At 41.4% G+C, this 72,089-nt stretch overlaps 2 protein-coding genes across 3 annotated transcripts in view; both read right to left on the bottom strand.

The window, feature by feature from the left end:
- Positions 1–13,225: 13,225 nt before the first annotated feature.
- NETO2 (neuropilin and tolloid like 2) lies at positions 13,226–57,485 on the bottom strand. 2 transcript variants are annotated; one of them, XM_024199712.3, is made up of 9 exons: positions 57,366–57,485; positions 39,264–39,320; positions 37,197–37,337; positions 34,474–34,722; positions 30,177–30,221; positions 29,960–30,087; positions 24,793–25,021; positions 16,052–16,165; positions 13,226–14,234 (listed from the first exon to the last, which is right to left on the bottom strand). In XM_024199712.3, exons 1-9 carry the CDS (start codon positions 57,397–57,399, stop codon positions 13,654–13,656), a joined length of 1,578 nt encoding a protein of 525 aa, XP_024055480.2. In that variant the 5' UTR covers positions 57,400–57,485; the 3' UTR covers positions 13,226–13,653. The 2 variants fall into 2 exon arrangements, with proteins under 2 accessions (XP_024055480.2, XP_024055481.2); XM_024199713.3 differs by having other exon boundaries at positions 30,198–30,221.
- A 6,545-nt stretch (positions 57,486–64,030) lies between these two features.
- Positions 64,031–72,089, bottom strand: part of ITFG1 (integrin alpha FG-GAP repeat containing 1) — a 214,740-nt gene continuing 206,681 nt past the window's right edge. The window contains exons 17-18 of the mRNA XM_029911788.1: positions 67,966–68,083; positions 64,031–65,382 (exon numbers count right to left, since the gene is read on the bottom strand). Of these exons, the coding sequence (XP_029767648.1) occupies positions 65,323–65,382; positions 67,966–68,083 (178 nt within the window). The 3' untranslated portion in view covers positions 64,031–65,322. The remainder of the gene's footprint in view (positions 65,383–67,965; positions 68,084–72,089) is intronic.

Below are 72,089 nucleotides of genomic sequence, written 5' to 3'. Positions count from 1 at the left end.
AGCTCTAGGGCAGGGATAGTGTAGGGTAAGAAGAGTGGGTGGAGAAGAGACTGGAGAACCTTAAAGCTGACAAACAATCAAAGGAGATGGTGATAAAGTTATTGTCCCTCAGTAACTAAAACAATGTTTCATTGGGGATGGATATATGTCCCTCATGAATCTGGGGGAGAGGAAGATTCCCTCAGAAGTGTCTGCTGAGTTGTAGTGAGACAAACCTTGGGAGTCTGTGGGGAGTTATCCTGAATAAGAACTGAATGAAAACTGAGTTAAGGACCTCAGGGTTTGGCCAATGAAAATAAAAGCAAATGCCAATTAGGTGACTTTATTTTATTACTGCCTATAAAGTAGCATACAGATTTTGAAATCCACTTGGAATTAAATGAAATGGAAAGGGACACATTTTTCTGATTTTTTGGGTCTCTCTTCCTGTCCTCCTACACACATTTTCCTCACCCTGTCCTTATCTCTGATCTCTTTGCCCTTATACCTCTTGGAAACTACATGGTTGTGGCTGTCAAAGATGTTTTCCAACTGTTACATCATCTTAATGTGTGACTCAAAACCTTCTGTTTTATGAAATGATGTGACATGTCCATAGATGCCATTTTAGGCTCTCTTCCGAGTGCTTGGTAAGCAGGCTTTATATGGTCCCTTTGTGATGACAGAACATTGCAAAGGGGCCATAGCAGGGAAAAGAATCTGGCCCAGGAGTTCTATTCCCAACTTTGCTATTAGCATGCACTGTGACTTTGGGTAAGTCACTTCAACTCTCTGAGCTTCAGCTTTCCCAGCAGTAAAACAGATATAATGATGTTTACCCTTCTTTATTAAAGCATTCTGGGAGCTGTGGATGAATAACACCATGCAAATGCTAAGCATTGGTCTGATTATATATCAAGTTACACTCTTGGTTATTAAAAAGGAAAAGTCCCTCACAAGTAATGCAGATAGCTTGGTTCAAATAACAGGGGAAATCACAATGAGGAAGAAGCTGAGGTTTTCAGTAAATAGTTTCTTAGTTCAGGTCCGGACTATTGCTGGCAATTTTTAACAGCACTTCAAATTTGTTGGTTTGATACTAATGGATTATAGTCCTGATTAACAATAGCAACCAGGAGGATTTTGTATGTGACCGTATTTGTCAGAGAAGATTTGATGGCACCATACGGCCATTTAAATATTTGAATAGTTTTTTATATCTTTGGATGAGAGCTTTTATTAGTGTCGACTGGCCAAGTCCGTACTATATTTATCCTAGTAGCTGTAAAATAAATGGTTTGTGGCTCTTTGCTAAAATAATTTTTTTTTCTTTTAGTAATGTTATCTATTTTTTTATTAATTTTCTGCAAGCATGTAGTGTCATTTTGGTAGACATGCTGTGAACATAATTGTGTATGTTGCAGTAACTGTTCCACTTAAAAAAAAAACAAAAAAACCACAGGTGTTAAAATATTTTAGCAGCACATGGTGTGTGTGGTGAAGTGATATCTTGTACCTCTGAAAAGAAATTGGCTATATTTCCGTGTTTAAAAAAAAAAATACACACACACACACACACACACACACACACACACACACACACCGTATTTCCTCATGGTTCTTTGTCATATTTCTCCACTCTGCAATTGGTGTGCGGACCTGGGAATGAATTGATCTTGCCATTTGCCTATGAATCCCAGTTGTTGTGCACTGAGTTTAAAAAAAAGACTTGCTTGATGATATTTGTTTTGTAGTAGCACATGGGAGCCCCAGTCATGGACCAGGACTTCATTGTGCTAGGTGCTGTACAAACACAGAACAAAAACACAGTTCCTTTCCTGAGGTTAGTTCTTTATCAGCCAGGCAAGGATTAAGATAGTATTCTTGTGCTCAGGACCCCACTGGAGAGAGTCAGCAGTAGGAGGCAACATGTCCCACACTGTTGGCTGCCACCATAGGTCCCAGGGAGGAGGCAGAACACACTAGAGCCATGGCATCTTTTTCAGTCTCTCCAATTGTGTCATGATATGACCAAGAGAAGGGGAGGCGGTGAGTCAGCCAGGCTGCCTAGAGAGTCAGGTTTTTGGTAGATCCAAATTTATTATAGTCTGAATCAATCCTTGGCTTTAATGAGGTCTAACTTGGGTCACCTTTCCCTGGTACTTGCTAATCTCATATCATTTTTGGCTCTAAAGTGCTAGGCCAGGATTTTCCAAAATGGGTGCCTAAAGTTAGGCTTCTAAGACTGAAGCAGGGGATGGATTTTCAAAGTGCATCACTACCCAGCAGGTCCTTCTGACTTCAGTGGGAGTTACTCCTGTCCCTGCAGCAAGTAAGTCTCCTTAATATTTAATATTTTAACTGCCATATTAATCTGTCCTATCTAATGAGCTCTTCATTATCTAGCGCCAACGAAATTATAGAAAGCAGCAATGGCTAAGGACTCTCCTCTCCCCCCCTCTCTGGTATGATGCAGTTGGGAAGTATAAGAAAGTTAACAATATCAGATAGTTTTGTTTTTTAATTGTGCATTAGTTACTCTCTTCTGGATAGAAGTATTGCCAGGTCAGTTGAAATTGTTCAAAGGACACTCTGTATTTGCAGAGACAAAAATATAAAATTCATGTTACCGGTCTGAGTAGAGTCTTCTTGAGCTCATCCCGTGTTGTAATGGGGAAAGGAAGGGCCAAATCCTCCTCAAAGACCTTCAGGAATGGTTACTGGTAAACTTACAATGTGTTAGAAAGGTTTCACAGAATGTAACTGAGTGCAGAATTTAGTCCTAGCTGTTTCTACTGTGCCACATTTAGACTGTGTAGGAAAATCTTCCCTGAAGTAAACTGTACAAGGTCTTAGGCAGTAAGCACACCTCATTCTGCTGACCCAAGTGAATGCCTGAGTAATAACTGAACAGGATTTACATGCCCGAGACAGATTATTCATGCATGATCTCAAAAGATCAAACTAGCCGCTGTAATCTGTCCATCATTCTTGTGAATGACATGCTGATATAAACTATTGATGAATTCTCCATCCTTGACTGGCATTCAGGTTAGGTTTATTCTTGTCTATGGTGAAAGAGGCATTCCTTTTGCACAGGTTTGAACTGCTTTCAGAAATAATGTAGCTGTGTCTGGCTTGCAGTGTGCAGTTATCTGTGTTGGATGTACCTTTGGCTGCATGCTGCAACAAGCCATCCATTCCTGCTATGCAGAAGAGGCATGAGGCAAAATAGTACAGGTGCAAAGGACAAAAGTCAGAACAGAGCTCTTGCTAGGGAGTGTCTTTTAATTATCTTGTTCCATACTTAAGTAGTGCACCTTTAATGACATGAAGCTTTTCCTTTTACATTTTTATCCTGGTGGGTAATTTTTATGGTAATAAGATAGATGTGTTTTTTTTTAAGGTCTGGTATTTTTTTATCTAAATCTTTGTGATTAAAACAAATAACTTAGAACAAGATGTCAAAGTACATAGCTGGGAGCAATGCCTGTGATATCTTAGGCCTTGTCTACACTGCCACTTTACAGTGCTGAAACGTTCTCGCTCCAGGGTATGAAAAAACACCCCCCTGAGCGATGCAAGTTTCAGCGCTGTAAAGTGGCAGTGTAGACAGTGCGCCAGTGCTGGGAGCCGCGCCCCTCGTGGGGGTGGTTTTTTTATAGTGCTGGGAGAGCTCTCTTCCAGCACTGGTGCCACAACTACACAGCCACGTTAAAGCGCTGCTGTGGCAGCGCTTTAACGTTGGTAGTGAACACATACCCATCATGTTCTGGCTCAGTTAAGCCCCAAAGGCCATCCAAAAAAAGAAAAATGGTTGGTTCACATTAAATGTAAAAAGTGTCCATAGCCTCAGTTTAGTGAAGGCTGTTGTCCTACTATTTCCAAGTCCTAATCTGTTTTGAGCCACAACTCATTGTTTAAAAGTAACACATTAGCAGCTAACACTTTTCACCAAGAAGACCCTGCTTCTTTTTTCCGAGCTGCCTCTGCTAGTGACAGCTCTTTTAAAACCTGTTTAGTTCACAGACTAGGGCAGTGGTTCTGAGTCTATTTACCATTGTGCCCCACCCCCATTCCAACCCTTTGTGAGGAATCCTGGCTCCAAGTCTATGGGCCTGGTCTACATGAGACAATTTGGTTGGTTTAACTACATTGGTCAGGGGTGTGAAAAATCCACACCCTTGAGTGGGATAGCTAAGCTGACCTAAGTCTCCATGTGGACAGCACTAGGGCAATGGAAGCACTCTTCCTTCAACTAGCTACCGCCTCTCAAGGAGGTGGAGTACTTACGCGGATGGAAGAATCCCTCCTGTTGGCAAAGGTTGTACCTACACTGAAACACTATAGCTTCGCCGCTGTCGCGCCTTAAGTGTAGACAAGCCCATAGAGTAGGGTTACCATATTCAAACATTTAAAAAAGAGGACACTCCACGGGGCCCTGGTCCTGCCCCCGGCCCCACCCCAACTCCGCCCCTTCCCCACCCCCGCCCCAACCCCACCCCTTCCCCACCCCCATTCCAACCCTTTCCCCAAAGTCCCTGCCCCAACTCTGCCCCCTCCTCTGAGCACCCCACATTCCCCCTTCTCCCTCCGGCTCTGATCTTGGTTGGGGGTTGCTAAGTGCTTCCCTGCTCCCCACTTGCCCTGCAGCCCCTGCACCCCCCCCACTCCTGCAGCCTCTGTGCCCCCTGCACCTCCCGCCCCTGCATCCCCTGCAGCCTCTATGCCCCTGCCTGCACTGGTTCTCCTCGCCCTGCAGCCTCTGCAGCCCCTGCACCCCCCCGCCACTGCAGCCTCTGTGCCCCCTGCTCCCAACTCACCCTGCAGCCCCTGCACCCCCCCGCCCCTGCAGCCTCTGCGCCCCCGTCTGCCCTGCCCCTGCGCCCCCTGCTCCTGCAGCCTCTATGCCCCTGCCTGCCCTGCTCCTCCTCGCCCTGCAGCCTCTGCACCCCCCCGCCTGCCCTGCTCCCCCGGCAGCCTCTGCCTGGCGGGGGCTTCGGATGCTCAGCGGCGACCGGGGCAGCGCGGGTCCCTGCAGCCCTGGCACACGCCGCACTCCCTGCCCCGCAGCCTCCTTCCTGCCGCGCGGGGTGATGGGGCCGCAGGAAGGGTCCCCCAGTGGCCAGGGAGTCCCCGCCCATGAGGGAAGCCCGAGCCGTTGGCTGGGCCCGGCCTCCCCGTGGTCCTGCGGGCTCGGCTGGGGCGCGCGGTCTGCCCAGCCTCCGGGGGCAGCAGTGGCCCCTTCGCCGCCTTCTGCGGCTGCGCCCCCCCTTCCCCTGCCCGAGCTCGCTACAATGTAGCTGGGCGGCTTGGCTGCGCTGCGGACCCAGCGGGTCGTGCTGGGGCCGGGCGGACCCTGGCTTATGCTGCCTCCCTATTTCCCCGGACATGTCCGGCTTTTTGGCAATTCCCCCCGGATGGGGATTTGAGTACCAAAAAGCCGGACATGTCCGGGGAAATCCGGACGTATGGTAACCCTACCATAGAGTTTACTGCTCTGCCCTTCTCTGCTACTATAGCTGACTCTACTTCCAGGGTGCTGGTGACCCTTGGTCTGTGGCTACTAGCCATGGACTTCAGTGGGCTTTGTATTCGGCTTTAGCACCCCCTTCGAAGAGATGGGGGAAGGAGAAAGGAGTAGAATCCATGCTTTTGTTTAATAGAATTATGGTTTTGGTTATTCTGCTTTGACTGCCCAAGGCCTACAGTCAGTTAACTGATTGCAGCATGTATCTTTTTTGTATTTCAGGCCTCCTGAATAATTCATATCTTTAGACATACAAGGATGGGTCTAAAGACATACCTGTGGGTCTTAGTCAGGTAAAATTCTCCATTGACTTAAGTGAGGAATTTTCCCAGAGTGAAGCTTGTATGATCAGGCTCTGTCTCTCTAAATTCATATATGTAATCTTCTTAGAAAGAAGACAATTAATCTGGAAATATTTTTAAAAATTCTACTCCTCATTAATTCTTCACAAAAGAAGAAGCAAAAGCTTGCGAGCTGCTTTTTAACTTCAGCTCCTGTGTCTAGTGATGTTGCCATGGAATAGTTATTTGCCTTTAGTTGTGTTTCCTTAGGGAAGAAAAGGAAGTGTTTTTGTGTTCTTGTTTCTCTTGTTGTTGGGCATTAGCATTCACCTACTGTACAGCACAAGCTCTGTGGGTGCTGCTGAAATGTTGTCATTAATTCCTCCTGGTGTTACACGTCTGGCATTCTGCCTAAATGCAGCAATGTGTGGAAGTGCAGACTTCAGTGACAAACTAGCTATATAAATCAACATTCAAAAATAGGGTTTATATAAATACAATCATAAACAGTGCACAGGATTTTAAATCAACCTGACCTTTTAGTTTAGAGGTTTTGTGACTGAGAAATGTGTACGAAGTACATTTGCTTTAACAAAAGGCTTTCCCCTTTTATTTAAGCTGATGTCAAGACCTTAAGCAAAATCACTTTGAGATGTCAACATGTAGAATGAATTCTTGTATGTGTTATAAAAAAAAAATCTGGAATTTTCACTTTACTAGTTTAATAAAAGACTGTTTCCCCCAAACATGACTATCTGTCTCCATTTCCACTGTGATGAGCAAAGCTGTGCAGGCTTTCTAAGCTTGCAGGATTGATCACTGCTCCTGGGTCTTTCAAGAAATAGTATAACTCAGCTTTCTGTTATCACTGCATTATTCTAACCAGTTTAAAATCTTGATTATTAGCATACAAGTGTGACAGCCTGACCTAAATGGAGAAGTGGCTGGGAGAGTCACAACCTCTGTGATAGAAATTGTATTTTTTTTAAAGCCCTACAAAAAATTATTTCAAACCTGAGATACTTTTTAATTAATTTATGATGTGTTTGATTTTTACATAGACCTCCTGTATTGTCACTGTAGCTTGTGGAGTTCCATTCACAATCAATAGCAAATGTTAAGGACTAGAGAAGATTAATAAAAAGCCCGCATAGGTTCTGCTCCCTCTGGTAAGGGCAAAACAAACAGAATGTCTTTGCTCTACCAAATTAATTTATTTTCCATCACAACAGGAAAAATAAAAATGATCTGGCTTCACCCTCAAGCTCTGACCTACTCCATTGGCTTATTAAACATATAGCAGACCCAAACAGCAAGTGCTATTGGATATGACCCCTCTCTTCACTCTAACTAGAAGTTTCACTACCATGTTTAAGAGACCTGGCATTTATTTATTTTTCATTTTATTTCTAAGAATTTCTTTTACCCAGCTAAATGTTTTCACGAGTCTTTCTTCTCCCCACAAATCAGTCTTTGAACCATCTTTTCAGGTACTAATCCAGCAGTAACTGAGACTATCCAGTAAACAGTTGGCAGCCTCAACATTAGGGATGTATTGAGGGTGTTTAATGAAGTGAGGGAACCTAACATATTGATTAAATAGAATTGCATGCTTTACCACCTTCAAAGTAATGTCATTAGATTCGAGGGAGAATTGGCCATTACCTCAGAAAGGACAATATCCAGTGGTTATGATTTAATTGTCACCTAGTTTGCATTTAGAATGAAGCATAATGTAGTTTCACACCTCCTTGGGATTTAACCTTCTTAGAGGTTCAGGCTGGTGGCTGGCTTTGCCAATAGACCTGAAAGAAGGTTCATGCTTTGGATTGTTGTAGTTTCCACAGTCTAGTGCTGTAGAAATTGAATACAAGTGTTTATGTGCAAATTGTCTGCTCTTTCTTTTTGACTTGTTCAGATGAGCCTGGTAGCACAGAACATGGACATAGTATGCTCCTAAAATAAAAAAGCACTTGCATAATTTATGATAAAACTATTTCTCCATAATACAATTCCAGACATTAACTGCCAAAGAATTGATTAATTTATTCTAATCTTACTATATTCATGTTAGGTTAAGGGGAGACACACTCTTGTGTCTCAGCTTCCTTTAAGAAAGCAAAACATTTTAATAGGAAGTAACCCTGGGAGCTCTGACATCTGTGGGACTCACCTGCTCTTTATCTGACATCTCGGCTGGGAAGGTGATTTTGTTTTCCGAAACCAGAATTTTAGCACAGTGCTTTTAAACACTGACAAACACCTGAAAAGCTGTGGTGCCAATCACATGCTTCAACTGTTACACCTCCATTCTCCCTCCCCAAATACCTATGTGGAAAGGGTGTACCACAATGGGGTTTAGGGCCCATGAGTGCAGTCCATGACTTTTTAGCATGTATATCTTGATCTGTCTTCAACTCCTTCCAGCTCAGATTAATGGAGATGGGCATAGGGGACTGGTGTTGTGCAGGTGCCCCGGTCTGGTCAGAATAAGGATACAATCTAATGCTTTGGACTTAAAGCAACCATCAGAACCTGTGTTTTCGAGTCAGGGGAGTGGAAGTGCAGAGAGCCTGCATGTTGCTCATTATCTTTCTAACTGCTGGCAGCATTGTCAGTCTCAACTGTTCAAAATTTCTGTCAGACTCCAAAAATACAAGAATGGTTTAAAAATGATGAATATTATAAAAATGTTTTATTTTTTAAATTAGCTTTAGGTTTTCAGAGTCTTTTAAGGAGAAGCTGCCTACCTTCAAATTGTACATGAGCATTTAAGATTCAAATTCAACCAGAAAAACCATACACAAGAATGTGGGCCTTTTTGGTAACTGCTCCATGGGGGAATACACTAACCCTCTCCTAGCCTTAGAGGAGGGGGAGCTGTCATTCTATCCCTTTCCTCCTCCCTTGTCACGGTCATGTCTCTCTCCCTTTCCCACCTACTCTTCTGCTACACTTAATGCTTCTTCTATGTTCCCCCACAGTGTCTTGTCCGTAGTCCATCCTCTGCATTCATCGGCCATGTTTTTCCTCCTTTTCCAGTATACTACCCCTCACATTCCTCTTTGCGTCCCGTATTCCCCTCTGTGACTTTCTGGCTTGTTGCGGGGTAGAGAGTGAGGCTATTTTCTGTCCTTTTGACAACTGACCCAGCTAGCACACAGCAGTTCTAAAGTTCAGGTAAAATCAGAGAGGATTGCTTCTAAAATGTGACCCAATTGAAGTGGTTTTCAGAAACAAACCTTTTGGGCCAGACTGTGAGCTTTGAGGAACTGAGGTCAAGTAACCTGGTCTGTAACAGTAGAGGTGGCAGAGGGAAATTCCATGTGTCTACAATCTAATCTCTTCAAATTGGAGCAGGTCTCCCGCCCCTCTGAGTGGGTGTTCTTAGGGGATGGGGGACAATGCTTGCTGCTCCCTTCTCCCTTCGCACCAGAAGTGCTGTGCAAAGGGGCTGGAACAGAAAAGAGAATCTGGCCTCATGCATTTATGTACCTACTATACCCAATACCCAGCAGCACACAACCACCCTTACATTTATGGAAGAGCAGCAGGTGACTGTGTGTGGGGCAGCTACCAGCCAAAACCCAGTGACTTTTAACATTTATCTTGCAGTGTGTATGTGCTATGTACCTATTTGTTGGTTTGTCACAGCACTTTTCTCTCCCTGGTCAGATCTGACTCATAAACAACATGCATTTCTTTGATTAAAACCCACTGGTAGAAATGGCACCTTGATAATAAAAAGACAGACAAAGACATGAGGTCTTCACTTTGTTTGTCTCTAGGCTTGACTCTATAGGATCAAATAGGCTTATAGAAATTAAGCCGTTTTATCTGCTGTATTTTGGATTATCAACAATGGCTGGATAAGGGAGAACAAGTTGAGAATTCAGAAATGATTGTTATTAGTGCTGATCTATGAAGCAGATGGAAAACAGATTTAGTTAAGCTGATTCTGCAAAATGGAGTGTAGCAAAAGAAACGGAATGAAAATAGCCTTTCACTTTCATGGCTACACTCATCTCAGATTGGAGACAAAATACATAGTGTACTGAAGTCCATTTTTATCAGCATTTATCCTCTACAGGGACGGTTAGGAGGAGAGAAAAGATCATCACAAAAGCAAAAACCTTGCAGATATCACTCTTTGCATCACACAGCTAGCTCACGAACTGATAACACAAACAATCACATTCAAAGCAGGAATAGACAGATGCTGAAATAGATTTTTTTATAGAGAAATGTATATAGTATTAACATGTAAATTACTTAACTGCTCCAATGGGTTACAGTTAGAATAGTCTTTAACATTTCTCAGTGTAACTTGTGTACGTTTGGCTTTGTTAGCGATTGGAACCTTTCATTTGGTGAAAGGAGCAAGCACTGGGGTGATACATGGATTTGTGTTGAAACCAGATGAGAGTAAGTGGCTTTGTCTGAATTTTGGCATGAGTATATTTGAATCTGAAAAGCAGAGTTGAAAATAGAGGAGGATTAAAGTTGAATAAAATGTTCGCATGAGCCCTTCTGAATTGAAGTCTCTCAATTTCACACTGCTCTAGTCCCAACTTCATTCTGGCTTTTCAGGCACCAGTGACAAGTACTACTTGGACATTGTTGGTGGAGCATATAGGCAGTAGAGCATGTGATGTTTGCAGCACTTTAGCTAAATCGGAAAGTTGAGTAATCCACCCATGCGATGATGTATGATTTATTAAAAGTGTCTTTTCCCTATGTCCCTGCTGATACATAGGTCTTTGCACAGTTAGGAAAGTCACTAACAGATGGATATGGTGGGGTTTTCAGTACATAAAAATGTGAATTTTAGCACCAGGTGTTCTCAAAGAAAATTTGTTAGCTCTTCTGTCACTTCCTTTTAATTGTGTGTTGAATGTATACTGCTCCTCCTTTGTCCTTAGTACACAGTATGAAGACTATGTTCTTAAGCAAGAAAATGTCATTTTTCTTGTATAAATTAAGATTCCTGTGATCCCTGAAATACTGCAGCATTTCAGAGTCAATCTCTGTGTCAAATTTGAGTTAACCCTGTGGCAGTTCAGTGTCATGATGAATCATAGCTATATGCAACTGTAGATAACCCCCTGTACCCCTTCCAAGAGTCCTGGATTGTTCCTCTCATATATTTATTAAAGGGTAAAAAAATTGTAGGGCCAGTTACCAAGAAGTAAATCATGCAGCAGACAGTAGCATTTTGATGTTTAAGCTATCTCAGTATCAAGGTATAGATCGGGGTGGCCAAATTGTGGCTCATGAGCCACATACAGCTTTTACAGTTAGTGTGGCTCATGGAGCCCCCCGCCCACACCACCTCCATTCTCCACCTACCAGGCTTGGGACCTCTGCCTTGCAGCAGGGAGGGTGGCCTCGGGGCTTCAGCAGCTGCCTCATGTGGGGCAGAAGGCCCAAGGTCTGGCAGGCGTACCCTGGCTCTCGAACTTCTGAAGATTGTCGTGTGCAGCTCAGAGAGTCAGTAAGTTTGGCCACCCCTGGAATAGATGGCAGTATCACAAGTACCACTGCTCAGTAAATGTTGGCGTTTTAGTGATGAATGTCTGGGGAAACAATCATATTTGGCCAAATTCTGACCCTGTCTACACCCATGAAACATGTACTGCAGAAATGAGTGGATAGGAGAAAGGGTGGGAACAGTGCTATGCGATCCTTTAAGTTGTAAGCACCTGACTGGTTGTGTTTTTTGATTAAAGCCAAAAAAAGACTTATCACCAACTCTGGGTCTAAAATCCTAACCCAAGATGCTGGATTTTCTTTTCAAATGGCTGTTCTCAGCATTCTGATGGATACCCACTTAGCATTTCTCTTTGCGGCCAGTGTTTTGTTTAATGGGAAATGGAATTCAGGCTGAGATAATTACTGTTATCCATAAGATTTTCAGCTGTCTTAAGAAAATAACATTTCAATGAATGGCTACACACTTTCATTTACTGTCCATCTATATTAGGTAAACTAAGCCTGATTGCATTGCTTTGATAGAAATAGTATGCGTCAGTCTAACAGATGTTCTGATTCTTGGATTCAGTATCAATTTCAACTTGCTTGTAATAAAGCAAACAGAAAATGAGTGTTCCTAACTTTAAATAAACACCATTGCTATAAGGGGACAGAAATAATAGTTTTCTTTGCCACCATCAAATCATACCTTGTCAGGAAACCAGCAATTAAGTCTCATTTGTTTTAATCTTAAACAGGAAAAATAGTCTGTTTTACACACATTCCCAGCAACTGAATGTCCTTGCAGTGCAGAAACCTCCAGTAACTAAATTAAATTAAATTTCATTGCAGTCTGCAGTCAGAACAAAAAAAAAAAAAGATAATTTTGTCTTTATGTACATTTCTTAATACAGGATATGTCCAGTAACTGAGAACTGTAAGGTCACATTTAGTGAAAGAGTAACAGTTCCTGTGTAAACAAAAAAATCCAAACAAATCAGGGAGTAAAAAGGCTACTGTATATCATTAAGTATTCTTTACAAGTTACAATGTACACACCAATCACTGACTGTTATTCAATGCTGCTAATGGGGACACTGAAAGAGGCTTACTGAACAGGTGTTAAATCTTGATTTAATAAACAGTTTGTATTAGTATCAAATTATATCAAAAGTCTAAAAAAAATCCATGAGAATTGTTATTTTACAAATTGTCTTGTGCTGTAAAAAAAAAAAAAAAACAAGGTCTAAGCTGCACTTTTAAAAAAATATGAAATGTGCATTTTTGCAGCATGGACACAAGTGCTAGAAAAATGTGATAGTCTTAAGTGCTAAAAGGCTCATTCAGCTACTTTCAGATTTCTTTGTCCTCAACAATTTCATACACCTTAGTTATCACATAGATCTCAAAGTGTAACATGTAGCAGGCTTCATCCTGTACTTTTTGTGCAAGTAAGACACTAATTGAGTATCAAGCCTGGATTTCAATGGGGGGGGGGGGGGGCGCTGCATAAGGAATCTAGCACTAGGATCACTACAGGAGACAGAAATATATAAAACAGTCAATGGAGTTTCTTTATGCAAGTAATAGGAAAAAACAGAGAGCCAGAGTTGCATGGCTGTAACGCATAGCAGAAATTGGCCCACTCCTATGCTTTTGAAAATCTACATCTTCCTGAAAGAAGCCATTGTGTAAAGTCTGTGTCTAAAAAGACATACTTGAGAATTGGGTTAAATCTTATCCACAAAGGCCATATATTCCCAAAGATACTAAAATGAATATAGCTAAGATAATACTGTTAAAAGGCAATAGACCATTTCACATATTTCTCACAGAACACAGAGACTAAGGAGCCAATAATTAAAGGCAGCAATATAAAAACTAGTCAAGATGCAACAGGTGGATGCAACATAACTCATCTTAATTGGCACTTACCACAGTAACTCTAGCTGTAATTCGATAAATATGATAACAGACATCTGTGTCAAAATAGGTGGTGCCTTTAACCACTTTTATTTACTTAAACTACTTAAAATTGGTCTGAAAACTAACTATTTAACAAAGGAAAAGAAATAATATGAAAGGGAGGGCAGAAAAATAATCTAGTCATTTTCAGATTTAGTTAAAAATATTCTTAACTAATAGTTCCCATGCAAAACCTTCTGTTTTGTTGCTCAACCGAAGTGACAGCTTGCGGGGGATGAGGGCAAAGTCCACCACTGCAACACTAATTGGTTACGAAGATCTTTCCTTTTTTAAAAAAAATGGAATTGGATACAGTAAGCTAAAAAGTGTGTATACCTATACACACTACATAGGGTATATTTTTATATATACACAGTGTGTATCAGATACACACCCACACATACCAATTTCACCTTTAGCAGGAGATTAAAAGTCAATAGATAATGAGCCTTGTGCAGCATCCTCTCGTCCTCTCACATAAATTTCACAAGGAATCTCCTCCATCACTCTGTCTTCTATGACCTGCTCAGGGCAGTCATGGGCCTGTTTAAATGTGTAACTACTTTTCTTGAAGGTGCTATTAAATGTTTTCATCGGCTGAGGTTGTGCAAAATCATTGCGGAAAGGAAGTTCCATGGAACTGAGGTTGGTCCTGCTTTGTTTTATACTGGAAGCTTGAGAGCCACAGTGATGGTCATGAATACATCTCGAAGCAGTAGAGGAGCGTCTCATTTTCTGATAGTTCTCAAGTTCTTCTGATAAGTCAGCCAAGTCTGTAGAAATCTCTTTATCTCTTAATGAGAACAGTTCATAATGTGGCGGATCAAATACTTCCTGGAAGCCGGTTTTATTAAAAGCAGTTTTGCAGGCCATAACCTTTTTGCGAGGCTGCTTTACTTGTACCAGAATTGAAATTATGAGAAGAACCAAAACTATCCCTGAAGTAATTCCAATGATGGTTCCATGAGTTTTGGTGATTTGTTCAAACAGTCCAGTTTTTTTCTTCTCTGCAAAAAAGAGAAAGGGTTGGCTTTTGAGTCGGTTTAAAATGTCTAATCAGAAATAATTCAGTAAAATTTGAGGTTGGACTTTATAAGCAAAGATTTAAGACAATGAAAAGTGTAAATAACAGAGCAGGTCATATGCTGAGGTCATTCATATGGGTACAAATGTCTATTAATTAAGCATTGGCTCCATTAATGGGCACTGCATCCCTGTGAGTGAGAGCAGAATTTGGCCCTGTATGTTTTAAGCATTAGTCCTGTCTCAGACAAAACTCACTGATTACAATGGAGTTTCGTCTCATACGGGATGAGCAAGGACTGCAGGACTGAGCCCACTGAACAGCGTGCAATTTCAGGCGAGGACCATGCTCTGCTCTCATAAGTGGTGCTATTTTCCCTGAGGTTCACACAAACATTCAAGAGCAGAATATGGCCCATAGTTTTGGGGGAAAGAGAAGTTACATTAGAACAACCTTAGAAATGTAATGAACTTATAGATTTGTGGGATTTACCATACTGAATCAATGCAGTGGTTCATTAAATCCAGTACCCTGCCTTCAGCAGTGACAAACACATGATACTTCAGAGGCTGGTGGGACCCTCCCCTAATCCAACAAACCTATTTAGTTGGGGTGTGGGTTACTTCCTGACCCCTGTGATAATCAGTTTACATTCTGAAAACTAAAATTTGATTAAACAGCATATCATTACTTTAGCTTGCATAGCTACAAATGCTCATACACAAAGGGCCCAATACTGCTCCCATTGGCAAAACTTTTATTGATTTGAATGGAGGAAAAACCAGGCCCCAAAATTATCTTGTCCTTTAAAAAACAACAATATAAAAAAATCCAACCATACTATTTATCTTGACTTCACTGGATGGCTTCATGACTGAACTGTACCTACGTATTGCGTTGCAAGTTATTTAACAGTCCACATCATAAGATCAGTTTAAAAAAAAAAAAAAAGTTACTTGATAGCACTTCCTATGAAAGTACACAAGATGGCAGTATTTGATTACAGCAGGTTTCCCACCCTTGGAGACAAATTTCTAGCAATTTTTTGCTCTGGAAAAAGTATTTGTCCTGGATGACTAAAAGAAACGTGTATGAATGCAATAGAATATTATTTACTGCTTTCTGGGTTTTTTTTTTTTTTTGCGCAATTCTGTTCACATCTGAATCCAAAATATAGTGGGTACTTTAGTTCAGCACACAGTAGTTAAAAATGCTGGGCAAGATGGTATTGTTTTGTTGCTATATATTTAATAAATAAATCTCACATATTGCAGTGGGTTTGTGAAGCATTCTAGGAAAGGTGTATATTTCAGAAAAGCACCTGTAGTTAAGGCAAACCTAAGAAAACCATTTCTGATTAGGAATGTGTATAATACTTGCTGTGACATGATACATTTTAGCTTAGTAACTACATTTATATTATTTTCACACTGTAACATAAAGGGGCCTCCTTCGAAAAACAAGGATTTTTCCCCGCAAAAGCAACAAGGTTTAGGAATAGATGGTAGTGGTACAAATCAGGCAAATACAGAAGCATATACTTAGTAAGCCCAATGTTCTGTGTAAAGTTTAAAATATACTTTGTGAAGGGCATGTAATGTTCAATTATAGGGCAGGTACATTCTTCAACCCTGCTCATAGGCCTCCTAGTTTTAAATTAAAAATTTGGAACATCTCCCTGAGTTTAGTAGAATAGCTGTCTTCAGCACATTTGCAGGAAAAGATGTTTTATGACTTTCTTAAATGAAAGGCTAACTGACAATCCTGGATCACCAAGGTTATGCTTTGCACTATATTCACCTTTGCAATGATTTTCATCCCAAGGGTATGCACAGTTTTGAATGCCATTGCAGACCAAAGAATTATTGATGCACATGTTGCTATGGCAAAAGTAAGTGCTGCCTGAACATGGAGCTGCAGGAGAGAAGAAAAAACAAGTTAAGAGCTCAGAGTACACAAAGTCTGTGAAGAAACCTTATATTTCTCAATATGCATATTCATTCTTTCACTGACTGATCTAAGATTTCACATTACATGAGTTTTCTCCGCATATCCCTTATTAAGTAGCTTAGTATACGCCCATTTGGGGTTGCTTCTGGATGCACAACAGATACTATGAACAAAACAGTACTGATCAAACTGGTTAGCAAAAAGAGCCATACATTGGTTGGCCACCCAATGCACGTGATGGAAAAAGCTTCTATTGTCTTAAATGCCTATCTTATAGCATTATATTGCATTCTGAATTACTTGTTGATTATTTAGATTGCAGTAGTGCCCAAAATGTGCCATATGCTTTCCAAACTCACAGGAAGTCAGTTTGTTCCCTGATAGGGTGACCAGACAGCAAGTGTGAAAAATCCAGACAGTGGGTGGAGGGTAATAGGAGCTTATATAAGAAAAAGACCCAAAAATCAGGACTGTCCCTATAAAATTGGGACATCTGGTCACCCTATTCCCTGAAGAGTATACTTCCTACCTGTACAGAATACCATAGGTGCATCGTGCTTTACAGATGAATGAGACACGACAAATCTCTGCTCTGAAACATGAAAAATCAAAGGGAGATGCTGTGTAGGTCTGAGGCAGCTGAAGTTCCTACCCTTCTTCCTGCACTTCCAGACCTAGGCTGTTAAGTGAAGGTCAAATTCCAGTTCCTGCAGACTGGGAGGGAATGAGTTCCCCACTCGAGGTCCCTTTCCTAAGAACTCTCTTCTCAGGAATTCAAATCTTGGCATTTTCAAACAGAACATCCCTGCTGCTACCAGCCATTGAGACAGTCCGTATGAAGAGAGATGTCACTTGGCCTCAAGCCCTGTAGGGCTTTGTAGATTAAATGAACAGAATCCAAAAGCAACTGGGAAGCTAGTACAAAAAAATACATTATATAGATAAAGTGGAGATTCAGTGGTAATAATAATAAATAGTAGCATTCAGCACTTCTATAGTGCCTTCCCTCTGATGATCTCAAAATGCTTTATAAACATTTAGAAATGCCTGTCAGGTAGGCAACAGTAGTGTAAACACTGTAACCTGTGACTTGATGGTTATTGCTATACTGTATAGTGGTCATTTGGACCTTCATGGTGAAAGAGGTGAACTCCTGCTCATGAATGGGCCCTTTTTATTGCAGATAATAGAGGGTCCAAGGGAGACCAGCCTTTAGCTGGCAGCTGTTTATAAGAAATTTGAAGAAATAAAATAACTATACATTCTCTAAAGAGGATTTTAAATTTCTATCATATTTCATGCCCTTGACATTAGAACAGTGTCAAAGCATCCATTTTCAGTATATATAGCATATTATTTCTGCTTTAGGACATTGCTTTTGATATTCTACCCAATATACAGTTTGTGTGTTCCATTTTTCTACATCAATAATGTAGTATTTACATACTAGAGATTTCTGTATTGCTCGAAGTCAGTTACATATCAGCATTGATTTTAATGTAAGGACAGTGGTGTACAGCTCAGAAGTTCTAATTCTGTCCAGGAGAAGGTAGTGGCTTGTCTTGCTCACATGTCCGTTTATTACATATTTCCCAGATAACTCATGCTTGAGCATCTGGGGTTCACAAATGCAGACGTGACTCCAAGGGGTGAGTGACAGAGAGGATGGCAAGTGGGAAAGGGATAGAGTTCTACCATGTCTTCCCTCAGTTAAACCCCTGGGCCCTAATTGCTTCAGTTGGAGTTTTGCCTGCAGAATTAATGGAGGTTTTAAGCCTATATTTCTTAACCCTCTAAATTTGCCTTCCTTAAAACTGTCTTTGTACTGCTGCTTCATGTGACCCCATTTCTTACTGTGCTGAATTCCACAAGCTCATGTGCACTGCTTCTGAGCTTTATTTTCATGTTATCAGTTGGTTCCTCTATATTGGAAAGAAATAGATCCATAGAGGATCCTGTTTGTAGTCTCAACTCTTTGAATCAAAGCTTTTGTCATACGTAATTTAGGAACTTCTTAGAAGATGCATGTTACCCAATTTTTATCTTAGTAATTTCAATACTTCTAAATATCATTGATTGTTTTACACACCTTCCTTGACTGGGTGTTGCAAAAATTTTAATACTTGGAAAGTGCTTTGAGATCCTTTGAAGAACAGTGCTTTATAGTATTATTAATTCATGGGAAATTGTGGAGAAGAGGCACTGTATGAATTAACAATGAGAGGCTTAAGGCAGTAGAGGAGGAAGGTAATATTTGAGGCATTGCCTTTTCAAAGCAACTTCCATTTATCCATTTAATTTCTTTTTACTATTGAGTTTGAATGTATAGTGATTTTGAGCTAGATATGCAAAAGAGCTGAACACCCAACAGTTAAGCATCCAAATAAGTGGCCAAATTTTCCAGAAAGCTCTGTTCCCGTTTAGGTGCATAAATAAGGGCCAATTTGTTCTCAATGGGAGATGCTGGATCCTGAGCTCTTTTGAAAATCTGGCCCTTCGTTTATTTTAAGTGCCAATAGTGAAGAATAAGGTTCCAAAGTTTTTGCCTGCTCAAACTCTGGCTGCTTCTTTAACTACAGTAGAACCTCAGAGTTAAGAGCACCAGAGTTATGAACTGACCAGTCAATCACACACCTCATTTGGAGCTGGAAGTATGCAATCAGGCAGCAGCAGAGACCCTCCCCGCCCCCCCGAAAAGCCAGTACAGTACTGTGTTAAAACATAAGCTACTAAAAAAAATATAAAGGGAAAGTTTAAAAAAAGATTTGACAAGGTAAGGAAACGGTTTCCATGCTTATTTCATTTAAACTAAGATGGTTAAAAGCAGCACTTTACTTCTGCAAAGTTAAGTTTCAAAGCTGTCTTAAGTCAATTTTCAGCTGTATTAAGTCAATGTAAACTTTTGAAAGAACAACCTCCTTTCCCAAGGGGTTTGTAACTCTGAGGTTCTACTGTACTTAACTAGTTGCTCCTTTATTGGAAAGTGAACCTGTTCTCATGCTGGTGTCCAAGTCACAACCTTACATGCCCTTCATCTGGAATGACAGAGGATAAAACTCATGCGACTATAGTACTTATGAATATGAAACTGGATCAGCTACTGTTCTGGTTGGAAACATGGAGGTTAGACTGGATAGCACCAAGCACTGAATAGCGCAAACAGAAAAAGACCTTAAGTGATTCAGACTGAGAAATGGGTGCGTATCCAGCATTTCAAGTAGCATATATAAAGAGAAAAAAATCTGCCACTTAGAGTGGAAATGTTGGAGATCCAGATTACTATTAAGCTTCTTGGACTGAGACCACATGTGGATGGAAAAACTGACTAGATTTTTTTTTAAGTTTAGAAGAGATATAAAATTGATAGCCTACTCCTGCAAGATGTAATTTCTGGAACACCAAAGAAACAGAGTAGTTGTTGGATAGAACTGAGTGCTTTTTGAGGGAAGACTAACCATGGGATATAGCATCAGACCAGGAATTTGATGAAAACTGAACTTTTTTTTGGTAATACTTTCCCTCAGCCATGTCATTTTGAGGTTCACTGTAAGGTATGAAATTTGACATATACCTGGATGATGAATTTTAAACAAACATTCTTTCCTTTTTCCATCCCTAGATTTTTTTAAAGCATTTTGGTTTTGAAATATGTACATTATGAAGAACAGAGTTTGATTCCTGGCAAAAGAAACTAAACTCTTTATTCTTCCAAGGAAGATCAGTTGAATACCATGTAGTTTACTGCAAATGGAGAAGGGGGTGGAGGGGAAGAGTCTTTTGAATGAGAATTTAAAAACTGAGGTGGTGTGGACATTGAAGACCTTGGCGTTTTCCTCAACAGTAGAGAGCTGCCCTAATGTATGTGGCCAAAATTTCTGGAGACTCCGCTAATGATATTGGGCAACTAAGAGTCTGCTTTATCCCCCAAGTCCTGGTCATCCTGTAAATGAAATTGATATTTCATGACATGTTCAGTTTTTAAGTAGCTATGAATCAACTAGGAGCCCTAGGTCTAGCTTTCTAGTTCTCAAAGTTTGTATTGGTGACCCCTTTCACACAGCAAGCCTCTGAGTGCAACCCCCCACCCTTATACATTAAAAACACTTATTTAAATATTTAGCACCATTATAAATGCTGGAGGTGAAGCCGGGCTTGGGGTGTAGTCTGACAGCCCCACTTCAGCGACATCCCATGTAATAACCTCACAACCCCCTGAGGGGTCATGACTCAGTTTGAGAACCCATGGTCTAGCTATAATACACCATCATCATAATAACACCTGGCTCTTACATAGCATTTTTTAATCTGAAGATCTTAAAGGGCTTTACAAAGGTAATAGTATCATTATCTCCATGTACATGGAGTGTTAATACTTGGTACAATGGTACATTGATTCTTGTGTCAGAATGTTGTCTATCGTAGATAACGAGCATAACTAAATGCTATTCAGTGTTCATCTATCTTCAGGTAGTTTAACTGTGCTTTACTAAGAGAGGATGTCGTCTCTCTGTATAGTTGCTTGTTCGCTGAATATTCTAATGAAAATGCCTTCTGTTCCTTTCACAAACTTAAGCCCAGATTGTGCTGTTTAGTGACTGGGGTGGTATACAGCCATCCCACCTCTTGGGGAACTAAAAGAATTATGCCCCCGAAATCACAGTCTCTCCCTTAGCTACCTGATGTTTAGGAGAGTTTTTCTACACCCACCCAGCTTCGTGGACTGGTACGGAGAAGGAGCAAGGCTTTGACTTCTCTCTGTTGCCTCTTCCATTCCAAAAGGAGAAGGTTTGTAGTCTCACATCTGCCTGGATGGAACACATGGGCTGCACTCCGCCCCTCCCCATATTTGGAAACTTGTCAAGGAGGGGGCAGGGATTAGAAGGCTCCTTGCAACCTCTCTTTGCTGCACAAGGGGCAAGGACCAACTGGCCCCATCAATATACAGTATTCTGTCTTCTAATAGCCAAGTATTATACGTGATACTGCTAATGCCACCTATTCAGGTTGCTCAACATTTCCCATTATAGGACTCTGTTTTCAGTAGCATGTAACTGTGCAAAACCCAACCATCTGAGCTGAAATTTTCCATGCTGGGTGTCTGCCTCAAGCTGAATTTTTTGAAATGTCAGCCAAAATGGTTCAGCTGTTTCCAAGAAGACGACTATGTAAAAAATATAATTTGTCTGTTAAATTATTGAGGTTTTTTTCCTTTGAAATGCTCCAGCATTCAAATGCTTTGGAATAGGGTCCTGAAGTTTTTTGGTGGTGGCCTTGTGTCAGGGATGTGACTTTTGCAATCCCTGGGAAAATCTGGCCACCTGATAGGTTTTGAAAAACAAAAAAAGAACAAACCCACTTCCTACATGCTCAGTAGAGCTGTAGATTGTTAGCAGCTGAAGTTTCTAACTGTTCTGTCCCTACTGAGCATGCTCCCAGCTCCTAGTGGTTGATTGGACTGCATATGCACCATCCCCACAAGAATGACTGAGGATGCTTCAGTCCAAGGCTACAGCGGTAAAGCTGGACTTTCCTGGTAATCGCTGGTCCAGGCTTGGAAGCAGCCAGGCACTGGAACTGAGAGCAGAGAGCCATAAGAATACTCCTACTCAAAACTACATTGAAGAATGTTATTCAGCTTGCAAAAGCAAACACTCAAAAGTTAGGAAATGCCAGATTTAAGGTTTCCTGGACACAATACAGTCTTTCACTAAATGATCACCTACTCTTTTTTCCCCACAGGACCCCTGCTCTGGGGTTGAATCAGGGTTGTGTTGTAAAAGCTTTTTTTTTGTAGGACCCTCTTTCTCATTTGTTCAAGAAGTTGGAAGGTATGTAGTGAATGAGAGGGCATTGCTGGAAAAGAAAGGAGGGTGTCATGGTTAAGGCAACTGAAGGCCACTCTGGTGGACTGTGATTTGATCCCTGCCTCTGTCACACAAAGTTCCTATGTGATGTTGTACATGTCATGTAAGCCAGAATTGTTCACAGGGGGGTCACGGATTAAGAATTCCTCATTTGCTGGATGCCTCACTTGGGACCCTGGGGCCTGATTCACAGAAGTGGTGCTCATTCACAACTGCACCTGAAGTCAATGGGAGCTGTACCTGAATACAAAGTACTCTGGTCCTAGGCATTTCACATTAGGCACCCAGACTTAGTGGATACTTTTGACCTTGATCTCTTAGTACCTCAGCTCCCAATCTGTAAAATGTGAATCATGGTATATCTTCACTTCACAGAGATGTTATGAAGATCAATATTTGAAGTACTCAGACACTAGAGTGGTGAGCACTTTGGAAGAGTCCATGAGGAAATAAACTACAGTAATAAGGCTTAGGGCCACACATTGAAATATGATCATTAAGTGAGCAGCATCCATTCAGTGCCCTGAATAAGTCAGGGCACCTGTGGAAAAAAAAAATAGTATGTAATCACTTAAGATCATAACACATATACACAACAAGGCTAAATTAAGGCAACCTTAATTCTGGCATTTCCTTATTTTTGAGTGCTTGACTTTGCAAACTTAATAAGGTTCTTTTAATATAGGTAGTTGTGTTCATATATTGTATCGGGGAAAAACCAAAACACATTCTATTATCTCATCCCCTTTATCTGAGTTATGCTATTTCAGTCACATCTGCAGTCTGCAATGGGTATGCGTGAACTGAATATGTCATGCAGAATTAGTTCATTTATGTAAACCTCTTCAGAAATATTGATTGTTTTCAGGGATGGATTCATACAATTACAAATCAGTAACAAGGTAAAAGAGAAAAGAGTGCTCAATGATCTGAAAAAAGAATAAGCACATAATTTCACTATTCTGAGCACTGAAGTTTGCTTATAACAAGGATATTTTAATATACACCTCTACCCCCATATAACGCTGTCCTCGGGAGCCAAAAAAATCTTACTGCGTTATAGGTGAAACTGCGTTGTATCCGAATTAGTGTTATGTCGGGGTAAAGGTGTACATGAAATGCTCTGTTTCATTGGCTTTTTTTTAAATCAACTCATTATCTTTCTCCTTTTCCTTAGGTATCAAACCTCAAGCTGGGAGATAGGCAAGAACAACTGTACATATCTTTACAGACTTGCTTTTGGCAATGATTTTTTGATTAGTTAGACTCCTTTCTTTGAAAAAGCAGATATCTTTATACCTGTTCATCACTTCAGCTTGTTGGGGAAACAAGAATGGAAAGAAAAAAAATCAATATTTATAATATGAACTGATCGTTTGACCCGTCGAAACGAATCTTCTAAATTCAAAGCTAGAGCCTGGCCTCACCAGAACAACCATTATTATTCATCATTGTAGCTGAGGAACTGAACTGAAGAAAGCAAAACAGCTTTTGTAATTTTGGTTAGCAACCAGTACCTAAAAGTGGTAGTTGCAGAAAAGGAACGTTAAAGTGTGAAAAGCGTATTAAAACCCTAGACAAGTTTCTGGAATATCTGTAGTTGTTTCTTAATGTCATATCCATAAAGTAGCAATATCATATTCCTCTTAAAAATCACCATCACAACAGAAGGATTATTTCATGGCAAGTACATTTTTATCTGAGTGTATATCTTGAACTCTGTTTTATGAAACAACAATAAAATACACTATAAAACAGATAATTTGGACTTTAAAAAAAGTCCAACCCTGCAAGGTGTTGAGTAGCATCACTTCCAGGATGAGGCAAAGAAACAGCACCATTGCCAATTAGTTTTGCTCTTTTTACAACCAAACCTGTACAATATCTATTATTCAGGTCACATTCATTGGAAACTTAACATTAAGAAAAGCGCAAGAATGATTGTACTAGAGTCAGATGGCAGGTATGCAATAAGCAAACTCTGCGCTAGGTTTCCTATACTGCTCTTCCAACATACCTCATGCCTGCTCTCCAGTTCCAAGTTCTGGCTTCTCTTGTAGTGAGCCTGACAACTGTTTCAAATTATCTGGTGTGATATGGATGTGTGTCCACATGGGAACAGATTGAGGCTATGAAACTCAGCCAGATTAGGAGTAAAGTATGCAGAATAAGTATGCAGGGTAGTATATTAACCTACTATTAAATGTAGTCCCACCTAAAACATCCTTTTAAAACACCTTAAATCATAAGCCTTGCGAGCATCATCATTAAATCTTTTATATGCAATCCATACAGAATCTCAGAACAGCATTCACAGTCCTGGTCTTAACCTATGGAGTCCTTAACAGATTGGGACCTAACTCACTCAAAGACTGCCTCCCCATCCAAGAGAACTTTGCTTCACAGGTGACACAGCAGGGGGAATCTAGATTTAAATTAACAGATGCTGGAGAAGAGCAGGACCCTGGCTATGGACCCTTGCAAGAAAAGGCTTAGTGTCTGAGACTGGCTATTACTTGGTTCAAATGTAAGACAGGCCTTTATGAGAGAATTTTCCCCCAGGAACAGTACCCATGAACAATAATAAAGTGAGTACTGTGTTTCCCTCGGTGTGAATTGAGAATCAACATTTTTTGTTATGCCTGGTGCTCATAACACAAAGCTGATGGTTTTTCTTAAATACATTCAGCGGTTGGCTACGAAGAAGATAACTGAGGATGTACTTACGATCGACAAATGAAGTGAACAGCATTCTGAATCTGCTGAGTCTGCTACCCTCATCTGCCCACATCCGTACCACTCCTGTTCCAGTCTGCAGCATCACATCGTTTGCTACTGTGCTGCAAAACTTTGCCTTCAGGTTTTCAATGGAACTGCTTCCATCATATACAGCTACAAAGTTTCTCTTGCATTCGTTTGAGTGCTCCATTTGGTAGTCCAGGAATCTCAAATAAATCTGTTTAAAACAAAACCCCACAACCTCTAAGAAAAGTAAAACAGAATGCCTTAGTAATAAAACAGGACAGAGTTTCTCTCTTAGACCTCCCAGTGGACCCTGATTACAGGGTCCTCCTTATATAGGCATGGAACTCCCAGTTCACAAACGTTTGTGTTGTATGCTTACAGTTTCATAACCAGTGATTCCTTCACAAAATGACATAATTCTGGATTATTATTTGCAATTACTTTTATCCTAAGTATCAATAAATGACAAGAACTTTCCAATGAAAATTGACTAACTTGTTCTCTCCCTAAGCTTACAAGAAAAGCAAAGCCCGTAATACAAAATGGTGCAGGCTGAAGAGAGCTGCTCTTAAGCACATTCTAGAACAGATGTAAGGAATATACAGGAAGAATGCAAGGATTTATTTTTCAGAATTTTGGGAAAAAGCTTTTTCCTGTAGCGGGTTTCTGAACTTTAGAAAGATGGATTTCAAAAAAACAACCAGAGAAATCTATTTGAGTCTTAAAGTCAAAAATAAGGAAACAAGAGTCCTTTAACTCTGCATGGAGACTATTAAATGAATCAGTCACAGAAGGCGCAAACAACCTAAATAGAAGCAGGAATGTAAAAAACAAACAGAGTTAAAGGGTAAGATTCAAGAGGTTATGTGAGTCAAACTGGTATCCCTCAGAGGCTGGAAATCCAGCCCAAACAAAGACAAGACTGAGGACCATATATTACAGCAGACCATACATAATAAGGAATTTAGGAAGACTAAGGTGGAATTTGAAGTGCAAATAGACAAATTTAAACTATTTGCCTTCAGATGCATCTGCAGCAGACACCTGTGAGACGTTGTAGATTTGCTGAACTTGCAAGGAATAAAGGGAACAACTAAGGAGATTTCTGGGCATGCGCTAACTTCTAATTGATGCAGGGTTAGAAATAAGCTGCTCATATGGGTAAGCTATTCCAGAACTGCCCACTTAAGGTTGTCACCTTTCTCTAAGTCTTTTGATACCGGCTACTGTGACAAATTACTCGACTCAGATCAATGCTTTGATCTGGTAGAAAAATTCTTATTTTTCCTGAAATGAATGTGACATGATTTTGTAAGTTAAAAAAAGGGGGGGGGGAAGATCTGGTTTATATTTTTATACCAATGTTTTAAATTTTCACATCAGAATGACAATATTGGAAGGTGGGGGGGAATTTTCAAAAGAAAATAAGGGACTAGTAAGAGTCAGTGGGACTTGTGCTCCTTAGTTATTTAGAGCTTTTAAAAACTTCATCCTTATACCATACTAAGCACTTATCTGCACAGAGACCTAGTGAGCAGCAAACCAGGGTATGAATGTACAGGACACTAGCTTGCCATTCACTAAGTTGTTGTGTAGACCCTGCCACTGGGCACTAAAAGTTCTGTAGCATGCTTTCACATACTGCTGTTTGTTTGAAACAGCAGTATGTCAAAAAGTGCACTACGAAACTTTTAGGGTATGTCTACACTACAATAAATCACCAGCGGCTGGCCTGTGTCTGCTGACTTGGGTTTGGAGCTATAAAATTGCAATGCAGATGTCCAGGCTTGGGCTGCAGCCTGGGCTCTGGGTCTCTGCTGTCTTCGCTGCAATTTTATAGCCCTACAACCTGAGTCAGCTGACACCGGCCAGCTGCAGATGTCTTATTGCAGTGCACTAGGGTATGTCTACACAGTAGCAAGGCCCACAGGCAACTTAATGGGTGGCAGGGTAGTCCATATTCCCCCTAGCACCGTTAGTACTCCCAAGCCATTGCACCTCCTAATGTTCTCCACAGGCAAGATGCTGGTACTATGCCCCTTACGCACCATATTTGAAAGCCAGTCTGTCCCATATTATTTTTTCCCCTTCATCTGAGAAAATACTTCCTCTAGTAGTTTATATCAAACTTTTTCACTGTAACCTGCGTCAGTCTGTGATTATTGCAAATTGTAAAGTACCATTTAGGTGAGTGTGTGTCGTCTCTCCTCACTGTCCCCCATTATTACAGCAGCGGTAGCTTTTGTTGACTTCATATTCCCCTGAAGTCAGAGAGAGCTGCAGGTGCTCAGCATTTAGCCTGAAATATATAACTCTAACTAGTGCTTAATTGGATTTTTATTCCTGCTGTGGAACTATAACGGAAGGAATAAAACATTAATACTCAATCTAGCACTCATATTGCACGCTTACTCTATGCTGTGTACACAAATCAAGGGCACAATTTTTCCAAAAAGTTTCTGCTCAGTAAAAGATGCATCTGGTTTCTATGCCTACCGAAAAGAATTTTTAGGATTTCTGCTGCCCACAGAGAAGGTAATAGTATCAGAGGCTTCCTCATTAGAATATTAATATATTATAGAACTTTTCTGAATCCCTGAAGATTATCTTCAGAATTTCAATGATGCACAGGCTTTTTTTTTTAAGTCTTCAATGACTGTCAATTTTCAGATTTATTTTTATTATAAAAAAAAAAAAAAAAATCAAATTTGGGAAATGGAAAACTTTTCTTTCTTTCTCATAAAAGGACAAAACACCCGAGGCTGCTCCATACAACTGTTCAATGTCATAATCCTGTCAAAACCAGAACTCAGGAGACCAACTTTAGCATGACAGTTTAAAAATAAGTGTAAACCTCAAATCATTTAGGAAGAATCTAATCTCAAGAGCCACTCAAGTACAGAACTCGCTTTAAGCAACATTCAATAATATTTATTAAAATAATTTAGGCATGGAGTACTCCAAATAGAAAACAAAAGAGAAAAAATGATTTTTGCAAATCATTTCTAGAAGGACAATTTCTATAACTCACTCTAGGATAGAGCTCTTGGGAGTTATGAGTTACTTCCTCAAAACATGTAATAAAGTTATTTTATTCTGCTGTAGTTACCTTACTCTTTTGTCCCCTATTATTCTTATGGTTTAGGTAGTTATTTTTGGTACTATTTGGGAAGCTGGAGAACCAGAGCTGTTGGAAAGTTTTCTGTCTAAACTGATTTTTCAACGAAATTAAAGTGTCTGCTTTCTGTGGAAAATTGAGGTTTTGCTAAAGGTTTCAGCCAAAAAAAAAGTTGGTTGAAATACCAAGTCAATTTTTTTGTTGGGGGGGGGGAAGAGGGGGCAGGGGAAGACAGTACCCATTTTCTGATCAGCTCTACTGAAGAATATTTACTTCTTCCCTACTTTTTTTTCCTTGCATCATGCTATTTTTTATCCTATCATACGTAGACATGCAGCATAAACAGCCATTACTTACCCTGTAGGAACTGTAGTTCTTCAAGATGTAGTCAGTGTGGATCCCACAGTAGGTGTGCTTGAGATGGGATTCTTTAGAAGTGAGGATGGAGGGAGTGTCAGGGGATCCACACTGCCTACATTATCTCGAAGAACCATAGTTACTGTAGGGTAAGTAACTGTTCTTTCTTCTTAGAGTATGAGAGAGCTTGGACCCCACTGTAAGTGACTAGTAAGCAGTATCCCCATTCCCCTCAGGATGGAGTTCCTGTTGCATCCATTGAACAGTAAATTGTGTACTACTCTCCTGAACTTGGCATCTGACCTAGCAGCTAAATCCCAGCTCTAACATTTCACAAAGGTCAGTGGTTTACTCCACATCACTGCTTTGCAGATAAATTTCTGATACGGATACATTTCTGAAGCAGGAGGAGTGAGCCCTGATGTTTGGTGGGTGAGGTACACCAACTGTGTAACAGTGAGATTTAAAATAGTTAATTCGGTGAAAGTCATTTTGATGAGATTACCTTGGCCATAGCCAGAAAGATAGATAGGACAACAGTCTGACTGCTTCATTACATTGACAGGACTAAAGCAAAGTCCTGGATACATCTAGCGCGTGGAGTGTGGTTTTGGGAAGAGAGGTAGGCTGGTTGATTTGCTTTGAATGAATTAGTAGCACTATTTCTCTCTGAAATATTGCAGCCTGAAGCTCACTTACTCTGCTGGCTGAAGCAGTAGCCACAAGGAAGACAGACAGTCTTCTGAGTGAGGTGATGAGAGGAGCATTCTGTGGGCTCAAAATGACCCTCATGGACTGATCTAGCAGCTGTAGCTTCAGCCAAGTGTGCCTGCATTTATAAGCCCTGGAAGAAAAGGTGGATCACCTCTATGCAAAAGACATCGACCTTGACGGAGATCAATCAGTCGTAGGATCCAGGGTTTGAAGTCCACTATGGTGCAACGCACTTTGCCCCACTGCACAGGAGGATTAGCATTTTTATTTATATAAATCTCCTTCCATGTTTGGAGAGTGTGAAGGTAAGATTTCTTCTTTAGAGAATTGCAGCTTGGACACTTCTGTCTCGCTGCCATGTTGACTTCGAGAGCTGAGGGAGGATCACAGCCACTCCACTCTTTATGCCCTCTTATGGGAGGACAAGGAGGCACAGGGGATGTGCTCGACCCTGACTGCCAAGGCTATTGAAAGAATCCAGTCTTGTGTGCATTAGGCACAAGTACACCTACACTGACACATACTCCAAGAAGAATCTCAGAAACACAGTTACTTGGTCAATGCATAAGATGGTAAAACTTCAGTGACACACTCATATGTAGTAATCTATATTTTGCTCACGTATCAGGTAACAGACATTACCTAAGACTACCCTTTGTCTGCAGCTAACTGTACTCATTAAACTTGAGGCCAAGTTGCAGGCCATTTAAACATGTGGCCCATAAAATTATCAAAGTGCCTAAACATTATAAATTTCAGGTCAGGGAAAAATAGCTGCATCACCAGGGACCTGCAGTTAGATACTTGTTTTTAAAATAAATGTATCTTAATTTCCTCAACTGCCAATAGCTAATTAATTTAAATGAAAGTGAGACATTTTGTAAATAATTACTAATGACCATTGCCTATTACTAATGGGCTAGAAGCCCATTATATATTGAATGATACAAATGGACTTGCCTTAGCATTTGGAGTTGCCTTAATTGTCCATATGCAGTCAATTGCTTGTCCAGGTTTTGTTTTCTCTTCTTGTTCTACTTGACTGGAACGTACTATTCCATCAGCTCCTGAAAGCTCAAATTGGCAGTCTAGAAAGAACATACAACTCGCTGTCAAATGCAAGATGAGATTGATTAAAAATTTCTTGTACAAATAAATTGGTATTGTAATACTAGACCTGGGATGGGATTTAAAATACCTCCTAGGTAAGTGAAGTCTGGATCTGCAACAGAAGAAATCACAAATCATTGGGACTGGCAGTGAAGAGTCACTTCAAGGTTTAACACAATCTAGAGACAATCTATTTCCTAACACACCACAAAATACGAAGTGCTAGAACAGATACTGAATCAATGTGAGAGAGGTGATCCTCTTGTTACCATGATGCTTGATTCCATGATAAGTGACTGTACCTCACTAAGATGGTTGAATATTTGTAATATAATGGAGGTGGTTAACACCACACTAGAATTTCCTTTTAGTTTTTTATTCCCACCCAATCCTGCAACCTGATCTGCACTGATGGATCCCTGCACCTGTGCTGGCTTGCACTAAAATCAACAGAACTCCACAAGGGCACAGAGATCTACCTGTGCACATCAGATTGCAGGATCAAGGGGTATATAAGTAGCTCTGTACTGCATCAGGTGGAAGAGGTTTACTAGTGCAATTTGATGCAGCAAGATCAAAGTTTTGGAATTAGTAGAGTACTCATGAACATTACAACAAAGGGTAAACAAGCAACAAGGACCAAGATTTTCCCTTGGATACACACATGCCTCCCATTGATGTCACTGATAGCCACAGACATGCATCTAAAGGCATAATTTAGCCCTAGTTTTCTCTTGAACGGTGTTCTATCATACATGTCTGGAAATGGTACTGCTAAGGAGTTCAGAGCAGATTTTTCTGAAGAGGTCCACAGCAGAGGAGCAACAGAAAGCTCCAGCATTTGGCTCTTCACTTCAGTAGGACCAGGATTTGGTCCAAAGTGAGCATGCAGCCATTGCATGTGCAAGCACTCACATTTTCATGAGCAGTTTAGTATTTTCCCCCACACACAACTCAACAGGTGAGCCTTGCAAGTTACATGTGCATGGGTTACACAGGCAAAAGCTGAATTTTTGTATACCATGTTCCAATACACAAACACCAATGGCTGCATGTCCATTTTGGACCAAATCCTGGTCCCACTGAGCTCAAGGCGCAGAATTTGGCTCTTTGTGCGGGCCTTTATCTATAAAAGGGATTTACAGTTAAACAAAAAAATGCATAAATCCTGATTGACTTAAATACTCAAGACAGATCAGAAAATTGCATCCTTAGCCCACTCCCATTGAGCTATATAGTCTGGCACATATGTTCACTGTACGGAAACCTCTGCAAGTCAGAGTTTCTGAATTTGCTCTTCCTTTTGAATTTAAGTCAAGTACTTAGTGTCATTTAAGTGTTCTGTGAGGCTTAATTTCTTTTTCTGATTTTTGTTCATTGTCACTGATACTTAAAAATATTTAAACATCTTGTGAAAATGTAAAAGAATGAGGACAAAAATATAATGGTTCTTTCACAGTCATTACAGTCCACCACAAAAATAAATATACATGTGACAGATTTAGAATACAAGCCCGAGCCTTGCTAGCACTAAGCTAACTTGGTTTTGAGAATGACATATTGGTTAAATTGCTTTGGAATGTAGCTTGGCGCACACATCCATATAACCCCTGCGGGAACATTTTAGCACATCCCACATGGTTCCCAAAGGGTTAGTGACCCATGCGAATCGGAACAGCATGAGAAACCAAATCCATAGCAGAGTGAAAACAGTTCTGTTAAAACACTCGTACTAATGTAGAATATTTTCCTATGATTCTGGAGATGAAGGGCATGTCTGGGAAAGAGAGGGAACATAAAGCAGTTATACCTGTGTATACAACATTTGTAGTAATAGCTGACATTTATATATTGCTTTTGGTCCCAAAGGATTCTAAAAGTGTTTATAACTATATATGTGCAGTATCTAAAATACAGCCACCTGGAGAAGAGCATTCTGCACAAGGACATTGGATCAAATCCTCTCTCACCAAAAGTGCCATAGGAACTTTAATATCCACACAGAGCAGACATAACCTCCGTTGTTTTTTTTTTTTAAATGAGCTTGCAATCAAAATATTCCTCCCCTGCTTCATAACTTGCTCAGTGTTCAATCTGCCTCAGCAGAACAAAGAGCTGAGTCAACACTCTTAGGATTTGAAACCCTGGTTCCAGAGAATCTAGGTATTTCAAAAGCTGATGCTTAGCCCATTAAGCCATTTCCTCCAGCTTTGCATGCTTGAGATTATACCCTAGTTGATACATTTAGAACCAGATTCTGTTTGCCTCTAGTCAGGGGCACACAGCTCAGGATCGAAGAGGGTGTAGGGAAAATGCATTGGCACAGGGAGACGGCAGAATCCATATCCTTGAGCTCCTTGAGTGCAAGCTGCACTAATCCTATCACTTTACATACGTAGGGAAGGGGAGGGGACTATGGCCCACTGCACACAGATTGAGCTACTGGTCTGATGCCTGCAGAGGGAATATATGCTACACACAGGGCCGACTCTGGCTTTTTTGCCGCCCCAGGCAAAAAAGCCTCCCGCCGCCCCCCCTCCCCCCATGGGGAGCGTGGCAGGGGAGGGCGCCGAGCCTGGCTGCGGGCCCGCTCTCCCCAACCGGCCGGAGCGCCGGGAGGAGTGCGGCGAGCCCAGCCGGGGCCCCACTCTCCCCGACCGGCCGGAGCGCCGGGAGGAGTGCGGCGAGCCCAGCCGGGGCCCCGCTCTCCCCGGCGGCCAGAGCGCCAGGGGGAGGGCGGCGAGCCCGCCGCGGCTCCGCTCTCCCCGACGGCCAGAGCGCCGGGGGGAGGGCGGCGAGCCCGCCGCGGCCCCGCTCTTGGGCCGGAGCGCGGTGCCGCCCCAAGCACATGCTTGGTGGGCTGGTGCCGGCCCTGGCTACACATTAAAGGAGGCAACAAGTAGGAACATGCTTCTCCTAGCACCTTCAGAGATGGTCTGTCTGCCTCATTACAGCTGCTGAGGCAGCCCTTCCATGCTATATCCTCCCTGCTATTCCCGCCCCATGTAAATGTTGGCTTAGAAGCCTAGCTTTTGACTAATACAATGCATATTGGAGAAAGCAACCCAGTTTAAATACAAGCCTTGCTACCCTCTTTTAAGCCATCTTAAATTTCTTTATCGTGTTCAGTTTCTTAAACTATGTTTGTGAGACTGTTCTCAAGACTGGGTTAGCTTTGTGCTAGTATGGAAAGTGATTGTGTGGTAAATAAAACTCTTACCATTCTTAGAGTTGTTAGTATAGGCTCTATACAAGCTGTGAATCAGCAATTATGCTCTGTTGTTTCCAGGTTCTTACCATGATTTACAATTGCTTGTGTAGACAGGGCTACAGACTAATGCCTTCCTCAGGCATGTTGCCCTCTTTGGAAAAAAATACATATTTACACTATTATACATATATGTTCTTCACAGATTAAGGCGGCTCTGGAAAGGACGACGAATGGACCGACTTAGGCATCCTTATAAATGCGGATTTTTGATCAAATAAATATTAATAACTCTTGAGTCAATATGAAAATGTGTCAGTCCTTATTATGAAGCTCTGAAATAATCAATAGTGATTTGATGGATGCCAATTTTAATATGTTTAAAGAGTTACCACATATTCTCAGTAACCAGTTTTCAAACATTAGTAGTTCAGTCAACTTAGTATTTCTTTAAAAAAGAAGACACGAGACAGGCGTAGTCCACATCACAGACTAAAGGACTAAAACTGTCAGGTGCTGTGCAACCACTCTGAGTTGTTGAGCACCCTCCACCCCCAGACTGGCTATGCTGAGGATTCTTCCGCATTCCTTCAGTGCTATTCTAGCACCAGTGCTAAAAAGGTTGGAATGGTAGTGTAGACTGGCTGCTAACATTTTTGACATCATGTCACGCTAACATAGATAATATGTTGGGGAAATTGCCAGTGGCTAGTTTTCACTAACATTCCTACTACAGCACCCATAGAGCTGTGCTGTTGTAGAACAACTGTGGGAGAATTCCCTAAAATCTTCAGCATTGACCTCTTTACTCTGAAAATTAGGGCCTGTAATTTTCCACCAGTTTAGTTTCCCCAGCTTTAGCAACAGAAGAAGCTGTAGGGTTGACAGTGCTCAGATTTTTTAGCCACCATGTTATCTAACCCTGCTCACAACTATACCAATCATGAAATGCAGCTCCAAATTGCCAGTATAGACACAGCAACTGAGTTCATGGGAGTAGAGGGAACGAACTGTGCCTCTCACAGGACTAAGCCCTAACTGTTTGCAAAATGATATTTTCAAATCTTGAATTTGTACCTTTATATTAGTTTGAAATTCTGTATGAGCAAAACAACAACTAGACAATGTAAGAAGCTTTTTAATAAGGTATCTTTACCTGGTATAAATGAGTATTTTGCTTGAAATCCCTCTCCTTCTAGCTCCTCATCCGAAGTAAACTTTATCCACATAAACCTCCCTGTTGATCTAATTAGTGCAGGACTTTTCAGACCACAGTAACGATCGATGAGAGGGGAAAAACCAAAAGGCCCATCTCGAACTTCAAGGTGATCAAATCGACATTCAAATGAGGGCTCTATGTAATAAGGTTCATCAAAGGTCAACTCAATTCTTTGGCGTGGAGCAGCTACAACACAATAAAAGTTTCAACATGGTATAAATTAATAGATGTGTAAAACACTGACAGTAGGCAGTGAAATAATGAAGCAACAAAACCCGAAAAGTGTAAAAATCAGAGGCATGTGACACTTCTCAAAAGAAGTCTAGTAAGCTTACTGCAGTAACTCTGACACCCTGTATAATTAGAATGCCTTCTGCATAATCAGGTAACCTTTGCATTTTTCAGTAAGCTGTAAGGTTTTTATTAATTTATTTTAATACAAACATCACAAAGACCTCTACCCCCCCCCCAAAAGCTTAAAATTACCACCTCTAACATAAAATGTTTTTTGCATATGTAACAGCCTTAGTATTAGGCTACAAAAATCAAATCAGTCATTACTTTAGAACTAATGGGGAGATAACACAGACAAGGCAGGGAGAGAAAGGGGAAAAAGATTGGGGGGAGGGGAAAAGGAGGTCTTGACTGATGGCTGAGTTCTTGGTGTTCATTAGTCAAATGTTTCTAAAAATGAAGTCCAGATTTCTTCAAATTCACTGTTTTCCAAACTCTTCAACTACACGAGTGGAAGGTAACTCTCAATAGGCTTTTCATAACTGAATCTTAACTGAGAGTTTAAATAGCACCTACAATATACACCAGGATGCATATACACATTCATTATTCAAACATGGGTGTCTAAAGTTCGACACCCAGGAACTTGATCTAAACCCCACTGGAGGCAATGGGAGTCTCTGACTTCAGTGGACTTTGAATCAGGCCCTTCATCAGGCATGAAGTCATATGTATGTATCTGATTGCTTTCATCATCATTTAACAACTCTCCTCTTTCCTTTCTTTTATAATAAATGTTTAGTTTTAGATAGTAAAGGACTGGCTAGCAGCGTGGTATTTTGGATAAGATCCAAACTAGTAGTGACCTGGCAATGTGGCTGGTCCTTTGGGGATCTGAAGAACATTCTGTATAGTAAGTAGAGTTTTAAATAACTTCTCACTTTACTGGACCGATTTGCTGGCTGGAAGCCAGAGACTGGGATGCAATAAAGGGGGCTGTGTGATTTCCTTTTTTTTTTTTTATTAAAGCTTCTTGATAACCAGCGTGATGGATCAGGAGCACAGTGTGTGACTGGTTGGTGGTTAACATTGTAGTTAGATTCACCAATTTTGGGAGAATCTACTCTCCTTTTTGCTGCCTGCCCTGGGCATTTTCATTGTGAACTACCCTAGGCACCTCAAGTCACACCAGGTATACACTGTACCAAATTAATCTTTTGGACTTTGACTTGTGGAGTAGAGAAGCATGGAGCTGCTCTAACATCTACCAGCTCGCAGTGACACCTAAGGGACTATATACCATCTGGAAATTGCTAGAGGGCATTGTACTCGGCCATGCCCCCTCCACATCCTTGCACTGGGGGCTGTAGGGAGGGAGGCAGAGGAACCAGCTCCCTCATGCCAGGGAAATTTCCAGGTAGGAGTCTGTGGCCAGTCTCAGCACATTCCACATGGCCTGCACAGGGCAAAGGGATCAGAGCATGGCAGAATATCTGCCTCAAAGTATATTCAGTCATAAATAAGACACAAAGGACCATAAATGCATACAAGAGAAAACCAAACACTATATAGCAAGCATACACGGATAAGACACCACTGAAACTGAAAACTCACCACAGGATATTGTAAAGAAGACTTGCAATGGCACCTGAATACTTAGTTTCATCAGTGAGATTGTCCTCAGGCCTCTAGTGAAGTCAGTGTGAGGGTGTGTGGGGGTCCTTCTATGGACTTAACTGGTTTTATATGAATCCCTAGGAGAGGAATCTGTTCAGTGTGGCTAAAGTCCTGCAGTCCTTACTCAGCAAACTCTCACTGCAGTAAATTTTTTTAGTTAATGGGATTTTTTTGCCCGTCACACATAACCTTAATGGTGAGCTCAGCCACGCTGAAGCACCCTACGTTTGCAAATGAACAGGCTACAGGACAGTCAGATGCGTGTCTACCTGCTGATACAGGCGAGCATGAGGTCATCTCTGAGGTTCTGTGTGACACGGAGTTGGACGAAGATGGGGATAGATACGATCTTTTTGAAGTGGTGGAGATGGCAGTGTCCCCCTTTTGGAGTGCATTAGTACTGTAAATGATGGGACAGTGGTGAGGAAAGCTGAAGACTTCTTTAAACTTGTTATTTCTATGCTTTCAAGGATTCGGGTGGGACCTGATATATCCCTAACAGTCACTAAATAAGGGTTTTTTGTGTTAATTCATAAATGTTAAGTATTCCAGGAATTTGTAGTTACTGTTTTGCAGCCCAAACGTGTCCCCTCCTTACTCAGCCTAACATCTGCAAAAGCAAATCAATATATTACCAATATCGCCCAAGTGACTTTACTTAATATAAACAGAATGGCAGAACAGTTCCACTTCCTACACTGTCAACAGTAAGAATACAATACACCAAAGGAGAAAGAGGACGTTAGTACCTTCTAAAATGTAGATACACTCCTGGTTTGGTGGGTACAAATTAGGATAGTTTGGTGAAGCAAAATGGCCTCCATTGCTTGTCCGAACCCAGTTGTCACACTGGGTAGATGGTACGTGGTTCACTCCAATATTCTGACCACCTTTAAAAAGAAAAATCACACTTGTATACTACAAGTAGAGAGAATTTAACAACAAAAACCATCCACTTGGAACAGTATATCTTAGGGTACGTCTATACTTACTTCCTGGTCCGGATGTAAGCGATCGATCTTCTGGGATCAATTTATCGCGTCTTGTCTAGACGCGATAAATCGATCCCGGAAGTGCTTGCTGTTGGCGCCGGTACTCCAGCTCAGCGAGAGGAGTACGCGGCATCGACGGGGGAGCCTGCCTGCAGTGTCTGGACCCGCGGTAAGTTCGGACTAAGATACTTCGAATTCAGCTACGTTAATAACGTAGCTGAATTTGCATACCTTAGTCCGAAGTGGGGGGTTAGTGTGGACCAGGCCTTAGGGTGTGGCACTAACTGTCAGACGGAAGAGACAGCTGGTGCTACCTGCAGATCCTCTTATCATACTAGCCAGCTGTCCCTATTTAGCAAAGGGATTTTATTTCTGTAAAAAGCACATTAAACTATAATGACATATCCTGCCCACTATTTTGGAAATTCAAATCTGCATAGTTACTACTGAGGAGTAGTAGGGAACCTGTGATGCGAGTTAGAATCTTGAGTACGTTCTTCTTTTCAAGTCAGTCATTGTGGCATGCAATACTGCTATACCCCTTTACAGTGCACTAAACTGCTACAGAAAAAAACAAAAACAACAACAACAAAAAAACCACTCAACATTACCACTCAGTTTTCTTCCCCATTCATATGCAAGTTTGACCCATTGAAGTTCAAGGGCAAGGCTTAGCAGGACTGGACACTTGATTTCTCTGTTCACGTTACTGCTGTTGGCCTGATTCAGGAATGCACTCAAGCACATTCACTTGAATTAAGACCTTCATTTATAGTATGTGGTTCATTACAATATTTAAAATAGTTATTGCTAAACATGGCAGTGTTAATAATAAATTAATAATTACAAGTAGAAGTAATATTGCACTAGTGTCGAGAGGCCTTAGTCTGGAACAGGGATCTGTATAGACACAGAGAAAACTATGATCCCTGCCCTGAGGTTAATTGGTTTGATAAATTAAGATACCATACCAGATCACTCCCTGGAGCTATGCAGAGGGGGCCCTCCAGGCACAGATTTCCCTGCCACCTCTCTACCATCTTAACACTGTGGATATCCCTTGGTGGAGTTTAAGATCTGCAGGCTTGAAAGGGGAGTGCAGGACAACTGGGTTTCTGCTAGATTCTCCCATTCTCACAGGGGAAGCAACCATAATGTACTTATGCAACTTTCCCTTATACACTGGAGAACTGGGCTTTTGAGGGATTCCATGGTGAAAGGAGTTCCTAGCAGTCTCTACTGGGTCCCTCCAAAATACACAAGAATCTTGGGAGAATTCTGGAGCCTGAGGGTTGGGACCCTTAGTCTCATCTGCAGAAGAAGTCAAAAGAAATTCTGCAAGTGTCAAGGAATTCTCTCTCTCCTATGCAGGTTATTCCAACCTAAGGGAGAAACTGGCTTGTTAAGCCATTTGGCTCTTCCCCATCCCCAAATGGGGTCTGTCTCCTAACATTCTGGGGGAATGCTGGCATATTAAAAAAATTTGAAAGGCTTGCTGACACACACAGAAAATGGAGGGCTCTCCACTGTTTTGTTCTACCTATAAGGACTGAACTGATCTGGATATGAAAAAGACAGTTGGTTATTTACAGTTAACTATTTTTTATTTGCAATAAGAATTGTATTAATTTGGCAAAATGAAATGCAATAAATAAGGAAAAATATATATATAAAAACAGAAGTAAATCTTACAAAGTACTATTAGTATAAGTGAAATATCCTAACAAGAAAGCATTTCTGATTTACCATATCTACCCAGCTTACTTTATTTAAAATTACAAAAAAAACAAATTTCTTTTAAAGAAAATCTTGTCAATACTGTACCTTGTGTCTTCTGTGCCACAGCAATCCCTTCCACTACAAGTATTGTTATTAACAACACTGGTGAGAGAAACAGAACAGGTAAGACATCAATAATGGAAGCAGAAACCAGAGGTCTTTTTCTGCAGCCCTTACTCAGGCAACACCTAAATGAATCCAAATCACCAGTCAAAATACACATACCGGTATATTAAAAGCAAATCAGTTATTTTAATTCCTAGGATACTTAGTGCTTGTGAAAAGTGCTGGATTTACAGTCCTGAAGATAGAGGACTTTTTGACCCAAAGAAGCTACTCAACATTCAGGGCCCTAGGTATGTTCTAGATAGAAGTAGAAATTGAAAGCATCTGGTATTTTCTTTGACAAAATCTTATTTACAAGGAATGCAAAAAAATCCTGCTCCTCCGAATGCAGGAGGAATCAAGAACAAAAGCAGCAGTTTCTTAGCTCACAAACCCCAAGCCTCTGTTGCCAACATCAGACCCAAAGTGCTGTCTAGCTTTCCCAGGGTCACTGTGCATACAGGCTACTGCTTGGCCTTCTTGCCTATCTCTGTTCTGTTCTCAGTTTGTGTTTTCTCAAACCCTGCCCCTTCACACGCCCGCTATTCACAATGCCCTGTGGCTATGGGTGAGTTTCTGGGCAGACTCTAAAGGCATGTCTACATTGCAAAGAAAAACCTGTAGCACCAACTCTCAGAGCCCAGCTCAATTGAATTGGGCTTTGCTGTTTTTAGCGCCCCACAGCCGTGTAGATATTCCCACTCAGGTTGGCGCTTGGGCTCAGACACCCATCACCCTCAGCAGATTTCAGAGCCCAGGCTTCAGTCTGAGTGGGAACGTCTACATTGCTTTTTTTAGCCCTGCAGTTCATGAGCCCAAGTCAATTGACCCTGGCTCCAAGATTCAGTGCCCCAGTTTTTCTTTGATGTGTACACATAGCCTAATAGGCCTTTTTTCAGATGTGGCCCCCTACCTGTCTCTTACAATTATCTTAAATTAAGTGCTCATTTGCTCATTCACAGTTTGAACAAGGTTTTACACAGTTCATAACAATAGTTACAGCCCAGCTAACAGTAGTTTAGGCTTCTCCATGTGGCTTTGCCAATGTATCTCATTACGAAGCTAGAGAACCACCTTTAGGAGCGAGAGGGTAGCTTAGTTTCTATGTCCATTCAAACCTCACTTCTTGCTGAGACTTCCAATACGGGTATCAGTTGCAGTGGCAGACTGACGAGTCCTTTAGGAATTGGACAAAGCCTATCAAATCGTACATCCTGATTGTGTTACAGAATTGTACTTTTACAAGGAATTATTGTAACTCGCAGCAGTGCCTCAGATACACACTTACTGACCTGGTTTATATAAACCTATTTAACATGCCCACATACATTTCTCTCTCTAGTCACTGCAGTACTATTGCATTGCTGATACTAATACCACAGGTCCTTGAACAGGTCTTTATGGGAGCAGCAATCACCTCTGGAGAAGTGCCCTACCAATTTCTTTTTGAAAATGGGAACAGTATACGTTTTTAATGTACAAGAGATATTTTGTAAAATTAAATGGTCTTTGCATTGCATGACATTTTTGTTTCTGAAACAGGAACCTTACTATTTCAGCATTGCACTTTGTACATCAGAAAACTCCATGTATGGACAATTAAGAGACAGCAGTAGCTCCCAAGAAAGTAATCAGCAATGTACAAGAAATTGCACAGACTGGTAACTGAAGGGACTCGAGCAGCATTGTGTCACTGTGTTTGGAGGACTGATTGCAATTATGCCACTATAAGGGCAGCCATTTCTGTCTAAACTAGCATTACAGTAATGATGCACAATACAGTGGTACAGAATCTTACTCTGGATGGGTGCAATTGCTAGAGCTCGCAACCTTTATGCGCCACTCGAAGCACTCATGTATGCTAATAAGTTGTGTTACTAGTGTGGCAGATGCTTGCACCATCAGCCTTTTCAAGTATAGGCTTGTTCGATGTTCTCGATTTGTATAGCCCCCTCCCACAAATACAACTATCAGATGAGGTCACCTTTGCTCCTCAAATTGCTTTTCCCATGCATCATGTGAGTTGCAGTATGAGCATCAACAGCACCTATGGAGAAAGGATTCTAATCCAGGCCTCTGACTGAGGCCTGAATGGGGCTTTGGCCTCAGAGTTGGGGGGCGGTCTGGAGCTTAATGATCATTTACCTCACCTGGGACAACTCATAGTGGAATATTCCGAAACATATTCATAGGCCGCAAGAACCTTAAGTAAAACCAAGCATATTAGAAAAAGTGAGGGGAAACTATGCCATCCAATTAAAATGTTTAAAAAAAAAGTAGAATAATCTTTGGGCATGCATACACTAGAAATTTTTGCCACCACAAGTTACATCAGCTTAAAATCGCTGCTGTTAGTATATCACTTGTGCATGTGCATACTTAACTCCTCGTATCAACACTGTGTGCACTCACCAGGAGTGCTTGTGTCGATGAACAGTGCACTGCATGGATACATATCTAAGCATGCAATTCAGCACCATTCAGCACAGTCTCTTTTGGGAAGTTTTGGCAATGCATGGTGGGGCAGAAACGAGTCACACGGTGACCGGGAGCAAGGGGTCAGTTTCCCAGCATGCAACTTTCACCATCCCAAAATGTCATCTATATCCAATGATTTTTCCCTCTTTTTTAAAAATCCCAAACACCTGCATGACCATGCTTGCTGTCGGCCATCTATGATGGAAGCGTAGAGCCTGCACAGCTCTGCATTAATGTCACGAACATTGCAAGCACAAGATGCATGATCCTCTAGTATTTGCAGAGCTGCAAGAACAACAGAACTGGGGGGGCGGGGCGGAACATGACAATTGCATGGAAGACAGATGGCTGTGGGACATAGGGAGAACCAATCAATTCAAAGTTGGCGGTGGTGTTTCCGGAGCAACAGCAGGTGGTAGAGTGCTGCTTCTGGGCCCAAGAAGCAAGCATTGACTGGTGGGATTGCATCATAATACAGGCTTTGAACTTTCTGATGTGTAAAGCCACACTCCTGGATGCATGTGCCAAGCTCACTCCAGCCCTCCCGCACAAGGACATCAGAATGAGAGTGACAGTGGAGAAGCGACTGAAAATCCCACTGTTGAAACTTGCAACACTGGATTGCTACCAGTCAGTGGGAAATCGTTTTGGAGTTGGAAAATCCACATGGGGGTCAGTGTCATGCAAGTGTGCAGGGCCAGAATTCATCTCCTGATCCATAGGATTGAGATTCTCAGCAACGTGCAGGACAGAGTAGATGGCTTTGCTGCAGTGGAGTTCCTGAATTGCAATAGGGCAATAGATGGCACTCATATCCTTATTTTGGTACCACACCACCTTGCCACAGAGTGCCATCAACAGGAAGGGCTACTTTTCTATGGTTATGCAAGCGTTGGTGGATCACCAGGGATGCTTCACCAGCATCAATATTGGTCAGTATGGGATGGTGCATGACGCTCACATGTTTAAGAACACAGGACTGCTCAGAAAGCTACCAAGCAGGGACTCGCTTTCCCGACCAGTGGATTACCATTGGCAATGTTGAAATGTTAATAGCAAACCTGGGGGAGCCAGCCTACCCCTCGGTGCCCTGGCTCACGAAGCAGTACCACAGCCACCCTGACAGCACCAAGTAAAGATTTAACTACTGGCTCAGCAAATGCAGAATGACAGTTAAATGCACTTTCAGCAAACTGAAGAAATCCTTACATTGTTTAAGATTGAATCTCAGTGAAAAAAAAACATCCCAATGGTTCTAGCTGCCTGCTGTGTCCTGCATAATATCTGTGACGCAAAGGGGAAAAGTGCCACCTGGGTGGAGGTGGAGTGGCTGTCTGCTGAGTTTGAGCAGCCAGATACAAGGGCTACTAGAAGAGCTATATTTGGTTGGGGAGGCTTTGAAAGAGCCCTTTAACAGTGAGTTACAGTAATTCATTGTGGTGTATTGTGCTCTACCTGTCCCTGCGGTTTGATGACTTGTTAGGAATTGTGTGGTTCGTGGTGCATATCTATGAATATAACAGTATCAAGGCATCTATTAATTTTTATTATGTACATTTATGATTGTATTTGTTATGGATCCTATAATAATTAATCAGAGGCTGCTTTCAGTACTGCTAGGCATTCTGCAGCATATGTTGGGAATGAATAAAGATTAATTATTTTCCAAACAACAGAATTTTATTGAGTAACAAAATATTGCAAAAATATTCTGTGCAAGTTAAAAGCAAATACATAAAAAAAAACTTAATAAATGTATGGAACAGAGCTGAAGGTGGTGAAGGAACATTCATGTCCATTTTAGATACATACACACAGATCTGTGAGAGCCATGGTTGTGGTATGTGAAGTCAGTATAGTCACAACAAAAAGTAAAACTTAAGATTTATAACTTCATTCCCTTGCTCCCTAAAGTTTTAAATAAGACATGTTCATCGACACTTCTATGACTATAGGGCAATGGTACTGAATACTGGCACCATTTTCCACAGGCGATAGAGATTTTAGCTGATATCTTACTCGAGGGTGACAAAAGGCACAGAGAGCACAGCTACTACTGGCTTCCAGAAGGCACTTGGGTCCATACATTGCTAGCCTGTTTACTGCAATGTTGCCCGCCAAACTTATCACCAACTGGCATGGGAAAGCATCCCACTGTGGAGAGAGAATAAGGTAGCCATCCATAGAAGCCTAAGGGAGAGGATTGCAGAGTACCTCCATGAAAGTTTCATCGAGATCTCTCAGGAGGATTCAAGAGACATCCCTGTGTACATAAACAAACAGCTCCGCATGGCTCTCCCCTCTAACTGTAGAGGGGATGGAGAAGCAGATAAAAGCCTCTCTCTCTCTGTTGTGCTGCTACCTCTTCTAGTATGAGTAAATTAATGAAAAGTCAATAGCTGTGTCCTGTTAAGTTGGGGGTTCCATCAGTATAATTGCAACAGGAAATACGTTTACATGCTTACCTACATCAGGCTCACCCATGGCTCAACTGCTGGGACTGACTCCTGGCTTGCAGCATACTTGGACCCCCGTTTCATGCACCCCCATCTTCGTGCTCACTGTTCACAGCAGGGGCTTGTGACTCAGGCTCCTCACAGGTATCCACACGCTGAATATGGCATGCAGATCTTTGTAAAAAGTGACAAGTCAGCAGCTCGGCACCATATCTACTTGGTGTCCCTGGCCTTCTGATATGCATGCCACAGTTCCTTCACTTCCATGCGTTGCATCCTTCCCCATATCCCCTATGCAATTTGCTCGTAGATGTCCACATTTCTGTGGCTGGCCCGTAGCCGTGCCGGCACAGCCTCTTCTCCCCACAGGCCCAGGAGATCTAATATCTACTCCAGACCAGAGCACCTCTGGCGCATGTAGCTGGCATGGTCAGCTGGGCAGTTTTGCGCAACAATGGAGGGCTTCTAAGATGTGCTCTACAAGCTTGGCAATCTGGAAAAGGCATTTCAAAAATTCACAGGGTTTTAAAGGGGGGAGAGGAGGGCTTCCAGTATCCATGACCCCTCGGCAGTAAAGTTCACAATTGTGACCAGAGCAGTCTGAGTCAAGCACTGTGGGACAGCTGCTGGAGGACTGTTAGGGTCAAAGTAGGTAACGCAGAGTCTACCCTTGCGCTACATCAACCTCAGTACATCAACCATGGCTCAATGCCGCTTGAAGAGGTGGTGTTACTGTGTCGCTGTAATGGGGCACTTACATCAGTGGGAGACAAATTTAAGCACAGACATGTGCACAACTAGGTCGACGCAAAGCAGCTTATGTCAAACTACTTTTGTAGCACAGACCAGGCCTCAGTCCTAACCCTGTGTAGTAGCTCAGCCAGCCGAGGCATAATCTCGCCATTGAAGAACAGTGAATTGCATTTACTCCGAAGTCTGTCATCTTTCATGAGGCTCTCCCCACCACCTTCCTGTCAGCATACCAGCAGCTCAGTGACTCGCACTGAATCAGCCTTTTCCCCCTTTGTGATTCCCCCCACATTGTTTTCTACACAGCTGCCAGTTATAAGCTTTGAGCTCTTAGACATGGTCAGGGGTGGGCTTGCATTGGCATGTGAGCTAGAGGGTCCTAGATCATATTCACACAGATACCACTATAATGTTTGCAGAGGTGCATTATCTTGGGCATCACTGTAATCTGTCCCCAAGCCTGATTATAGGTTTTGACTTTATTCAGGGTTATATGCATCTCTGCTCTCCATCTCCTTTCACTTCCCATAATAACTTACATATACAGGTATCTGCCTTTCCTCACAGACAACAGTTTTCTCCCCTGCTGGGCTGGATCGTTACTGTGTAGCCTTTTGTGTCCCAATTGATTTATGAATCTTTCAAACGAGGGTAACATTCCTAGAGGCATCTCTGCCTCCCCTGGATTAGTTCAGACAACAGGACAGACTCGTCCATAGCCTTCAAATCCCCATGTGTACAGTGATACCATATTTTCATTAATACAAATCTATAACAAATATAATTTCCCAACAGACGGTATCCCATCTGTTACAGATGGTAACAGCCCTTGATCACAACTCATCTGCCTTAGACTTGGAAGAGGCATTACAGGGAAGAAAGAGTCTAGAGCCTATTACTGGTCCCCAGAGCCAAGTTTTTCCACTAGTTAATTATTTAAAAAAAATTAAACTCTCACAAAAAAAGCTATATTTTTGACATCTTAGTTTTCAGAGTCTAAGTTGCTGATTTAATGATATTTATGATCTCTTGTACAGGACAAACTCCATTCTATTTTCATATTCCTTGGGTCTTTTTTTGATATCTTTTTAAATTGTGAAACTCAAGAACATGTAAATGCTCTACAGAGAGACTAATGATAATTCAGATTTTTGTTCCCGACATATATTTGAACTCTAATCTGTTACAATTTTTCTCTACAAAGCAGCTTGATAACTGCTATAAAATTATCTTGATTTTGATATGTTCTCTCCTATATTGTCTTTAGGAACAAGAATGCTAAACTGAACTTGGCTTGTATCTCTGTATTTAGTTCCACAATTCCATGTTAATAATGTATCCATGTTGTGGTACTGAATTTATGGTCTCCTCTAAAAGATGCAGCATGTCTGAGCTTCTGCTGGATAAGTTTGCAGCAATCTCAGAGAAATCAATTTACCTCCGTTTTTATAGCTTTGTACTGCTTCCTATAATGCAAAAATTGGACAGAGTTTTTTCAAACTGAATGAATCACACATCATTAGAAAAATATAGACTTTTCATAATTTAATTCAGTATTTCAGACAGCCAGTTTCTCTCTTTTTAGGTACAGATATCTACTATGGCTGTCACTTATTATATGCCTTTCCTCCAGCCTTTAAAAAAGAATCAGTGGGTGTCAATGTTTATTTCAGTGGTAGTTGCTCAGTGCCTCACTTGCATTCTGAATGAAGACAAAACCAGGCTCTATATTTCAGTGCCACTATCCAGCAATTTCCCTTCTTTAAAGGGTGCTGTTACAGAAACAAACCTCCTGGAGGATTTAAAAAATCTGATTGGTTTTCACTACAGCTCATGCTGATTCTATAAATAGTTGACAGCTCTGTGTGCATGTGCGTGTAAGAGAACAGGGCACATATCCTGCAGAACAGCATGAATAAGTAGCAGATAAGGAGGCAATTACAGCAGAAAAGTGGGTTAGACCAGCGGTTTTCAAACTTTGAGCTGAGCCCCCTCTCTGAGTTACAATTTTTGGTTGTCCCCCATGCCTCCCGGAACCCATTCAATTAATTCCTTATCCCTCCTTCTTTCTTACTTCCTTCCTCTTTACCCCTATTCCTTTCATCTCCTAATATCAGGGACTCTCAGTCCTTGCAGATGTTTACAAGGCATCCTTTCACTGTTCCTCCTACCTCTGGTAATAATATGATAAGGGAGAAAGAGCCTCAGAGATGGGACCATATCAGCAGCTGTGAAGACCCAGTTATCTCAGGCAGCAGTTCTCAACTGGGGGTCCGCGAGCTGGTTTCAGGGAGTCTGCAAAGCAGGGTCAGTGTTAGACTGGCTGAGGCCCAAGGCAGAAGCCCCTAGCGCCGCCCCCTAACCTGCAGGACAGAAGCCCCAAGCCCCCCAACCTCCCTCCACTGTGCTCTGGAGTTTTTATAGCATGTTGGAGGGGCTTCAAAGAAAAACATTGAGAACCCCTGTTTTATGGTATGGCTACCACAGAGGTGGAGAAGCTATGAAGGATAGCTGTCTGGCTGGAAGTGGGGTGAGTCAATGGGTGCACAAGAGTTGAAAGAACAAAATCATCCAGGACCTATTTCAACCCTCCATGGTTTGCAATGTCACCTCCAGGAAGCCATATTTTGTGCACCGTTTATGTGTTTTTCTGATAACATAGGAATTATATGTTCCAAAGCCTCTCCATCTTCTGACAGGCTTGTCAGACCTCAAATGCTAATCAAGACTGTGCCAATCAGTACATGGATGGGGGTGGGGGGTGGGGCGGGAGTTCCACTAGAGAAAATCCAAGCTGCTGCTGGAAGGGGCATTGGCACGGTAGGTAGTGCTGAACTAGTCTCCCAGTATGGCATTTAGGGCTCAGAGCCACCATTTGGAGAAGATCTAAAGAGGTCCTGACTACTTGCATTAAAGGTCTCACGGCATCTTCCAAAAACAAGGGAGTTAAATTCCAATTTATCAAAGATAACAGAATTAAGTCATTACACTGTATCTGACTAAAGTGCCCTGCTTTTATAATACGACATAGTAGTATTCTTTGCTTCCTTTTTTAACCTATTACATAGAGTTGCTGTGCACCAGAAAGAGCTGCATTTCAGTGGGAGTGCAAAATGAATTTGTTATAGTATATAATCCCAAATTCCACACTGGTGCACACTCTGCAAGGGACTAACTGTCTACAAATACTGGGTATATGGGGCTAGTGCATATGATTAGTCTCATGCCACACTAATTCAAGACCACATTTGTACAAATCAAGGATTTTTTTTTTTTAAAAAACACAAAGAGGGTCAAGGTTGGTTGCGGGAGACTTATTAGAAGAAACTAGGGGATGGGAGGCAGCTGCTTTAGGGCATGCTTCCCTGATTACTGACTAAAGTTTGTAGGGTTAAGATCAGGAAAGTTAATGCTACTTTGAAACAGCATCAGTTCTGTTCCATGATGTGTAAAACCCAAACGAGGCTGCTGGGGAACCAATGGCAGTATCGCTACTGAGCCAGCCACACTTCCAGTGGGGAAGAGATGACTGCAAAGGCACTTCCATTGTGCATGGATCTGGCATTTGCTCCAAATCTCAGTTCCCTGGTGGTGAAAGGCCATAGTGCCTGCTCATTCTACAGCAGGAATCATACTATTACCAAAGTAATAGATTGCACAAATTTAAAAAAGGGCTGTGAGCTTTTATTTTGTTTTCCTAGCATCACTACTTTTTCTTTTTTTCTCTCCCCCCTGACTTTGCATGGAATAATTTAGCCACCATAGCTTTGGGATTCTTCAGCAGAGAAGGCATTATGATATACATTTTTATTCATTATTACTACTCAGTTTTTTAACAGGCCCGTGTTGTGTTATAGGCCTGTGTTGTGTTATCAAAATATTCATCTGAAACAATTTAAAAAATGCATTGTTAGGGGGTGGGGGAATGGCTTCTTTTTTGGCACTTTGTTGAATCATTTTAGAGAATGTGTAAGAGATGAACAATAAAATACTCCTTTCTTTATTGAAGTACAGAGAGTTCAAGTCATTTTTATTTTTATTATACAAAGAGGCCAGATGCTTGTAAGTAACTCAGTTTTGCTCTAAAATAGATTGCAAGAACAAACTGAGTACCGAAGTGCTATGCTTAAAGAGATACGAGTGCATTGGGCACTTGATTTGACATATGCCTGTACCTATCTGGCGAGAAACATCCTCCTGATTCTACAGGCACAGTTCCGCACTTCCATCTGCTGCATAGCATATCTCACCTCTGCTCTTTCTGTGTGCTCTGGGGATCTGCACATACAGAGCCAGCAAAGAGCAGAGATAAGAATCTGCCATGTGGCTCTGAGAACAGAATCTTACATCAATGATGTCAATGGGGGATCTGCACATGCAGGGAAATCTGAATATCAATCTTGAGAGCAGACCTGAGAAACACTATGGAAAAATTCTATTTTTAAAAGGAACACTTGGTCACTTAAAGAATATTATACATATATACAGGTTTCAGAGTAGCAGCCGTGTTAATCTGTATCCGCAAAAATAACAGGAGTACTTGTGGCACCATAGAGACTAACAAATTTATTTGAGCATAAAGCTTTCGTGGGCTAAAACCCAGGAAAGCTTATGCTCAAATAAATTTGTTAGTCTCTAAGGTGCCACAAGTACTCCTGTTCTTTATACATATATAGTGGTAGTCAGGATCCTAGGGATAAGAGTGATGCAGACACTGCCTACTTAAGCGTTCACTGTTATCTCCATGCTAGACCTTCTGTGGCAGGAAGTACCAGATATACATATAGCCCAGACACAATAATTGGTGACACACAGGTCATAGATGTTACAGAGAGCCTTGCCAGGAGGTCTGTTACTCTCTGACAGATACAGCAAAAAATAGCACATGCTTGATCCTAATGGAAACCACTTCTCCCCATTTGGGAGCAAATCCTTTTGTATATGCATAAATCTAGCTAATTTGTTCTGTGAAACTAACATTAATCCTAGCACGCTGGAACTGCTAAGAGGGCTACCATAGCACACACATCCATTGATTTGTCTATCTACATCCAACATTAATTTTAGCTGTTAACGTAGTGGGGACATTTGCTGTACTCTATCCCTTCTCCTCATAGTAGCTCCTAGAAGCCCTAACCACCATCCATCCCCTGGTGCTATGCACTGTACAGATACCCAGTAAAACAGTCCCTACCCTGCAGAGCGTACAGTCCAAACAGACAAGAGTCCAGGGGAAGGTAAACAGACACACTGTGGAGTTTGATGAACAGATATCCTAAACAGGGGGTCATCTCTTTTCCTTTCAGAAAGTTGGTCTGCACACAAATGGCCTGCTTCAGGCTGTGTCTAGCTCATGAAATGGACAAGTGGTAACATCTGGGTCAGTAAGAATTCCCACTCCATTGCTGTCTATTACTGGCATTCAGAGATATTTGTTAATGGATCAAAGGAATGTTGAACCACCACTGTTGCTGTTTAATCAGGCTCTCAAATCTACTGGTCGTGATGAAAATCACAGCAGGTTATCAGTTCTACCGCCTCATGATTATATTGATTCTTGTGGTTTACATAATGCGCAGTTTCCCCATTTTCTTGTGGTCTCACAGAGTATTGCAGGCTGTTGAATGAGTAAGTGTCAAGAGCTGGTGGCTAGAGTTTACCTCATGAGTAAGTAGCTCTAGTGGTTTATATTGGTTTTCTATGGTGCACAGCTCTAAGTGGCAGAGGAATGACAGAATATGGTAGTAGTTGAGCAGGTGTGAACCAGGAGAAGATAAGTCTTTGCTGGTTTGTCAGTCACCTCTGCCTAGAGCTGGGGTGGGCAAAATACAGCCTGCAGGCTGGATCCGGCCCATCTATCATTTCTGTCCGGCCCAGCAGGCTCTTTGACTGCCCCCTCGCGATCTCCAGGCCGCTAAAAGTCCCACAGTGCAGTGGGGCACTCAGGCAGGCTGCCTGCCTGGCGTGGCTCCATGCTGCTCCTGGAGGTGGCTGGCTGCTGTTGGCATGTCTCTGCGTGCCCCTGGCAGGAGGAGGTAACTCTGCGCGCTGCCCCCACCCCCAGCACCCTCCTCACAGCTCCCATTGGCCGGAAACCAGCCAATGGGAGCTGCGGGGGCGGTGCTTGCGGGGGCTGGCAGTGCACAGAGACCCACTGCCCCTCTCCCCCCTAAGGGGTGTGCCGAGCTGTGCCAGCAGCAACCACTGCCAGGAGCGGCGTGGGGCCCTAGCATGCAGGCAGCCTGCCTGCCTGAGCCCTGTTGCATTGCCGGCCAGGAACCGCCTGTTGTAAGCGCCTCCAGGCCAGAGCCTAAAGCTCGCACCCCCTCCTGCACCCCAACCCCCTGCACCAAACTCCCTCCCAGATCCCACATCCCTCCATTAATATAGCAGCCATGTGTGGCCCATGACGACTTACCAAAATTCGTGGCGTGGCCCCCCTGTGAAAGTTATGGCCCACCCCTGGCCTAGAGCATGCTAATCAAGTTGTCAGACCTTTTTTTTAATTTTATTTTGCACTACAAAAGCTGTATATCAAAAGTGAGCTTCATCGGCTTAGAAAGCTACTAACACCTTTCCAAAATGCCAACTTTGGCAAGAATAAGGCATGCCAGTGGGATGTTTGAATGCACCCAGAGTTTTGTACACACGTTGCAGTTACATGTCACTCCAGCTGTTTTCAGGACAATTCCTCTGAAGACTGCTATAGAGGCAAGTGGGAGCTCACTGAAAGCAAGTTAACTGGTTTCAGGGCATAAATAGTTCTCCCAACCTCCTTTACTCAAAACCAGTGGCAGATCAAGCCGTGCCTGAATGGATAGGCTAATCCACATTTCTAATGGTCACCTTCAGTTTTACTGAAGAGGGCCAGCAAAATTTCTTACTCCCTCCTCCCCCAGAAATACACAAGCAACTGTAGGGTGCCTTGTTGTTTCAGTCAATCCAGGTCCTGTTTACCCTTGACACATCCCTGGGTACATCTACAAGCATATCCTCTGTTGGAAGGCGAAAAACATTCAGCTTCCAAACATGGGCTTTCCTTTGCGAATGCATTTTTGTTCATTGTTTCTTTAAGCTGCCTGTGGCAGTGGGCTGCTGGGAAGGCTGAATGTACATGATGTGCTGGCAAGGGACCCCCAGAAAATTACTTGTTAAAATTCTGTCATCAAATTAAAGGGATGTTGGGATGGTTTCCTTGCTGTTGACAGAGTTTACCTGCTCTCTGGCTATTGCTAGAAAGGACTTATTCCTGGGATTCCTAAAAATAATTCTGAAGAGCGTGTTTGATTTACCATATAAAGCAGGAATAGAGCAGATTGAGCCAAATGACAGGTATTTAAAGACTAACAGTGGCTTGGCGGAAGACATCTTTCTGTTCCCTATTTGTATCTTCAGACTTTTTCTTTACTATCAATTTAGTCAGTATATTTTTCAGGAGGGGAACAACACACTTCCAGCAAAGTCCACATGAATACATTTGTTTGGCAAGTGCTGTTGCCTCACACCTTGTTTGAGAACACAAGTTTGGCTAAACGGAAAAACGAATGATTTTTCCCAGTCTCTAACTCCTGCTCTCCATGAGCAGGCACTGGTCCTGGTTCCTGGGTTTTATCATAGACAAAGGAGGGAATTTTTGTGATGGGCACTTATTAAAACATTGGTAGCCCCTCTCTGCCACATATCAGAGCAGGGACACTTAATACAGGGTCTGTCCTGTAAGAACCAGGAAATGGAGTGGAACATATAAATAGTCAAATAAATGGGGAAATATAGTTGCTTTTTTTGTTTAAATTTTCATTTTTAATTTTTATTTATTTTACCAGTTCCAATTAAGCTAGTCTTCAGATGTTAGGATATGAATAGTTGCTGGTAATACATTGAGACAGGCCACTTACATGGTATTCTATCTAATTCTGCAGATGCTTAGAGAGGAGCAAATTGGTGGGAAGTTGCACTCCTCCATGCAGAGCAGCAGCAAGCTCATTTATAAGGCTCCCATCCCCATAGTATTTAGGGCACCATATATAAAAAGAGCATATTTTGTTCCAAGATGACACATGCAATTCAGGGTATGGTTATTTCCTTACATTAGATTATTCTGTAAATAAGATTTTTGCAATTTCAGAAACAATTATACAGTTTTCAGTAGTAACTACTCCCAGAAAAGCACTATCTTCCACTGCACTGAGCCATGCAATTGTGATAGGTGAATATCAGACAGATGGAATGAGAAGCTGCATTTTTTAATCCTTCTGTAAAGTCTCTTTCCATAAAATAAATTGGGGAAAAGAGAAATAGAAAATCATGGCTTTTTCATTAGTTAAGTGATGATTTTGATTATATATTTCAAAATCTCCCTTAGCATCAATACTAGATCTTTCTCTGTTCTCATTACAATTGTGGGGGCATGGATCAGTGTTCATGTCGCACTCCCAGGCAGTTCCAACCTGGCCCAGGTTGGAAGCGAATAATCCCAACAGTGGACCAAATTCAGTTATGAATCCTGGTCACGTGCCACCTGAGGCACGTTGTGCATATGCTAAGAAGACTACAATTGTGCAACCAAGTCACACACTGAATTTCTATAAATATAAAAATGTTCAACAGTTTTGCTATAAGATTTTTAAAAAGTGCCTGTGCAGTTTTAGGGAAATTAGTAAATCAAACAAACCTTTGATTAAGTTAAACTACTTTAAGAGAGAGCAATACCCTTCATATGCTTTTAAGCTTGTAAATGCATTAATAACAAGAGTGCAAAATGATTACCACCAAGCACATGCAGGCACAAATAAAGCTGCTTTTGCAGCCCAATCCTGTAATTCATTCACATGTGAAACCTCCTGCTGAACTCAAAGGGAACTGCTTGGTCCTCGGCATTTTTAAGTATTGCTGCTGAGATCATATGTAGTTCCCATTTTTTAAGTTAAAAATAAAGTTTTTGTAGCTTCTTGACTGCCCTCATTCTGAAATTTCCTTCATTTAACTTCATTGGGCCCTTGTAGTTCTTACTTTGGTTTATAATTGGACAAATAACAGCCTCTCTATTTTTAAATATTTTCTCTACTTAACTTCAGCATTATTGGCTCACTGTAGCACCTTTTGAATCTGAAAACAGCAAGGTGGGATTACCAGCCTTAAAGTGAAATAAAGCATTAATCTCTGATTATGAATAATTAGGTACTAAAAATTATGCCATAATGCAAATGATGGGCTAGGAAGAATGGCAACATTAATCACACTTATGTGATTTTAAGGTCCATGCTCTTGCAACCTGCCAGAGATGGAAGTTAAATACTGTGCTTCTCTGGAAAACTGGGAATGCTGACTTTCAAGGGTTTTTTTTATTTGAGGGTTTTGTCTGCAGAGAGAGAGAGAGAGAGAGTGTGTGTGTGGGGTGGGGAGAGATGCATGGGCTGGACAAGGAAACAAAACCACCCTTTATCTGCTACATTTCAGAGAAAATAAGATAATGCACTAAAACTAAAGATAGATCTATTTAGTTACAGGTTCTAAAGGATGAAGGAATCATGACTTTAATTATAAAAAGAGGCCTACGTCTCCCTCCTGAGAAATTCAAAAGAGTTGTAATATGCTATTTTAGAGTTTCCTGCACTTGACCAGCTATGTTCCACATACCGCATGTCAATCAAAATGGCTAGAGCAGAGCATTTGAAGATCTCATTGAGATAGGGGGAGCGGAAAGCATGTCACTTTCTCAGGCTAGTGAAGTATATAGGTTCTCAGATAAAAATCCCATTGGGAATTGGAGTCTGGTTGCTCACACAGAAGTAACGTGCATCACTAAGAAAACAGGTCAGCATTGGCTGAGTTCCACTTCAGCAAAGCCTGCAGTGGTCAAAACCTTAGCACTGTCCTGCTCCACCATTTCTTCCAATAAATATTGGCTATCACTTGGTGGAGCAAGGTGGGAGCAAATTAATACCAGCTGCCCCAATATACATAAGAATAATCTTCAAATATTTTACTCAGTATTGTGTGTAAGTATTGTGCATTAAAATCAGATTTGAGGGTTGATTTAAGTTACAGTCTGCATTACTGTGAGTGAAGGAAGTCCATACAGTAGCTCTGAGCAATCAGAAGATGATAAAAACTACAAACTGAATGATGGCCCTGATTCTCCCCTCACATTTGCAACCCAAAATACAAAATGTTCTGAAATGTTAGAGAGACTGATTTGCCACAGCAATACACTAAGACCTGATGGAAGATACTAGTAATTAATATATGTTCAAAGCAGGAAGTTCTCCCTCAATTTCAACAGGAAGTTCTCTTGAAACAAACAAAACAAAACCAAACAAACAAGATAGCATGATAGCCCAGTACTCTCACCAATGCAAGTAAGTATCTTGCAAGCTTCTAAAATCCCTTACAACATGCAACTTAAAATATTAAAGATTAATTTTAAAAGTGCTCATAATAGTTCACTTTTAAAATTAAAACTATGTGCCTGTTTATAGGAACCTCATTTTTTAGATATAATAATCTGGCTATAGAAAACTTTCTTCTGGATAGGACAGAAGACAGCACATGATGGAATCAGAGGCTATTTCTGGAGTCAGGGATGAATGGTGTATTTAGAATTAAGCGCTCACTAACATTTCAACTCTTTATGCAGTTTATATATTTTAACTGAGCATATTCAAGTCACAGACACCAAATAAAAACTCACAAAAGAACCTGAAAAAGGTCTTAAGAAAATCTTATAACACAGTCTACTGGAGACTCTGTAGTGTTTATAGAAGATCGTAGACACAGACATTTCTTAGGAGACAGTTTACACCCACACATACACAGTAAGCGCACCTACTCTACACATGCAGGATTAATTGCACTTGGGGAGTATAATTCAAGAAGCGTTTATGCCAACAGTATTTTATGAATATAGCTGTCTTTCAGAGAGAATAAAAAAAGTCAAAGATTTTAGATTGAACATGCCTTAGCTGCCTTTGCTGTCTAGCAACAGCAGAAGAATGTTAATGTAATCATTAAAGAAAATACATTACATTAAGGACAAAACATATTTGCAATAAATATTTACCTAGATGTAGAGGGAAGTAAATGAGAAATAATTTAAATTTAGTTTGCCAAAACAACTCTGTAGTGTAAGAAAATGGACTGCATGTGATATGGACTCATTTTGGGTTTAAAATAGACTTCTTTGCAACTTTCATATCATAGATCATCACTACACAAGAGATACTGCTTTCCACCTGCAGTATCTGCCTTTGTGTTTTATCCTGTTTCAAGCAAGCAAACATTCCTAAACAGAATTTCCTAACAGAATGTTCTATCATTTAAACAAAGAATCAAAGGCTCCCTGATGGTTCAAATCAGCTATTGCTACAAAAGATACAGAATGCTGCAAATTATCTGAGAGGCAAAGTTAACTGTCAGGTCTGGCTTCATATGAAATAAACCTTCCTCCCCACTGCTGAGGTATATAAGTCATGTTATCACAGACAATGAGATGCTCAGATAAGGAGCCTGGTCTTAAACCTTTACCTCTGAACATGGAGGAGTACAAGTGAAAAGAAAGCCAAAACAAAGGTGGATCAGGAGGCAGACAGGACTGGGTAGTTTATGACACTCTCTATTGATTGTGTGTGTGTTATTTTGCTAAAACCAGATCTTGCTCTGCCTAAGAAGAATGATAAATACCTGACCAGAGCCGTGCAGTGTGTTGGAGTGTTAGCAGAGCAGCAGGAGTAGTTTAATGGGAAAAGGAGGAATATGGAGTTCTTGATTTTCCTCAGAGCCATACTGTGCATTTCAGTAGCCACCGATACCATAACCCTCCTTCTGGTCATCCCCACACCCACCAAAATACAGGCAGCCAGCATCTGGCAGGGCTTCTGGATGTGTCCAGAGACGGTCCCTTGCCTCCCACTCCCTATCCTGTTCTCATATAGCCACATATTCAGAAGTGGGCACTCCTTTGGGGCGTCCAAGCTCAGACCGTGGGGTCCGATTTTCAGAGCTGCTGAGCACCCACAGCTGCCCCCAGCTTCAGCCGGAACTGCAGGCACTCAGCACCCTGAAAAGCCAGGCTCTGGTGTTCCCCTCCGGCCCCGGGCCGGACACCCACCAGGAGCAATAGCCACTGGGCTGGGGGTGCCCTGCGCGCTCAGCTCTCCGCCCACCGGGGCTCAGGACGAAGCCTCAGCCCAGCTAGTTCCCCCGCCCAGAGAACAGATAGCTGGACAGGGGATAACCAAACGCCCGGGCACCAACCCGCGCCTGGAGCAGGATCTTGCTCTGGAGCAGCCGCCCAGAAGGGGCGAGGAGCTGCGCAGCCCCCAGGCCCAGGGAGAGGGCGCGGCCGCCGCGGGGCTCCTACCTTCCAGCACCGAGCAGAGTTTGTCCAGGGCCATCTTCCCTCCCGCGCAGAGCGGGAGCGGCACGTCCCTGCCGCTCCTGGCCCAGGACCGAGCGCCGGGGCGGCAGCGAGTCAGAGGCGAGGCATAGCCAGGTCCGCGCAGAGCCGGGGGCGCCTGAGCGCAGCGCCGGCCCCCGCTGCCGTCCGGCGGGGGAGCTGCCCGTGCGGGTTCAGGTCTCCCCCCTGGCCATGCCCGGTGACCCGGGCTCAGGGGAGCCGCCCCGCTAGGAGCGAGCTCAGCCAAACCCCTCCGCGCCTGGAGCCTTCGCTCCCGCCGCGCTCAGTCCCATCTAGCGGGGGGCGTGAGGGGGGTGCCGCGCCAGTCGCACGGGGTACCGGCCGGGGCGCGCTGCTCCCCCCGGGGCCGGCCGGCAGCCCGCAGCAGCTCGGCGGCTCCCAGCTCGGCTGCCGCTCACTGAAGCTCATTTAAGATGGATGGGGGGGGGGGGGGGTTTGCCGGAATGGGCCCCTTTTACCCATGGGCCCCCCCCCCCCCGCAGCCTCGCTAGGGGGGCCGCTCCCCTCAGAGCCCGCCCGGGCAGGGGGCGCCCCGCGCAGGGCAAGCGAGAGGCAGGCAGCGGGTGCGAGGGGCGGGAATGAAGCGCTAAGAGGACGGCGAGGGGAGACTCCCTGCGGGCCCGCCCCAGCCCCGTGGCGCGCACAGGTGCCGGTAGCCTGCCCGGCTCCCAGGGATTTCCCCTCCCCTGAGGAGGGCCGTGGGGAGCCCGGCAGCGGGCCGTGCCGTGCCTTAAACACACGGGGAGAGGAGAACGTGCTGTGCCTGCTGGGTCAGGCCGGTCCCCGCCGCCGGGGAGCCCGGGGTGAGGCGGGAGCCCGCTTTCCTCCCCACCCGCTGGCTGGGGTCCCCGCGAAGCCAAGTGCGGTGTCCGCTCAGGGTGGAGCAGGAGCCGCTCCCCGAAGCCCGGTAGCTGCAGAAAAGCCGCGTCAGCTGTTAGGGGAGGCAGCGTGTGGCGGGCTCGGCTGCTCGCCCCGCTCCATTGTGCTGCCTGCAGCGTCGGGGCCGAGAAGAGCCCAGCGCACGCTGCTGCCTGGCGGGGAGTGACAGCTAAACTAGAGCTATTACTTTACACGGAGTTAATAAAAAGGCGCGCTTGGCTGGCTGCCTCGCCCTCTCTCGGGTGACCCATCCCAGCGGGCCAGGGAAGGGGAGAAGAATCTCCGTCTCCTCAGACGACAAGGGATGCAGTGCGCTGGAAGGCACTTTCATGGAAGCAGGGAAATGATTAGGGCTCTCAGCTGAGCGGGGAAACCGCGAGTCGTAGAATCAAATCCTGGCCAGCAGAGAGACCTGACCGGTGTCCACAAACTCTGCTTTGTTTAGTGATCGCACTGAACGCGTTTGTCCATTTCAGGCGTGGAGGGCTGAGCATTTGTAAACAAATGATGGAGACATGCAATGGCACGTAGCGTGTCTCCCCTCCAGCCACACACACAGCTCGGAGGATGGGCACAGCTGTGAAGGGTTAGATTAGTAACAGGCTGGAAGTACTCTTCATATGCGCGCAAGTGCTTTCTCAGGTGAGCAGCTGGGCGGCACATGTAAATTCATTGAGTCTTTTTTTCTTCTTCTTCAAATGTCACAAGTGAAATGAATTGGGGTGTCTCCGCCTAGTTCATAGTGGACGTTTGCCTTCGTTCCAAAAGTACCCCACTGTTTGGTGTGCTCGACAACCATTTGGTCAGGATCCCCAAGTAGTGGAATAACAGGACTCTATCAGGTCACAGATATGTGGAGAACCTTGCCTCAGAATAGTTGCTAGTTACTGCAAGTTTTCTTTTGTTTTTATGAGCATATCATATTCTCCCGTTCCACCAGCATGACTGTTAGATTCTCACCTCAGAGGTTTCCCGCTATTGCTACTTGTCCCTGCAGATTTGCTACTATATTTTGTGACATATCAGACTAAAGGTGATAGGTCTATCACGTTTAAGATTAGCATCTGGTCCCGTTTAGACAAAACAAAAATAGCATTATCAATTCCTACAGACTGTTTTGGTTAGTATTTGCATCTTTTTTTTCCAGCAGCAGCCCATGCAGTAGTGTATAGTGTTGCAATTCTAAACTTCAAAGTAGTCAATAGCACCCTACCATTGGTCCCTTCCTGCATTTCACCTGTCCGTGTTCCAGTACTTTATGCATCAATTTGGAACTGACTTCAGAGCTAATAAGTCTAGCAAACTGCTTGTAAATTAGATGGACACTTGCAACTGTTGTATTTTACATATATTTTGTACATATTCACTAGATACACAAACATAATAGATTCAAATCTTAAAATGTTCTTTTGTTTTTTGCTGATTTTTCAGTTGATTTAATGTTTTATTAGAAGGTCAGCAGCCCCTGTTATAAAAGGTCAGAGCCTTCCTTTAGCTTTTCAGATAAATGTTTCAATATGTTTTAGTCAACCTGATACTGCCAGTTATAGCTAGTTAAGCAGGAAGGGCTGGAACAGTAAATGAGCGGTAGAAAAGTCAGGAATAATACAGAAGTGCTTACAAAGTGGTGGCAGTGCAGTAGGTGGCACTCTTCCCTCTGATCAGTATCGCTCCCCTGTCCAGCACAGAGGTGAGGGTCACTGTATTACTGGAGGGGCCATCTGATGAGACTTAAAACTATAACCCTGACGGTTTCTGGTCATTAAAGATTCCATAGCAATGTTATGTGAATAGGGTTGTTAAACTTGGTGCACTGACCAAATTTCAAATCACATACTGATACTTTGCTTACTCAAAATTTCCTTGCAATTTCAAAGCGATATATTAATTGCAGTACAGGATAAGCAGTGGTACCAATTGGATGGGTTGGGGGGAATGCTCCCCCTGCAAATTTTTTGCACTTGCTCAAAGTTCCATAGGTGGCAGAGCCAAAGGGGCCATAGCCCAACCACTTTAAAGCAGTGGCAACAAATATCTGAATTGGCACCACTGGTCAAAATTGGTGTGCAGTTTTTTCTATTCATTATTTAATAGCTGTTGCATTTCAGCAGTGGGTGAATTGATTCCTACATATCCATCTTATGCACATATTTTATAGTAGTAGCGTGAGACTAAGTTCTACAGTGCAAAGTCACTGTAAAACTGGCCCCTTCTTATTCAGCAGATGTCTTCTCTGCATGTCTGCTGACTTTAGTGACAAAAAGTATTTACCATGTTAACCTTGTAGAATTCACACAGGTACAAGAGAATATGGATTCTATTCCTGTTTGTGCATTAACAATATTTTTATGCAATTTACAACCACAGATCTAAAATCTGACTATCCCATTGAACAGGTCTAAGTGAGCCAGGATTTTGTGGGATTGCATTGATGTAACTTCAGCAATGGGTTGCACTAGGGTGACCAGATGTCCCGATTTTATAGGGAAGTTCCGATTTTGTGGGCTTTTTCTTATATAGGCACCTATTCGCCCCCACCGTCTGTCCTGATTTTTTACACTTGCTATCTGGTCACCCTAGGTTGCACAGATATAACTGAAAGCAAAATTTGGCTTGCAGCATCTTTATTACTGGTGATGATGCACAAGAAGTAAAGAAACCATCTTGATTCTTAATCTGTTTGAGTTTGTACTTAGGAAAACATCTATTTATTTGTCAGCTGTCCTGCAATAGCTAGTGATGAGAAAAAACACAACAAAGATCCCAGGCTTTAAGTAGCCAAACCTAGATCTGTGAAGCACAGACTCTACTGTGGCCAACTCAATGCAAATCTGAACTTGTTTTTGGCACTACAATAATGGATACTATAGGAATATTTAAACTAGACCGAGTAAACTTGATCTAGAAGTCAAAGAGACAAACATGACACCCCCCCCCGCATGATGCCACTTTATAGAATTATTACAGAAGTGTACTTTAGTAGTGAATTTGTTCAACTTCTCATCCTATGATTAAAGGTGATATTCATGTGCAATGTACTACAGCTGGATTCTGCAAACACTATTGGAGTTAGTGGAACTACTCATGTTTGTGAAGTTAAGCATGGGCAGAAGCATTTGCAGGATCAGAGACTAATGGAACAGTTGCAGCAGCTGCTGAGCTATAATAAAAGGCTGTTTTACTTTGCGTTATAACTGATTTGGTGCCTCCTCTCTTCCAAATGCCTCTGCCCTGAAATCGCCAGGAGAAGTCCTCTGTTTCAAATTTGGGTGGTAGTGGTAGTGTTCTGCTTTGTTTTTGTTGTAATAGTGTTTGAAACAATGTCAGAGGCATGCTGAGTAGCAGATGGGTGCCTGTTTGTTATAAATCACCAATATTCTATAGCCAGTGAACAATTTTTGACCACATTTGAAGTGCTTAGGATATTCTGTTTTTTATGCTAGGCACATACAAAAATAGGTGTTAATCAGAGAGTTGGAAACTTGTTTAGTGATGCAGAACTATTTTGTTGTCTGGTCTTGTCTGACAGACTGTAAGTGGCTTGTTTGAAAGTTCTTAGTGAGATACAGCCCCCAAATATGAGATGTTGGAAAACACAAGGGCCTCAATCTGCTATCATAATGTAAACATATTTAATGTCATGTTGAAAAAGTTATTCAGTGCAGAGTGTGGAACATCACAATTTAGCCAACTTCCTAAGTGTCTCAGAGGACTCTGGCAATCCTTAGAAAATTTGCCAGGCAGTTGGCTGAGCTGCAGTGCCCCCACATGCATAGTCTCTGTCACATAAAGCTTTACAGGATCATTGCTGCTTGCCTGCATACACGTAGCCAGAACTGTGCCTGAGAACAAAGAAACATTGAGACTTCAGGACAGGTTGATCTCATTAGCGACCAAGAATCCCTTACTTTCTATTTTACGTTGGTTGAGCCGAGTCCATCCTTCTTTATGGTTAAATGTCGTCCACAGAAAGATATACTTTTCCAGGTCTGAAGGCAATCATTCCCCTCTCCTCAGTAGAATTTCATGTGTCACTGATTACACATGTGCCTTAGGCACAGAATGAGCCCTGCTCCTCCTCGGGCCAGCTCATGAAATTTGGGCAAAAATGTAGAAACAAAGATTAGTGTATGGGATCATGTATACTTGGCATCATACTTTTGAGAGATCTACAGGTATTTATAAATCCACGTATAAAACTAATCATTGTGGTTACAATTTTCATGTCACTTTAAAAATATTATTAGTCCAGCATCTTCTCTAAATTTATAGCCCCAATGAGAAAAACATGATGTGGAGAAGAATGGAGGATGGCAGTGGTATAGTCAGTGAACCACTATTGTGGCTTTTCCCAATTTAAGATGTCTTGTAGCTGTAGATCTCTTTAAACCATTATTAAAAAAGTCTTTATCCAAAAATAAAACCACCTAAAGGGAAAATGGGGCAGCAGGCACATTTCGTTGTTGGGGAGAAATTAACTGTGCAGTTGCATTCTGGGAGATGAGAACAATGAAGACTGATATTTATTTCAACAACCATTCGTCAGCTGGCTAGTTGACTGTTTCTGCATAGGTGAGATTTTAGATTGAAGAAGCCTCCAACTAGCATTGTTTACCATGGTTGTGTGCCGTGGGTGTGTTCTGAAAGTTTATAAACTTTAGAACAAGTTCTCACCACCCAATTACTGTGAACAGCACTTGGAAATACACGGTCTAATTACAGTTGCAACCTTGATCTTACTGTTAGTGATGGCAATCTTGCTGAAAATTTTTGTTTTTGACACCTGCAGTATGGAAAGCCTAAGTAAGGTAATAAACATCTTATTGACTAACAGAAGTATTGGGAGCATAAGCTTTCGTGGGTAAGAACCTCACTTCTTCAGATGCAAGTCATTCTTGCATCTGAAGAAGTGAGGTTCTTACCCACGAAAGCTTATGCTCCCAATACTTCTGTTAGTCTTAAAGGTGCCACAGGACCCTCTGTTGCTTTTTACAGATTCAGACTAACACGGCTACCCCTCTGATACTAAACATCTTATTGTAACTTAATGTTTAACAATAAAGCAGTATTTAATGCTTATGATATGTAATGCTTACAATGTATTGTTCATTATCATTATAGGGAAAGCTGCGTGTTGCAACTAGAATCTGTTGCATAATAAAGCTTTTATAAGAAAAGCTTCTAGTCTGTTTATAAATAAAAATTTAAAAACATAATCTGAGTATAAACTGATGCAATGTTGGATTATTGAGTGTGCAAAATATCCTGAAACAAAATCTAAGAGAGGCATAAAACTGACTCATTCAACGCATTGAGATGTTCACTAAGAAACTGACCAGTACATGTGGGAGATATCCGATTACTTTATATATACACACATACACAAGTAGCTGGTACCAGTGAAAGCTTCACAGATTGGTAGAAGTGTATCATGGATGGTTCTCCTCTTATATGAGAGCTCATTTTTAAGTCTCATGACAGTGACAGAATTAAATTATTCTAACCATGATTTACGATGGACATAATCAGTTTAATTTACCAGCCCTGTTTTCCTCTTCTGATCCTCTACTAACAGCTCAATGTTGACAGGTGAATATAGTATCAGAGATTAATGGGGGACAACAGGTTATGGGGCAGTGATCACTCACACAGTGAAACAGACCAACAAGGCTATAATATAAAGATAGCACCAACAATAATATTTGTTTGCACTTAAGCAACAAACATGCTTGATTTAATAAACATTTATTATGAATGCACATTAACAGATTTAAATACACAGAGAATCATGTAAATGCAAACCATTTTAAGAACAAAGGAAAACTGTATTACATAAAACAAAAGCATGATGGTTCTCAGGGAATATGTATTACCATTGCTGCAGTGTAATCTGAATGATGGAAAGCTATTGACATTTTGAATATACAGAACTGAGTTTCTCTTCACACATAATCACTACTCTCTTCCGACAGAATGTGGGGACAGTAGCATAACATGCTCTCATGTAAGAAGTTTACATCAAGGACTTTATATGAACCATAGAATACCTCAGCCCTTAATCATCAATGGCCTTTGGGATGGAAACAGGCAGGCCAAACATAGGAATCAACCCCAGTCTCCTTTACAGGTTTTTCTTTAAGCTTTTCCCCAAGAAAATCAAATTCCATTCATAATTTTGATGGCCATTTGTTTTCATAATTAAATGTAAGTATAGTCACATTGATATGCATCAATACTCAAGCAAAATTCTTCTGATCCCATCCATTCTTGGAAGGCATAATTTTTACATATTTTGGATTATGATAATTAATTTCAGTATAAACTTAGATTTTATTTATTTTTTTAAATTTGAATGCTTCATGCCTAGAACTAATATACATCAACAGTACAGATGTCCAATGATTGGTTATTTGGCTATTAGCTTTGTAGATTTATTTCAGTCATTCAGTAAATAAATTCTCTAACTATTGCATGTAAGTACTAAAACAAAGGAAAAAAAGATCTAGACACTTTAGATCAAACACCCCAAGAGTACAGTTATAGTAATTGATGTAAAATGTCTCATCTGAAAATCTGCATTAGGTTCATTTACAGAAATATAATTTATATTGCAGAAATGTATAAATGACAAGACCAACTCAACTGGCACTAAAGGATTCTTCTCACTGAAATACTAACTTCATTTACATGTGACTTCTTTTCCATCAAATGTTGTACTGGAAGAAGTGGCAGTATGTAAACATTGGAACACATGCAATATGATCCCTTACTAAGAAAAATAAATTGACAGCGTTGCTAAATAAAGGCCAATAACTGCCAGTATATACAAACTGTTTACTGAAAGCTCATATTGAGACATTCAGGTCTGATTTTAGTGCTTTTCAAATAAATACCAAAGAATGCAACATTTACAAATAACACACTAACAATACCCCACCTCCCCCGATCTCCTTTACAAATTGGAATTTTGTGTTTTGATTAAGCAAATGAATAGCAGCTTCTTCATAGATCTTAAGGCATGTTACATAGCATCAAAATGGAACCGATGGGCTTCTTGTCGTTTCTCTCTGTCATCTGCTTTCTGAAAAATAAACCATAACACTTTACAGAATACAAGAGACAGTATAGCACATACCTTGCATTCTAATAGAAAATTAGTTGTCAAATGCCACAGAATGGCTGTTTTTTCAACTCGGTCATTCAACAGAAGACAAAAAGCTAACTAACTGCCTCAACAATTAATACTTAATAGGTGTCAGTTTATAATAGCAATAATCTGCTCAAAATTGGCTGCTGCCGTTAAATGACGAGATGTTTTAGTATTAATCACCCAATGCTTTGGGTTATTCTAATGAATGTTTTTTTCAAGGATTATTGCTTAAGTAGTTAAATGAAAAATGCTTCTTAGTGCGCTTTTATGTCATCTGCATTGTAAAAGAAGATAAATATGATGAATGGTGAATTGGCTCTGAAGCAACCATACATGGTTCCAACTCAGTTGTAATTTAAGAACTAGATTTTCTTAAAATTACTGTTAACAGAACCAAAATTGAAAAATTTGGCAAAAGGGACAGTAAGATTGTAGCAATTCAACCAATACTACATTAAGAACTGCAGATGAAAAATTGGGGTTCCACTTAGTTTGTGGGCATATACATGTGTATAAACAGTGAACAACTGGGAAGATAAATAAATTTCTTTCCTTATTTGGGTGCTACACATGCAGATCTGTCAAAACAACAGTGTTACTGACATGTGTGTGTTTGGATAAACAAGGAGAGTATTCAGCTTGTACCTGTATCTGTATGGTCTTTAGTTAAATGTAGTAATTTTCCATGTATTTTATTTCCTCTCTCCAGTCCAGAATATCTTGCCTATGAACTTCTTTCCAGAGTTTACTAATGTTGGATGAACTTTATTGGGAACTGAGATTAGCCTCATGTGAGAAATAAACTGTTTGTCTGCAGCTACAGAGTCCTAACAGCATTTCTAATATATACATGAGCAAGCAATGAATCGCTCTGTCAATTTATCTGACTTGCACAATTCTTCTTGCTTGCTACTTGCGGCTAATACTTTTTTATTTTTATTTTATTTTTTAAGAGTGAGTAAAATATTGTTATTGTTTGTCACCATCATGATATAGGCATGTGCCTGAGCTGGTAACTTTTCACAACAATTTTACTAGGTATCTATGCTATATCTACCTCATTTCTATAATGAAAGCTAGGTTGTGGGAAACATGATACCACCTGCTTTGGCTCCATTCCAAAGATTTCCTTGTTAGAGACCCCCAAGTGTACAATGGGGCACCCTGTTGGGTTGTGTTCTACTGGATTTTGCTGTTTTAGTCTTCTGTGACGGGCTTACAGTTCTCAGTGTAGTTAAAGCCCCCCCCCACACACACACTTTAAAAACAATTTCCATTCAGTTGTGTTCTCTCTTTCAGGCATTCTGAAAGTGTTAAAGACGATTTCTGAATTGACAATAATAATACTAATAGTTAACTTTTAAAGTGCTGTCTATGTAAACTGATTAACCATCACATTATTCCTATGTGGTATCATGATCACTATACAGATGGGGAAACCAAATCAGAGTGTCTGAGTGATTTGCTCAAAGGTCACACAGCAGGGCAAAGGGAGGATTAGAACTCAGGAGTTCCAGGATCCTTGCTCATCTGACATCTATCTGAATGTTTAACTGGCCTTTTAGTTCACAAACAATGCCAGGCATACCAAGTCAAAAATGCAGTAATTTTATTTGACAGCTGTAATTATGGTATGCTAGGTAGTAGCACTTATTGGCCTTCCTGACAGTTGAATATTATTGTGAACTGAGAGTGGTTAAGAAAAATGGGAACACTTTTCTTTTGTGACATGAAAGAACCCTCTCAAAATGCTTCTTCAAATCAATGAATTTCTATATGCTGTAGTGTATTTCAGCTATATTCAACAAAACAGCCAATATGTCCATGATAAAATCACACACAGTCTTAAATGTTAATGTTAGTCAGTGAGGATACAAAATGACAAGGAATGTTTTCCTTTTCTCTGAACTACCAGCGGAACTGAAGAAGGGTAAGCTGGGGGTTTACATTTAGTTTTATTTCCAGACTCATATTATTCCTTTAAACTCTGATCAAAGGCTGAGAGTGCAAGATATCCAAGATATTCATCCTGGATATGAACTAGGGTGACCAGGTGTCCCGATTTTCAGAGCTGTGTCTTATATAGGCGCGTATTACCCCCGACCCCTGTCCTGATTTTTCACACTTGCTGTCTGGTCACCCTAATATGAACTGAAAATTTTCCATTTAGTTATGAATTATGGTTTTCCCTGAACTATCAACACTTACCAGTTATTGCCAAATTTCCATTTTTATGACTCAGAATTAAAACTAAATACCAAATATTTGTTTCTAAGGTTTCAATAAATCCTAAATTATCCTAATTTTGTGGATAATAATAAAGTCTGATACCTTTCAGGCATGAGAGGATTATTATAGATTGATTAATTTAGTGATACCCCCCCCCAAAAAAACTTTTCAAACTGAAAAACACTATTCAAAACAACACAGCATAGTGCATATATTAAAATATTAGTAAGTTTAAAGTATTGTAAAGATACATCTAGAAAATCATTTCCACTTAATTAAGCTTACCTTTTCTTGCCAGTGCAATATGCCAATTATTGCTAAGATAAAAACGCAGACACCAATTAGGGCTATAGCTGTGAGCAGCACAATGTTACTTGGGGTCAGGTACAGCTTGGCACTCCAGCTACAGAGAAGAGGAAAAGCAAAGGAAACCTCAGTAACTCTTCATTAGGAAAAAGAGTAGATTCAATAGAGATTATGTTTACAAAAATATAAAGGTAGTAAGGTGACCATGACTTGCTCTTCAAAAGCCAGGGGCTTTACTGAAAGACCTCCCCATATAATGTTTACCTACAAATATAGGGTTTAATATCATTGCCATTTCCAAGTAATGCCATCTCTAAGCTTAGTTTCTATTGAACTATTCACAAAAGTACTATGGTTAGCCTCAGGGACTGACTTTTTCATTAAGGCACTCCTTAATGTGGCACTCCTTTTGCAGTGGGCATGGAAGGGAGCAAAATAAAATGCACAGGATAAGCCTCCAAAAAACCGTGCCTGAGACTTAGGTGAAGGGAAAAAGAGCAGAGAAACAGTCCACCTGGCATGCTGCCTCTTTTGCCAAGAAAGCCCCTTTGCTGCAACACAGTACTGCAGGGGACATGGGGAGCAGTCATTGTACATTTCCATCAGTCATCTGCATATCTACACTGTTCAGAAATTAATGCTGCATTAAGTTCCTCTCTGTGCCTGCATAAGCCTCAGAACCCACTGTGCAGGCATGGCAAGGACAGCCAATGACAGCTGTGCTTCCAGGGAAAAAGAGAGGCCAGGCAGCATCGTGGAGAGTCACCACACTGTAGAGTAGTGCTTCATTTCCTTGTAGATAGAGAAATGGGGGTTCCATAGGGTACAGATGCCTTGCTTCCTGTCTCCTCCACAAAAACCCTGCATTTGGAGGGGAAATGTATAAAAAAGTCTGCCTGACAAACTTTGTGGAGTTTCCTGAGTGCTCTAGGTTTTACTCCATCAGGAAATAATGTGGCCTTAAATCAGGTTATAACAGGGCATTTCTATGAGATACAGAGATAGCAACAATTTCAGTATTTGTGACAAACGTCTTTGCACATCCCATACTATTAGAGTGCATTGAGAGACAAAGTGACTTAGTCTCTCTAATCTGTTTTATTCCACTTTTTTGTGCTTGGGTATTCATAACAACTGATTTTAAAACATGTAGTAGATACCTTATGCAGAGTACACTACAGACTATAATAGTGGAAAGATTTTTCACATCAGAATAATTTTTACTGTTGATAATAAAGGAGTTTAGGATCCAGAAAGCGTACTCCTGAGCTGTAGCATATTTCTGAGCCATTAAAGACTATGTTCAAAAATATAGTTTTATTGGTTTCATATACATCAGATGTGCCAGTGTGATATGGTGTTTTATGAAAACCAGCCCTATTAATCCTAGGGAGTTAATAAACAAGATGTCAATACAGTCACATAAGGCTGTAAGACAACTATAGCCAATCAAATGTCATCTCATTCTTTCCTTGAAGTACAAATTGTTTGATATTGATTTTACTTAAGTATTTCAGCAAAATTAGCTGCAAGTGCCTCATTTGTGGTGATGAGATATAATGTTTTCAACCTGCAAACATAAAAATGTTAGCATTTTAGAGAACTGACATATTAGGCACAATCTACAGAATTTCTGTAAAAACAGATGGATTCACAAGGAACTGCATCCCTCCCTATCCTGCAGCTCTCCAACACCTTCCCTTTAAGGGACAATTTATCAGCCTCCCTGATGCCTTTTTCTGACTTTGTCTATGGGAGGGGTGATCTGGGCTTGCAATGTAAAGTCCATGTCTGCAGTACGCTTAGCTTAAGTAGTTCATTTCCTGCATGTCCAAATATTAACAGAAAACCCTCTGAGGTATAGCTCCTTGCATCCAAAAATCTCAAGGCACTTTACAGCCATTTATTTAGCCTCATGCCTTTTTTACCTACGAACTGAGGCACAGATTTGTTAAGTTTTTGTAACTTTAACTAATACTTGGATCTTTTTAAAATATTTAAGTTATTTTGAAGAAAGATACATTCAAATTTGTCATATTTTCAAATAGGAATAATCCACCTTTAAAGCTCACATCATTTTAAACATTCAGCTCAAACTTTGTGACCAAATAAGACTCTGCCATTCAGGACTCACTTCCTAGTTCCTGCTTCAAACTCCAGTGGCAAAATCTTGTAACGTACATATTACTGCCTACCTCTTATTACATATGTTTAAAAATACAGCATTTTTTGTTTCTTTTAAATATTACATGATTGTTGCATGTAGTAGTTCTGAGCATATCTTATTTTTTTAAGTGACTTGCTCAAAGGCATATAGTCAGTCAGTGCCAAAACTGGGATTATAATCCAGGCGTCTTGACTCCTCGTCCCCTGCTTTAACCTAGACATACAGTCTCTATGTAACAAATACTGCATTAAGAATCAAAGGCAACTTTTTCTCTCTCATGTTTAGAGAACTGTTGTGTTTTCATTTAAAAGTTTAAAGTTAAGATTCTTCTAACAAGCAGCAATTAAATTTGGATTAAATCAAAATTTATTGACTAATGAGGTCAGTCTCTGTAGTCAATAAATCTTGAAATAGACTGAAAAATGAAATCAACGTGTATTTTATTTATAAATAGATTTGGAGAAAATATTCCTTCAGAAACACAAGGAGGGAAATAAAAGTGCCTAAGAGGTTGGTTGTAGCTGAAAGTGGTACACTAGAATCTATAAAAATATCAATGGCAGTGAGAGTGCATAGAAAATTAATTATTGCTAATTTGAAGAACAGTACACTTGCATTACTTGCACAGTACACTTTGTCAATGAGATTTTATTTTTAAACAGGATTCCTAATATGTTTACAGTTTTTGTATTTGGAGATGCGTGCATGTATTTTTGGCATGGGTGACTAAGTGCTGGTCACAGCCCCAGTTCAGCAAAGTACTTAAGAATGTGTCAAATTTTAAGCATGTCAATAGATTAATACATTTTAAGGCTGGAAAAGATTGTATCAATCATCATCTAATCTGACTTCATGCGTAACATAGTCCATAGAATTTCACCCAGTAATTCCTGCATCAATTTCTGTTTGCACTAGAGTGTAATAATCTTTTAGAAAAATATTTAAGTATACAGTAAGGCAGTCTGTCTTTCTAAAGAGTAATGGTCTGTCCCACTGAGAAGTTAGGGGCTTTATGTAGAAATCACTGGGGAAGTTCTATCACCTATGTTATACAGGCGGTAATGGCCCCGTCTGGCTTTAAATATCTATGAATCCTTCCAGATCTTCTACTACAGGACTACTTGCATGCTTAAACTTAGACAAGTGCTTAAGTACCTTGCCGAACTGAGGTCTATTTGCATAAATTGCTCAATATTCTCCCATTTGGAGTATTAAAATGAGCACCTGTGTAAGTCTACATAGAGAGATGAATTGAGTTGCCCAAAGTCACCAGCAGGGCAATGCCAGAGCTGGTAATGAAACTCAGCTCTTCTGAGTCCCAGTCCAGTGATCTATTACGTCCCATTGAACTGAGCAAAGAAGCAAGTAATTTACCTGACTTCTTATTCTGGCATCATTTGTAGGCTAGCCAGTAAGAATCAACCAATTTTAAAATAGCTTCTAAAGCAGTTTATAAAATTAAGGAGAGGGCCAAATAGATCATAGGGTTATTCTTGAAGAAACCCCATGGTCCAGTTACACATTTTATTCAAAAGGCAAAGTGCCTTTTATATAGTTTATATAATAGATTGGGTTCCCTGACCACTCAATTAAAAATTTAAGTCAGTCAAATCTGCTAATATACAATGAATATTTGGTATCCTACAGATGATAATCTATTGCATAGAAGTATAGATAGAAAGAAAAATGGATCTTTTAATACTTGAAGTACACATAGGCCTAATGCCACTCACCCCATCCAAACACCCAGAACTAAGGGGAGGTTCAGATCCAGAGCTGAACATATGGCTCATGCCTATCTCAGATTTGAACTCTTGGGGTGAGGGGACTTCAACCTATTTTTAATGCTAGGAATGGAGCACATGTAAGGCCAAATTTCCAAAACAGGGTACAACTGGTGGACCTACCCAAGACATGCACACACCCACTGTGGCTC

Source organism: Terrapene carolina, unplaced genomic scaffold (assembly GCF_002925995.2).
Source record: "Terrapene carolina triunguis isolate 2854851 unplaced genomic scaffold, T_m_triunguis-2.0 Scaffold130, whole genome shotgun sequence".
NCBI classification, from domain to species: Eukaryota; Metazoa; Chordata; order Testudines; family Emydidae; genus Terrapene; species Terrapene triunguis.
The sequence above is the reverse complement of the archived record's forward strand: the minus strand, read 5'-3'. Positions and strand labels throughout refer to the sequence as shown.

Excerpts from the sequence above, each read along its gene's own strand:
- NETO2 (XM_024199712.3), bottom strand. The coding sequence starts at position 57,399 with ATGGCCCTGGACAAACTCTGCTCGGTGCTGGAAG. Across the intron at positions 37,338-39,263 it reads TGTGGCACAGAAGACACAAG|GTGGTCAGAATATTGGAGTG; the intron begins GTACAGTATTGA and ends TTCTTTTTAAAG. Across the intron at positions 34,723-37,196 it reads GTGTATCTACATTTTAGAAG|CTGCTCCACGCCAAAGAATT; the intron begins GTACTAACGTCC and ends ATTGTGTTGTAG.